Source organism: Hyperolius riggenbachi, chromosome 4 (genome assembly GCF_040937935.1).
Source record: "Hyperolius riggenbachi isolate aHypRig1 chromosome 4, aHypRig1.pri, whole genome shotgun sequence".
Lineage (NCBI taxonomy): Eukaryota > Metazoa > Chordata > Amphibia > Anura > Hyperoliidae > Hyperolius > Hyperolius riggenbachi.
In genome coordinates, this window is record NC_090649.1 from 143,207,631 (window position 1) to 143,259,130 (window position 51,500).

The 51,500-nt window shown below is 43.0% G+C and overlaps 1 protein-coding gene and 1 long non-coding RNA gene across 2 annotated transcripts; both read right to left on the bottom strand.

Annotated features, from left to right (window-relative positions):
* Positions 1-1,235: 1,235 nt before the first annotated feature.
* LOC137570541 (carboxypeptidase B-like) lies at positions 1,236-49,459 on the bottom strand. Its single transcript, XM_068279234.1, has 11 exons — positions 49,370-49,459; positions 49,202-49,277; positions 33,591-33,715; positions 22,809-22,905; positions 22,618-22,719; positions 21,514-21,615; positions 13,934-14,044; positions 13,748-13,838; positions 9,568-9,770; positions 4,686-4,770; positions 1,236-1,421 (listed from the first exon to the last, which is right to left on the bottom strand). The coding sequence occupies exons 1-11, from the start codon at positions 49,450-49,452 to the stop codon at positions 1,237-1,239; spliced, it is 1,260 nt and encodes a 419-aa protein (XP_068135335.1). The 5' UTR covers positions 49,453-49,459; the 3' UTR covers position 1,236.
* Positions 25,640-27,246, bottom strand: LOC137570540 (uncharacterized). Its single transcript, XR_011031078.1, has 2 exons — positions 27,183-27,246; positions 25,640-25,734 (listed from the first exon to the last, which is right to left on the bottom strand). It is a non-coding gene; the product is annotated as an uncharacterized lncRNA (long non-coding RNA).
* Positions 49,460-51,500: the final 2,041 nt, after the last annotated feature.

Here is a 51,500-nt window from a genome sequence, read left to right on the forward strand (position 1 = left end):
CATGTGAAATCGCGGGGAAAAACGCATGCCAAAACCGCATGTGATTTCCCTATTAGATACATTGTATGCGATTCGCTTAGCGGTGTGCGGGGAGCGAATTCTGACGGCTCTGCCGTGCAGATTTTCCCCGCACACAAAAACGCTCTGCACAACGCACAAGTGGAAACAGGCCCATCCACTTGTATTGGCTGTGTGAATCCGCATGCGGACAACACATGCGGATTCGCTATAGTGGAAATGAGCCCTCACTGACAGATTTACTGTCAGAACGATTATTTCCAACATGTCCGATCTGATTTCCGATCATTTTCTGATCAATTTCTATTCAATAGGAAATCGATCGGAAATCAGACGTTGGAAATAATCGATCTGACAGTAAATCTGACAGTAAATCTGCCAGAAAATCTCATAGTGTGTACCTAGCATTACCAACGTGCTTGTGCCTCACTAGAAAATGATTGTCAATAAAAAAAAATGCATGTAGTGCGCAAACTTACATATACTGCAAGATGTACGTTTATTTCACGCAGATCAAAATACGATCGCATATTCCCTAACTTTCAACCAGGAATGCGATTCTCCATCGAATTGCATTCTATGTATGGCGATCGCGTTTTTAGATAAAATGTATATTTGTTTTGCAAATAGCTCCTATATTATTTTTGGTGTGATTCTACCGTTTCTTGTATAGATCTTCCCCCTTCTTTGATCATTGGATTTTGCACTATCCAGGTCACATATTTATACACCCCACTATATTCAGGATAAATGGAAAGCTATTTCTTGTGTGCTCACATTTTTGGAAAATTGCTTATCAGATGGGATTTTTGCTAATTGTGAACCCTGTTTTAATCATAACAGTTATTCAAGGGTTTCTTATTTCAACCTTCCATAGGAAAGTACTAGATTGCAGGACCTCAATGTATCTCTAAAGACAGGATTCTCACCAAGTCACACCTTACATGGTGTCCCAATCTCTGCACAAACCTTTCCAGCACTAACAGTACTGCTGCAACTGCTGAGTACAGTACAGGACTTCCCACTGCTGTATACTTGTTAAATGAACGCTACATTCTGCTAACCATTCTCATACTATCATGCTAGTTCTTCTGTAATCGACTTTTTGAATTATTTATAGACAGTTATCAAAATCCTATACATGTTTCCATATACTGTAAATAATACAAATACACAAGTGACCCAGAATGGTGTGTATGGAAAATATATCTCTTTTATTTATGCATTGTTCAGGACATAACTGGCAATGTATTTGACAGCCAGCATTGTTTCTTCACAGGTCTCTTTAATCTCAGATTCGGGCAGTATAAAGCCATATCTGCCAGTGTCCCGCAGCTCAAATGTGAAGGAATACTTAATGCCGGTATCATACGCCCAATCATCTGATCCTCCAGAGGACAGGTCTGAAAAGAAAAAAACAATCAATAGATATGTTGTAAAGTTGTTGTATTAGAGAAGATCCTATAATATAAAGAACAACATGTTAATTGTAAAGTGGACCTCTGCAGAGTGAATGTCGCAGTAAGGACTGGTTCGTCCTTGCAATTGCAAGACACAATCACAATCGCCTAGGGTTTGGCCTTGGGATTTTGCAATGTGCAATTGCACTTTTGGCTTTTTTTCCGAGAACGAGAATCACATTGTGATCGCTCCAAAAGTACGGCATGCAGCACATTTGTGATTTTATACAAATCATAATGCTGTAGAGAGAATTATTGGATATTTTGAAAAAATAAGATAGAAATAAAGTATTTCCTGCCACCACAATGATGGAGGAGAGGATCCCATCTATGATTGGGGGGCCCTAAGCATTGGAGGATGGCTGTGCTGGGCACTATGGGAATCCTGGGATTTTCAGGTAGGCATGGCACAAATACAAATAGCCATATTTGGGTCAAATATAAGGACGACCTGAATTTGAACGCCAAAACTATCAATTACACACATCAATTCCACTAGCTTAGTCACCTCCTCTCACTCCCAGGACTTCTCACAAGCATCACCTCTCCTTTAGAACGCTCTCCCACAGTCAATCCGCCATGCTCCAAGTCTGGACATTCTCAAATGTTCTCTCAAAACACACCTGTTCAGGCAAGACTATAATTTGCTATAGGTAGCATTGGAGATTTACTGCCTCATCCACTAACCCCTGTGTCACTTACCTAATGTCTCCTCCAACCCACTACCCTGTAGATTGTAAGCTGGCAAGGGCAGGGACTTCCTTCTAGTGTTTCTGATTCTGGTATAATTTATCATATGAACATGCACCGGTATTGGTGATGTCTCAAACCACACAAGAACAATGCATGTGTTTGTATTTTTATTGCTGGATGTCCTGATTGTAGAGCTTTTTGAACCTCTCATGTATCTATGTTCCCCACTATTTGTACTGTGTACAGCGCTATGGAAAATGTTAGTGCTATAATATTATTAATTCCCTTCTAATCTTTTTATTACTGAATCCTGATATTTATATAGTCAAATTATCAGTGACTGAAGCTGTTGGTTCTGTATAAATAATAATAATCCCCTGTACCATCTGTAATGTAGTATGAGCAAAAAGGAGGGGTTCCGCACAATAGCCGTTGCAAAAAGTATCAGATCTTTATTGAAACAGGTTAAAAAGTTGTGTAGCTAACATGTTTCAGACCCACACTGGTCCTTAGTCATAGCACATAATGTAACCTGTAATGTAGCACACACAGAGAAATCAGTCAATAAACACATTTTACTTTGTATTTATTATTTGAAACCATTGTCAGGCAGAAAGTATCAAAGATGTAGATTTTAATAAAATTTGGTGATTAAGCTGGAACCCGTTTTAGTAAATGCCCACTTCTAAAATCAGCATGCAGTTTTCTGCATAGGATATTTTTCTAAGGACTGGTGCACACCAGAGTGGTTCATGAACATTTTTTAAAAATGCTAGCGGTTTGAAAACCGCTTGGGTAATGTATTTCAATGGGCTGGTGCACACCAGAGCAGTTCGTTTTTTCCACAAACGCAAACTTCGGGGCTGCAGCATTTTTTAGATATCTGAGGCGTTTCTGCCTCAATGTTAAAGTATAGGAAAGTGGAAAATCGCTCTGAAAAAATGCTAGATCAGAGTGGTTTTCCAAACGTTTTTGTCAAAGAAGCTGTTCAGTAACAGCTTTACTGTAACAATATATGAAATCTGCTACACAAAAATGCTCCAAAAAATGCCAGGCATGTTTAGAAAATCTCTCTAAACATGCCTAGAATCGCTCTGAAAATCTGCTTCAAGAACTTTGAGCCTCAAGCGTTTTGCAGATCTGCTAGAGGTTTTTGGTGTGCATTGGCCCTAACTCCGGTAGCAATGTTCATTGCTGATCGGTGCTGTGAGCGAAAACTTCCCCTTCCAGTGACTTGCCTGGGAATAGTTTGTTTTGGCCAGTGGTCTCTGTTAGCTTTGTGAAGTATTCAGTAACACATTCCTATTTTTGATGGCAATAACTCTTTATGAAGTCAGCTGTAATTACAACGTAATTTGGGATCAGACGTTGAGCATTTTTTATTTCCTGCTGGCAAAGCGTGGCTGGTAAAAAGATAACTGAAGCAAATACGTAATATTATTTTGCTATTTTTATACTAGGCGGTACTTTGGTCTTGCTGAGAAGGGATAAGAAGCCATATTGGAAAAATCCAAGAACCATCTAATCTCTTTTTTTCCTACCAAGTACCATTACATCTGTGATACAAACATTGGCTCTCTGCTAAATATTTTTTGTTAATGCATTTGGGTGTACCGTCATGCCTTGTTGTGTTGGAGTTGCGGAGTGTTACATCATTGCTACTGTCCTTAACTGATTCAGGACCTCTGGGCTTTGGCCCCTTGAGCCTCGTTCACATTTCACGCTTTGTCATCCATATTTTGGCAACACGTGCAGGAGGCAGACACACATGAACATAAGACGTGCATAGACTGCACTATCTGATGTTCACACTGCATGTGTTCCGTACCAGTGCGGTGTGCGAACGTTGCTGCAGGCATTTTTCAGCAAAACTACAAAAGTGAATGGGATCAGCCATGCAACGCATGCAAACGAGGATGGCGTGCGATTGCACGCGTTGCGTTCCGATCGCACAGCCATCTGCATTTGATAATGTGAACGAGGCCTTAATGATCAGATCCTTTTTTTGATTCAATAATTTTTATTAAGGTAACATTTAAAGAGAAAAAGTAACATTGTCACCCAGTATCCCCACGCAGGGGGCCATAGAATTGCAACAACTGTAAAATTCAAAGACTAATAACAATAATAGTAGCAGAGTCTACCTGTCCATCAAATAATATACTTCAAATAGACAATGCGTACAATTAGCTAAGTGCTATCGCCGCCATGATAACGCAGCAAGCCGTGCCTCCGGACCCTAATAAAGTCTGGGGTAGCATTACAGGTCATATTAAATCATATTTAGTAAGTGATCACTGTGGCTGTTTGGCTCATAGTGATCTTGCTTCACCTACATCTGGAAAAGGTTAAACAAAACTAATACAGCAAGCAGTGAACGGCCAGCAACACAACACTTTCATAAGTGAAATGTAGAAGTGTAAATGTGATTAACAGTATCACAGTACAGTTATTGTTATGTTTCATATATTACTCCTCATACTGTAAAGATATTAAACATGACAGCAAACTTACAGATGGTTTTCCCTCCAGGTCCATAAGTGTACACAGTTCCATATAAAGATGACAGCGCATTAACTGCACCCTCAGAAAGTGCAAGCTGAAACAGAAAAGAAATATTGCTCAATCACAGTCAATTTAAAGCACCCCTCAACCAGGGAAAAACACAACTGAATTTAACTAATGAAGGGCTAGATTACCTCATCCTGAGAAGCCTGATGCTTCTCATTGCCTATGGGGTCCCTTCCTTTCCCCTTAATCTTCTTATGTCCCCAGCCCCCCAGAAGTCCCCCCAAGCGATTCTGAACTCTGCATGTGCAAGTTCTGAACTGCACATGTGCAGTAAAAGACAGCGCTAGTGGACGAGCACTTCCTTTTGCTTTGCACACCAGGTTTGGAACTCCCGCATGCGTAGTTCTGAATTACCGCTGGGCAGGGGCGGACCTACCATGAAGCCGTCTGAATCATGTGATGCCTAAAATCTAGGGGCCAGTGTTTGGTCAAACAGTTCAACCACATTCGAACAGTGTCACTACCCGCCCTCCCCTATGACATAAGCAGGTAAGGTGTCGATATTTGCCTCTTATCGAGTGCCATTGCAGGTAAGATCGTCTAGAGAGTCTAAACAGCTGCTGAACTCCTGGCTGCTGTATTGTGAGGCCTACAATGATGTCCCCAGGACATCAGTATTAGACCAAGGTGAAAATATATACAGTAACATTGTTTAATAAACAATATCAATACAAAATTTCAGTTTGCCAGATTGTAACTAGCAAAGAGGTTTAACGTGTACTTTTACAAAGAGGCACTTCAAAATCATGAAATGTTTTGGGGATATTTGCAATTTAAATTCTTAATAAATATAACCTTCGTGTTGTTGAAATTGGATGAGAAGGAAAAACAGACAGTAAAGGGAGATAAGCTTCACAACGCTTGTTTTGAGAAGTGGCCCACTACACAAAGGACCAATGTCCAGGCTTGGGAGGGAGAACGTGTGGCATCAAGGACGTTGCTTGTTACAGTAAGTACACTCACATAAGAAGGATTAGGATTAGCTCTGGTTTTCTAAAGCTGATCTATGTTGGAATGATGCACATTGCAATTTGCAGTTTGAGCACAAGATGTCACTGTCGTGCTCCACCATTGCCCTTTTAGAGAATGTTGTATGGGAAGTTGTTGCAAGGTAGAGGTTTTCCATTCCTACTCCCCTTTCAGTTAATTTAGCCAATCCTTGGAGCCTTGGCAGTACAAGAAGTTATTTAACAGGGATATAATTACATGAGACATTACCATGGAGGAGATCAGTGAGTAGGGGGTAATCCAACCTGGTGTCTAGCCTGTCCAGGGGGTCAGACTTTTGAAATGGGTTATTAAGACCTTATGAAAGACTGTCCAGGCAGGCAAGCAATGTCCCATTGATACTGTAAGATTTCTTTGTATTCTAGAGCAATCTATGTGGTTTCTGCCCGCCTCTGGGATCAATATGGTATATATGTTGGGGAGTCCTATCCGGGTTAGAGGTTGCTGTCTTTCCCCTAGTTAGGGATATGTAACTTTAAGGATAGTGCCCACCCCCTAATAGGGCGTGTGTTGTTTGAAATCTTATATATGTCTTGAAAGAGTATGTGAACTTCAGCATTTGATAAAGGGCCTTTGCCCGAAACGTCATGCTGTTGTAATGCTTATGTACAGCTACCATTGAGATGCAATAAAAGCACTTGTATGCACTTTAGAGGGTTGAGTTCTGCCGGGATTGATTCTTTATTTGTATTCTAGAGACCAGAACACAACGCAAATATTTCTTGACCATTGATTTAAAATTGATTTAAAGTTTGATTTTGGACTACCTGAGCCTGGAACTTTGGGATACATTTTAGGTCAAAGTTTATAAGAATGTTGCTGTATTAAAGAAAGAGTAGCTCAAGACCTCTTCTATACCATGCTATTTTATGTACATACTGTATGTGGCTGAGTATTAGAAATCATCACAGTATCTAGGTGGCTCTTGGTGGAGATGGCCTCAAACTCAATAGCGGCCATGCCTCCTCCACTACTGGGAAGTAGTATAAGCAATAAGGCACCCACTTTTCTCTGTAAAATTAAAAGACTGACTCTTTTCTATTCCCCCTATGGAAATCCTGCATTTTCTTCACTTTCTACATTACATTAAATCTGTGGATTTTATATGTAGCATATTTTTTGGAGGGAGCTTTCCTTCAGCATTTCTGCCTCTTTGTTTCTGACTTTGGCCAGGAGATGTAGGTGTTATTGCAAGGTTCACAGTAGGTTTGATCTGGCTGTTGTCAATAACTTGTGGAAGAGCCAAATGTAAGTAGGTTGTCTTTTCAGGCTCAGTCAGCACACAGGATGGGAGTGTGAGTAATGTCTTAAAAAAATAATTTTACTGAATATAACTTAATGAAAAAAATGGTTGTTGTTGTCTAGATTCTCAGATTAGATCTTGCAGAGTGATCGAATCGGCCTACTCCATGAATCATTTATGTTAGACCTAAGGTGCCCACTAACGATACAATCTTGATTGTATAATCTTATCAGATCTATGTAGTGGAGGGTAAACTGAGTGAATATACTTTGGATGGATTCTTTGGGTCGAAACGGGAAATGTGGGTGTCGGAGGTGCTGCAGAAGTTTGGGCATCCCATAGATGCCATGTTCATTGCAGCTATAAAGGGTAATTTGGGCACCGCTGCTGTTTGTAGCTGCAGTTTGTATAGCGGGCAGCCCCACTTTGGCACCCAAATTTCCCTTTATGGATGTTGCCTATGGGGTGCCCAACCTTCCGGGGTGCACAATATTGTATAGTGGTGTAGGCGGTGTAGATATTGGCGGGTTTGCGGCAGGGGGGACAGTTATGGTTAGGCATTGTGAAGGTGGGGAGTCGGTGAAGGGCTAGGCATGGGTGCAGGGCTGGTTAGGGCTAGGCATTATGAGAGGGTTGGTTAGGGTTAGGCATTGTGAAGGTGGGGAGTCAGTTAGGGCTAGGCATGGGTGCAGGGCTGGTTAGGGCTAGGCATCATGAGAGGGTTGGTTAGGGTTAGGAAATAGAGGTTCGGTCTGGGTCAGGCATTGGTGGGAGTCAGGTAGGATTAGGCATTGGTGGGGGGTCAGTTAGAGTTTGGCATCAGTATAGGGAGGGCTTGTGTGAGAATAGGGATAGGGGCTCGTGTGATTTAAAATATCAGTAAAATTTACAGGTATTTTACAATGGGAATTACCACTGCACACTAGCAGAATATTGGTAATTTTACCTATATTCTATTAGCAGCTATTCCAGTGCCAAAATTTCTATGGTGCCCTTTTTTACATGTACACACTTTAGGAAGTCCCTCATATTATATAGAAATGGTAAGATTTTATTATTGTATCCTGGAAAGGTGTCTATCAATGATACAATTGATTGTTCTGTCTTACCTGATCTATGTAGTAAAAGGGTAAACTGAGTGAATACACTTTAAATGCATACTTTAGGTAATCCCTCATATTAAAAGAAACCTGAGACAACCTGCAATAAAAGATTCATACATACAAGAGTTTTCATCAAGGTCATACTATTTATTGTCTAGATGCTCATTAAAGTGAATGGGAACCGCATTTAAAAAAATGAGACAGATATTTACCCAAGGAGAGGGAAGGCTCTGGGTCCTATAGAGCCTTCCGGCTCCTCTCCTGGTCCCCTCTTTCCAGTGCTGGCTCGCCTGGTAGCAGCATTTCACTAAATTAGTCAAATACTGCTTTACCCGGCTGAAGGAGGCTTCAGAAGTCTTCAGGGAGCCCGAGTGCTCCTGAAGAAGGGCGGCCCTGTACTGCGCCTGCGCAAGCACGCTCTCTTGGACGCTCACGTGTGTGCAGTATGGAGCCGCACGTCTTTGGGAGGACACGGCTTCCGAAGACTTCCAAATACCCTTTCGGCGGGGGATTGAAACTGGGGGGGGGGGGCAGCACAGGATAGAGGGCACCGAGAGAGGAGTCGGAAGGCTCTATATGACCCAGAGCCTTCCCTCTCCCTAGGTAAGTATTTGCTTCATTTTTTTTAAAATGCGGTTCCCATTCACTTTAAGAATACAGTACAATCTTGATTGTACTATCTTACTACTTCTATTTAAAGTGTACCTGAGATGAACTGCAATAAAAAATACATAAGTTTGGCCAGTCAGGGCTTACTACGCACCGCACATGCGTTGACTGGCCCCCACTGGCTGAACTTAGGGGAGCCCTTAAAGAGGATCCAGAAGTCGGAGGAGGGCGGCGAGGGATGTATCAGGCTGAACTACTGCGCCTGCGCGGTCCGCTCCGGCCCACGTGGTGGTGATTGACAGCGCCGCTCGCAGAGGCGCAGTACAGGCCGCCCTGGAGGTCGCCCTGACGTCATTGCCGGGGACTGGGACGGAGTTGTGGCGAACGGCTGCGGGGAGAGCTGCGGCGAGGGACGTGCTGGAAGCTTGGGGCTGGAGGAAGCCCCCGGTAAGTAGCACTTATTTTTTTTAATACTGCCTGATGACTCCTTTAAGATGAACGTTTCATATTTGATTCGTTGTCTTTATTGCTTTGTTAGCATAATTGGTAAAGGGAGGCTGCCGCACACACACTCACCCAACAAAGGGAGCAGGAAATCTTGACCAGCATCAATGACAAACAAAAAAGGAAAATCCCGATACTTGCTCCGATACGCGTGAGCTTTTATCTGAATGCTGAGATGCTGGATTATGGAATAAAGATTTTTCTATTTTCACCATAAACACTGGTGCAGCGGGAGTTTCCTTTTTTGTTTGGCTTTGTTAGCATGTTCTTTAAAATGGTTGTAAGTTTAATGAGGCCCAAATAAAGTATACGACCCTATGGCAAAATAATTTTCTTCATATTTATAATGGATACTCACCAGTTCGTCGTGGTCCTTTGCTTTGCTGTTAGTGTAGGAGTAAGGAAATAGAAGCATCTGAGAATACGAGTGAATGGTCAGGTAAGCCTTGATAGAAGGAAGGTTAGACCGGATGAAGTCTCCCAGGGCTTTGGTCTCGCTCTCGGATTCAGGAGTGTCGCCATAGTAAACCTCACTACAAGGACTTCCCGTGGCTCCAGCAGCTTAAAAGTTCAGAACATGAATATAATGATAGGTGTTGTAACACAAGCTATATTAATCTGTCACAACAAAATGATGCACTAAAAATGTACATTGAAGTGTTTATTACAAATAACATAAAAATGTAAGTTCCATGGTTAAATATTTTAAAGGTCCTGACTTGGTATTTTAACAATATATATATTGGATGCAGTGTTTCTGTGATCACCTAAAGTTAGTATACTCATACCGATATATACTGATGGTTACGCTAGGTACACATGCTAGTGTGCACACCCTGACAAAAGGCCTTTTTTATAGGGTAAATGTGTAGGTGGACAGAGCCCAAGCAGTCTGGCAGTATGTTATCTCCCTCAGCTTACGCTGATCCCCGCTAGGTGTATTGGATGTGGTGCGGGTGGATACAGGGGTAGGGGAATTTGGGCTCTCTAGGGAAGGGTTAACTCACCTTGGGTGCCACCTCCATTTCGATGTGTTCTACGCTGCTCTACAGCTTCTTACACTTCTGCCCTCACACTGGAAGTTTAGCTTAAGAAGGAGAAAGTGTAAGAAGCTGGAGAGCAGCGTGGAACGCATTGGAAGGGAGGCGGCAGCGAAGTTGAGTTAACCCTTGCATACACATCCCCCCCCACACACACACACATAAACACACAGCTTTAGCTTTTTGCAAAATTGTTCTCACTCATCCCTACGCGCTAGATGGCACTTGACTCAAGAAGCCATTCAACACCATCTCTGGCTCTTTAAACAAGCTCAGGGGACACCTGTACTGTACTTATGCTAAATTCTCAGCTGAGTCTGTCCCAGATGAGCAAGGAGGAAAAAAAATAAAAATCAATTGTAATAACATTCATCATTCAGGCTAGGTTCAGAGTAATCAGTTGCATAGCACATTGCATAGCCTAATTATTGTGAATTGGGGACTTAGATCAATGAATGGGAACTGTGTTCCCATTCATTGATCTCTGGGCTAAGGGGCGGGGGTGAGAATGCGGCAGTAGGAGCAGCAGGAGCAGAATTTTGGACATAGCAACTACGTCCAAAATGCTTAAGAGGTTAAAGAAAAACATTTTTTGTTACAGCTGATACAAATCGTAAAATTAATCTGCACTGTTTCTACTTCCTGATTCATGGAAGCAGACATAGGGCTTGATTCACAAAGCGGTGCTAACTGTTAGCACGCCTGTGAAAACCCCTTTAGCACGTCTAAACAAGCTTTTCGCGCATAAAACTTTACGCGCGCAAAACTTTATGCGCGTACAACTTTACGCGCGTACTGCACAGAGCGCAGGGCGCTCCGCGCGAAGTGCCCATTAAAGCCTATGGGACCTAGCGCGCGTAAAACTTAGCGCGCGCAAAGTTAGCGAGTGATCTAATTGAGAAATCCGGTGCTAACCTACTTAGCACCCTGGTTAGCGTGTCTAAAGACTTTAGACGTGCTAAGTAGGTTAGCACCGCTTTGTGAATCAAGCCCATATTGTTAACAGCCTGTGCTTTCAAATGAGCTTATCTGCCATCTCTGCCTTGGCAGTCATGTGACACAGGGGAGAGATCAAATTACAACTTTTAATTAGACACAAATGAGGGGGAATTAAACAGGCTAAACATTGCATTAGAGTTTTACGGTCACATTTTAGTATCCACACTGTGAGGATCTGCTTGGCTGCCTGCGCAGGCAGGCAGCCTTTTGACACTGTTCAGGTCTGCATTCAGCAGGTCTCTGGAAGAGAGACTTTTTGTCAGTATTGCAGCTTGCTGCTGAGGAGTTTGCAAACACTAATTATGCAAATCTCCTACCTGCCTCCTTTGATGACTGGCAGTATAAAGAGCTATGTTTCCCAGAGTCCTTTGCTGGTCATAAGGATTTAGTCCTGTGTAACACTCCTGGAGTATCAGCCTTGCTCATTGTTTGAAGATTAGCTTAGAGTAATTCCTGGGACTGCACTAGGCAGGTTTCCCTAGTGCAGTTAGGATTGCTTATCTGTTTTGTTTGTCTGTTGCGATTGTCCTGTCCCAGCGGTGGTCGACAGGAAATCGTTCTGTGTGTCTGGGTGCTAACCTGAACAGTGGTTGTTACTGGTAGCCCCTTCTGATCTGTCTTGCCTGGATCGCACTCGCCTAGTGCTAGTGCTGTGGATCCTTCTGTCCTGTCTTCCTGGATCGCACTAGCCTCTTGCGCTAGTGCTGTGGATCCTATCTCTCGCTTGTTCCTGTTTTTGTGTGTCTGTCTTGTCTGCTACAATCGCTTGCTGGAGGCTCGGTGAGGTAACCGTTAAGCAAGCGCTCGCGTCCTCTGTTTCATGTTTGTCTGTCGGTGGTTAGTTAGGCGTGCTTGTCTCTGTTGTGCTTAACACGCGGAGACCGCGCATAAACACGTGCACTGTTGCGAATGAGTGCGGTGTTCGCGTTTAGCTAGCGTTTGTTATTTTCCTTATCTTTTCATTGTATGATTTGCTGTGCCTTTGCTACTCTCGTGCTCTGCCTTGCTGTAGCCTTGTGTCACCTCTGGCAATTGCCTCTCTTGCGATTGCGTTCCTACTTCATATCTGCTGTTGTGTATGCACCGTCGTGGGTTGGCGACTAGTTTGGTGCACACACATACAATCTGTCCCTGTGCTCATTCTCTTTCGCAATCGCTTCGCTTGCGTTCTCACTTGGTTTTCTTTGTTGTATGTCCGCCGTCGCAGGGTGGCGGCTAGATTGGTGGACATACATACATTCCTTATCTGTGCTTATTCAGTCTTGTGTCGCTGTTAGCAATCGCCATCTCTGGCGATTGCCTTCTCTCCTGTTCTTCATGGTTGTGTATGCACTGTCGCGGGTTGGCGACACATACCCTCTGTCTCTTTGCTCTCTCTCCTTCAGGGCTATCTTGCCCTGCGTTTCTTCCCTTCGTGCAATTCCTGTCTTGCGTCTGTGGCAGAGCAGAGGAGCTGTTCCTCTGCACTCCACAGCTCCACCTGCCGACAGGAATTTCCCTCTACAGGTGCATTGCACCTTTTGCTGAGTTCCCTCAAATTAAACGCTTGTGGAGGATTTCCGCAGTATCAGCGCATGTCTTGTGCGCTGATCACGGAGGGAATTCCACAATCGTTACACACACTCTGTATTTAAAGCTGTAAAACAAAAAAAAACATAATGATCCTTTGAACTTTCCTTCCGTAAAACCTTATCTCAAGCTGTCTCTCACTGTTTCTTGACTATTTAAAGAGACACTGAAGCGAAAAAAAAAATATGATATTATGATTTGTATGTGTAGTACAGCGAAGAAATAAAACCTTAAGATCAGATACATCAGTCTAATTGTTTCCAGTACAGGAAGAGTTAAGCAACTCTAGTTGTTATCTCTATACAAAAAAGCCATTAAGCTCTACGACTTTCAAAGTCGTGGAGAGGGCTGTTTTCTGACTTTTATTATCTCAACTGTTAGTTAATTTTTTACTTTTCCTCTGCCAGAGGAGAGGTCATTAGTTCACAGACTGCTCTGAAAGAATCATTTTGAATGCTGAGTGTTGTGTAATCTGCACATATTATAGAATGATGCAATGTTAGAAAAAACACTATATACCTGAAAATAAAAATATGAGAATATTTTCTTTGCTGCTAATCTTCTAGTAATTATTCATAGTACACAACCAATTCATTATATCATATATTTTTTTTCGCTTCAGTGTCTCTTTAAGCTCTTCAGAAAACAGGACTGAGTTCGACCAAGTTGGTTAAATAGCTCAGAGAAGCTCTTTTTCAACTCAAGTTTTTTAAATCATCTTGTACAGGAAAACAGCATGGGACTCCTTTCTTTGCTACTAATATTCTATTGATTATCCATACTACACATACACTTCAATATCTCATAAGTATTTGCTTTAAAGTTATGTGAATGTCTTTTTGAAGAAGACATTCATTGCAAACGATGGGATTCTTGAACTGGCGTTCATTTCTTGAAGAGTAAAAACGAATGAATACTTTCAAAACTTACTGCCCCACCGAGCGTCAAAATTTCTGTTTGGATCAGTGCCGACACACTTTGTGTTCTTGTTGGGTTTGCGAGTTTTCCTCCACATGCGATCCTGCAGCAAGTTGGACATTGTATAGATTACATAAAACATTTTGTTCTTTTAAAATATTATTATTTTTTTATAGTGAAAGGAATAGAACAGCTTACATCCGTCCAGGTATACGCGTAGCCATCAACATTCAACACAGGTAGAACATAGAAATCCAGGTTGTCAAGGAGGCTGGTAAATTGCGCATCAGTACCATAAGAATCCACAGCCTTTTAGGTAGAAGAATAAATACACCAAATTAGATTAGGGCTAAGAATATACGGACCATGAGTAATCTGAACTAAATATATCTAGTTTAAAAAAGATGCTAGCATTCCAGTACCTGCATACTGTAAGACATAACTGACTTTTTTGTACCTCCTGGTGAAGCTACCTGAACTCAAAGTAGGAAGTATTCACAAGATAGGAAGTCTGTCACACTGCATGGCTCAGGAAAATCTTAAAGCATAACCAAAGTGTTCAAAAACTTTAAAATAAAAACTTTGGGGAGTCAGAGTACTTAGCAAGGGCCGGTTTACATGCATGTCTGCTGGACAGGCTTGCGGCCAGATGCTTCACTGGGCAGAGATGCTTCACTGGGCAGTGAACAAGCTATTCTAAACCGGGCATGCGTGATTTCTGAACTATGCATGTCCGGTGAAAGAAAGCTCTTGTGCACATCTTCTTTCTCTCGCGCACAAGCACTTCCCTTTACTGGGCATGTGTGGTTTGTAACTCACGCATACCCAGCTCATAATTGCTCAGGCATGGCCACGGGCACTTCCTGAAGAGAAAATGGCCTCAATTCACTAAGATCATGCTGGAGATAATAAGGCAAGCGAAAACTTACCTCCACACAGTGAGAGAGTTATCCTATCTCTTCATTCCTTACGTTACCTCCTCTGTAGTTAATTTACCTCCTCTGTAGTTAATTTACCTCCTCTGTAGTTATTTTCACACGCAATTAATTAACAGCCTGTCTTTAATTCTGGAATTATTTTAAAGATTGGAGAGTTAACTTAAAGACAGAAGAGTTAACTTTAGGTTTGCCTGAGGTAAAATGTTTCCTGAATACTACATGCCTTATCACCATGGTAACAACTCTAGAAACGTTATTAAGGTCAGGAGATAAGCATAGTGAATTGAGGCCTTTGTCTGAAAACAGGGAATGGAAGGGACAATGAGCAGCATGAAGCGACTCATAGCTACTGGTTAATGTGTATCAAGAATTAAAAGGTTATGCTCCCAGTGAATCACTGGTTAAAGTGGACCTGAACTCTTGCACATGACAGAAGGAAAACAGAAAAACATGCACCCTGTATATATTTAGAGAGTTCAGCCTGTTTAGTTCCCACTCATTTGTGTCTAATCACAAGTTGTGATTTGATCTCTCCCCTGTGTCACGGCAGATAAGGCAGATAAGCTAATTTGAAAGCAAAGGCATGTTAACAATATATCTGCTTCCAGAAAAGCAGCAAGTAGACACACTGCAGATTTATTGCAGGATTTGTATCAGCTGTAACAAAGAAATGTTTTTGTTTAAAGGTTATTAGGTTGTTGCTGTTGTTGTTGTTTTAGAGCAGAGAGGACGTTCTGAGGTCAGGTCCGCTTTAATCAATACTATATTATAGCTGGAGCACGGTCCAATTGTTTGATAAATTGCCGTCGTAGTACTTTAACCACTTCCCGACCGCCGTATATACAATTGGCGGGCGGGAAGTGGACCCCGCAAGGACCACCGTATTGACAAATGGCGGCGGTCCTTTTACGGGCATGGGTGGCGCGATCGCGTCATTCGTGACGCGATCGGCCGCCGGGGACTGGCTCTGCCCACCTCGCGCTGTAACCCGCCGGCCGTTCGGAAGCGCCGGCGGGTTACTAGCACCCGGATCACCGCATACAAAGTATATAATACACTTTGTAATGTATACAAAGTGTATTATACAGGCTGCCTCCTGCCCTGGTGGTCCCAGTGTCCGAGGGACCACCAGGGCAGGCTGAAGCCACCCTAGTCTGCACCCAAGCACACTGATTTCCTCCCCTCTGCCCCCTGATCGCCCACAGGACCCCTCAGACCCCCCCACTCTGCCCACCCCCCAGACCCCTGTTTGCACCCAATCACCCCCCTAATCACCCATCAATCACTCCCTGTCACTATCTGTCAACGCTATTTTTTTTTATGCTCTAAACTGCCCCCTGCTCCCTCCTGATCACCCCCCCCCACCCCTCAGTTTCTCCCCAGACCCCCCCCCAGACCCTCCCCCCCTGAGTACTGTATGCATCTGTCCCCCTGATCACCTGTCAATCACCTGTCAATCACCCATCAATCACCCATCAATCACCCCCTGTCACTGCCACCCATCAATCAGCCCCTAACCTGCCCCTTGCGGGCAATCTGATCACCCACCCACACCAATAGATCGCCCGCAGATCCGACGTCAGATCACCTCCCAAGTGCAGTGTTTACATCTGTTCTCTACCCTAAACACCCACTAATTACCCATCAATCACCCCCTGCCCCTATCACCACCTGTCACTGTTACTCATCAGATCAGACCCTAATCTGCCCCTTGCGGGCACCCAATCACCCGCCTACATGCTCAGATTGCCCTCAGACCCCCCCCTTATCAATTCGCCAGCGCAATATTTACATCTGTTCTTCCCTGTAATAACCCACTGATCACCTGTCAATCACCCATCAATCACTGCCTGTCACTGCCACCCATCAATCACTCCCTGTCACTGCCACCCATCAATCAGCCCCTAACCTGCCCCTTGCGGGCAATCTGATCACCCACCCACACCAATAGATCGCCCGCAGATCCGATGTCCGATCACCTCCCAAGTGCAGTGTTTACATCTGTTCTCTACCCTAAACACCCACTAATTACCCATCAATCACCCATCAATCACCCCCTATCACCACCTGTCACTGTCACCCATCAGATCAGACTCTAATCTGCCCCTTGCGGGCACCCAATCGCCCGCCTACACGCTCAGATTGCCCTCAGACCCCCCTTATCAATTCACCAGTGCAATATTTACATCTGTTCTTCCCTGTAATAACCCACTGATCACCTGTCAATCATCTGTCAATCGACCATCAATCACCCCCTGTCACTGCCACCCATCAATCACCCCCTGTCACTGCCACCCATCAATCCGCCCCTAACCTGCCCCTTGCGGGCAATCTGATCACCCACCCACACCAATAGATCGCCCACAGATCCGACGTCAGATTACCTCCCAAGTGCATTATTTACATCTGTTCTCTACCCTAAACACCCACTAATTACCCATCAATCACCCCCTGTCACTGCTACCTATCAGATTAGACCCCTATCTGCCCCTAGGGCACTCAATCACCCGCCCACACCCTCAGAACGCCCTCAGACCCCAGCCCTGATCACCTCGCCAGTGCATTGCTTGCATCTATTCCCCCCTCTAATCACACCTTGAGACACCCATCAATCACCTCCTGTCACCCCCTAGCACACCTACCCATCAGATCAGGCCCAATACAACCTGTCATCTAAAAGGCCACCCTGCTTATGACCGGTTCCACAAAATTCACCCCCTCATAGACCACCTGTCATCAAAATTTGCAGATGGTTATACCCCTGAACAGTCATTTTGAGACATTTGGTTTCCAGACTACTTACGGTTTTGGGCCTGTAAAAATGCCAGGCCAGTATAGGAACCCCACAAGTGACCCCATTTTAGAAAAAAGACACCCCAAGGTATTCTATTAGGTGTATAACGAGTTCATAGAAGATTTTATTTTTTGTCAAAAGTTAGCGGAAATTGATTTTTATTGTTTTTTTTTCACAAAGTGTCATTTTTCACTAACATGTGACAAAAAATAAAATCTTCTATGAACTCGTCATACACCTAACGGAATACCTTGGGGTGTCTTCTTTCTAAAATGGGGTCACTTGTGGGGTTCCTATACTGCCCTGGCATTTTAGGGGCCCTAAACCGTGAGGAGTAGTCTAGAAAAGAAATGCCTCAAAATGACCTGTGAATAGGACGTTGGGCTCCTTAGCGCACCTAGGCTGCAAAAAAGTGTCACACATGTGGTACCGCCGTACTCAGGAAAAGTAGTATAATGTGTTTTGGGGTGTATTTTTACACATACCCATGCTGGGTGGGAGAAATCTCTCTGTAAATGGACAATTGTGTGTAAAAAAAAAATCAAACAATTGTCATTTACAGAGATATTTCTCCCACCCAGCATGGGTATGTGTAAAAATACACCCCAAAACACATTATACTACTTCTCCTGAGTACGGCGGTACCACATGTGTGGCACTTTTTTACACCCTAAGTACGCTAAGGCGCCCAAAGTCCAATGAGTACCTTTAGGATTTCACAGGTCATTTTGCGATATTTGGTTTCAAGACTACTCCTCACGGTTTAGGGCCCCTAAAATGCCAGGGCAGTATAGGAACCCCACAAATGACCCCATTCTAGAAAGAAGATACCCAAAGGTATTCCGTTAGGAGTATGGTGAGTTCATAGAAGATTTAATTTTTTGTCACAAATTAGCGGAAAATGACACTTTGTGGAAAAAAAACAATTAAAATCAATTTCCGCTAACTTGCGACAAAAAATAAAATCTTCTATGAACTCGCCATACTCCTAACGGAATACCTTGGGGTGTCTTCTTTCTAAAATGGGGTCATTAGTGGGGTTCCTATACTGCCCTGGCATTTTAGGGGCCCTAAACCGTGAGGAGTAGTCTTGAAACAAAAATGACCTGTGAAATCCTAAAGGTACTCATTGGACTTTGGGCCCCTTAGCGCAGTTAGGGTGCAAAAAAGTGCCACACATGTGGTATCGTCGTACTCAGGAGAAGTAGTATAATGTGTTTTGGGGTGTATTTTTACACATACCCATGCTGAGTGGGAGAAATATCTCTGTAAATGGACAATTGTGTGTAAAAAAAAAATCAAACAATTGTCATTTACTGAGATATTTCTCCCACCCAGCATGTGTATGTGTAAAAATACACCCCAAAACATACCACTATATACTACTTCTCCTGAGTATGGCAATACCACATGTGTGGCACTTTTTTGCAGCCTAACTGCGCTAAGGGGCCCAAAGTCCAATGAGCACCTTTAGGCTTTACAGGGGTGCTTACAATTTAGCACCCCCCAAAATGTCAGAACAGTAAACACACCCCACAAATGACCCCATTTTGGAAAGTAGACACTTCAAGGTATTCAGAGAGGGGCATGGTGAGTCCGTGGCAGATTTCATTTTTTTTTTTGTCGCAAGTTAGAAGAAATGGAAACTCACAAAGTGTCATTTTCCGCTTACTTGTGACAAAAAATAATATCTTCTATGAACTCACTATGCCTTTCAGTGAATAATTTGGGATGTCTTCTTTCCAAAATGGGGTCATTTGGGGGGGTATTTACACTATCCTGGAATTCTAGCCCCTCATGAAACATGTCAGGTGCTCAGAAAAGTCAGAGATGCTGGAAAATGGGAAAATTCACTTTTTGCACCATAGTTTGTAAACGCTATAACTTTTACCCAAACCAATAAATATAGGCTGAATGGGTTTTTTTTTAATCAAAAACATGTTTGTCCACTTTTTTCGCGCTGCATGTATACAGAAATTTTACTTTATTTGAAAAATGTCAGCACAGAAAGTTAAAAAAATCATTTTTTTGCCAAAATTCATGTCTTTTTTGATGAATATAATAAAAAGTAAAAATCGCAGCAGCAATCAAATAGCACCAAAATAAAGCTTTATTAGTGACAAGAAAAGGAGCCAAAATTCATTTAGGTGGTAGGTTGTATGAGCGAGCAATAAACCGTGAAAGCTGCAGTGGTCTGAATGGAAAAAAAGTGCCTGGTCCTTAAGGGGGGTAAAGCCCACGGTCCTCAAGTGGTTAACCACCACCACTCTCCACTTCCCTCTTTATTACATCCAGTTGTGAATTCCAGAGCACTTCCAATAAAACTTAAGTAAATAGTTTAAATATTAAGTAATACTTTTTTTTCAATGTTTGTTTATTTTCCTGTGCCTTCTAAATGTTATTCTAAAAGCTATATATTTGTATTATTCTGTCTGCCATTATTATCATCCCTTCTAAAATGTTTAACATGAGTCCAGATTTATGAAGGACACACAAATCTGTTCTAGCTGAAAAACAATTATGGATTTACTAAACAAGAAATCTCCACATTTATGATTCAAATGAGTCAGGCAGATCAGGAATTCACAAAGTGATTCCTGGGCATAACAACACATGCTGCCGAACAACACATGCTGCAGCTAAATACTTTTTTTCACACTGTATTTTTTTTACAGCCATCTGTGTTTATTAAATAGTCTACATCATGACCATGCATTGCAAGCATTGCAATATAATCATAAATGTGTCTGCTGAATGAATCTTATCTCAGTACCCCCCTGACTCTTTTCTCGTACATTGCCAATGAGAGGGAAGCTAAGGAACACCTTGTCTCCCCTTCTTCCCCTCCCACATTCCTGCTCCTTGTTGATTGGCTGAGGGCAGTTCAGGGAGATAGTGGGACATGAGGCTAAGAAGGGATATGGAAAAACTGAGGAAATCCACCTGCTGGCCAAGCAGCAGAAACCCTGTGTTATCACTTCCAATATAAACCTGCAGCAAGTCTTCACTGTGAGCAGCAACACCTGATTACTGCTGCTTGACCAGCAAATGGATTTCCTCAGCTTCTCTAACTCCCAGTCCGACAATGTTCAGGGGCATAACTAGAAATCACTGGGCCCCCCTGGCCCCTGCAAAACTTTGGATGGGGCACCCTCCCCCCTCAATTGGCTAGTGCACACCTGAAGGTGTTTTCCCTATGCAGACAACAGACAGCAGTGAAGCACTGCACGCATTTTCTCTATCAATTACATTGGCTTCTGTGATAAAACATGCATGTTTTCACACATACAGACACACATGAGGCTTGATTCACAAAAGCGTGACAATTCTTATCACGCCCGTGCGAAAAGGTTTACGCGCGCTATGACAAAGGTTCTTGCGCATTAACGTTCACGTGTGCGAGCAAACCCGCACTTTAGCGCATGCACATGAACGTTAATGCGCGACAACCTTTGTCATAGCGCACGTAAACCTTTGCGGGCGGTAAACTGCGCGCAGCGCATAGCGCGGGCTTGATAAGGATTATCACTCTTTTGTGAATCCAGCCCCTGTTGTGCTTAAAACGCATACAGAAAACTGACAGACGAGTGAGCTCCCAGCCTCAGCTTATTACATTTACTCTGTCCATCTCTAATGGAGCAAAACTGGCTCTGCAGACTACATTAGACCAGCATTAGTACAGTACAGAGAACTTGGGGAGGGGTGGAGAGGTTGGAGGCTAGGTGCTGTACAAAAGAGCATACTGCACACTGCATAGGGACTGCCTACAAATCTTTGTCTACAAAACTTTGTATGATTCCTTATCAGTGGCTGAGCAGATGCAGTCATTAGAACCACTGTGCAGAGGGCAGAAAAGTTTTTCTCTCCGTGTCCTTAGTTGTCAGGTCAGGGAAAATAAACTTCTCCTCCCACAGGACCCCTGCAGCTTTTGGGTCCCCCTGTTGCTGCATCCCTTGCAGGGTCTATTGTTATGCCCCTGCTCAGATTATATAAAATATTCATGCAAAGTAATACAATACTCAATATAGATACATAAATATACTAACCTCTTTCACAAACCACTGACAGAATGCTGGAGTGATCCATTCCCTCGCATGGAATCCACAATCTATGAAAACAGCATTTTTATTGGCACCAGCTTTGCCAACCTTTTTTAAAAAAAAATACATATACACAAACTTTAATGAAAATACATACAGTATATACAGAGATGAATACATAATAATAATAATATAATAACAATTAGCGATTTTCATTAACTTATTTTTTAGAGATTCTGGAATATATTGATTTTCTTCAGAAATGTATTTACCTGATAGAGGAAATTGTAAAGAAAAAAGAAAAAAAAAATCTGAAATGATTATTTGTGATTGCCTTAACTGACCAGGAAATTTGGGTGCAGGGTGAAGCCAAAAAACACCTCACCCTGCTCCTGTAAAAGTCCTGGCGGTGTTAAAGGGAACCATAGCTGAAAAAAATAAAGATTTTATACATACTTGGGGCTTCCTCCAGCCCCATACGCGCTGATCGATCCCACGCCGCCATCCTCCTCTTCCCGCAGCTACGAGAACTGGCTCCCCGCTCCGCCGTCAGTTGGAGCCAGTCTAAGCGTAGCAGAGGTGTGCTCTTTGCGCATCTCTGCAGCAGTGTATGGAGAGATACGTAGAGGGGGCGCACTTCTCCTGCGTAGCCCGGCTCCGATGACGTCAGTGACGGGAGCCCGTTCTCCTAGATGCGGGCAGCGGTGGATGGCGGCGTGGGAGCGATCCGGGCGTATGGGGCTGGAGCAAGCCCCAGGTATGTATAGAATCTTTTTTTTTGGGTTCCTCTCTGGTTCCCTTTAATTACTATACCCCCTCCAGCCTGCCGTGGACTGTGGGGAAAGACGTAATTCGGCTGCCGGCTATTGCTCCTGGCTGAATAACGCTGATTTTAAAGTAATCTGGATACCGTCTTTGACTGCGTCCACATTTCTTTATGAGCGCCGCTATAGCCGTAATTAACATTATGGCCTATTGTGGCGCATAGTGCACCCAAATTTCCCTGCACCGTTTTGCGCTGTTTCATGCTTCCCTCTGATGGTATTCCTGGGTTTTGGCATTTGCTAAATTTTAGCTTTATTTGTACATACTGTATCTGGATGTAATTACCTTCAGTAAATAAAGAGGTCTGCCCTCATATGAAGTTCCGATTTGTGAGCGAGAGACAAGGTCTGGATTCTGTGCTGCGATATTGGCAGTCCACGCGTAAATCTACATAAAAATAGAGGTCAGTAATAAAATATTCTTTATAATGCTGTTTCATAAACCATGTTTTTTTTTATACTAAATTACAGTTTTACCGTATCAAGTTCGTTGTACTTCAGATAGCTGTGAGCGGAGCGGATGTTGCTGTTTAGCTGTTTCTGGATGGCTACCTGCACATCATCAATCATAACTCTGCAGAGAAGCAGAACAGATTATTCTATGACTATCAATATTATACCTTAAATGCAATGATATTTATACTGGGACACTTTTCACTAAGAGAATGAGTAGAAGATTGAATGCTTTAAAGCTAAACTAAAGTCACAGAATAAAAAAAAAAACAAAAACAAAAAAAACAACTAAAGCTATAAGACATCTATAGAAGGTAACAGGTTTGCATGCGTTTCCTCAATTATATGTTATCAATAACAATATCCTACATGTCCCATATATATGGCCATTTAGTACTATGAGCACTGATGAATGACATTAATGATTAATTCAGACATTGCTCCTCCTTAATGTCCCTTTTTACTTCAGTAAATTATTGATTCTCTGATAGCACCTTATTCAATTCACTTTCTTCTAAGTTTTCTCTTAAACAGACTCTGTAACAACATTTTGAGCCTTATTTCTTCTATCCTATAAGTTTCTTTACCTGTTCTAATCTGCTCTGGCATACTGCAGCCTTTTCTAGTTACACTGTCTCTGTAATAAATCTTATCTTCTTTCCTCTGTCGGCTCTGTCAGGCTCAGGCTGGAATGTGTGGAATGTGCAGCACTGCTTGTGATAGGCAGAAGCTCTTCAAGCTCTCCTCTCAGCCTATCACACTCTGGTTAGCAGCCATGTCTTTTGTTTGTAAACACTGCCTAAAACTGGCAATTACAAGCCAGGATTGCAGCAGGGAGTGGCAGAAACAGCACAGAGGGGCCCAGGAGAATATAATGAATAGAATGGTATGCTTTTTGCTGTAAGAATTTTAGAGTACAGATTCTCTTTAATAGATACTTTTCCATCTTCTGTTTAAAATACCAGCCCTTTTTCAAGTCATGCAACAAACATCACCCGAAAAGGGCTGTTTACCTGAAACATCGTATCTTTTAAAGGGACCCTGAGCAGTGGCCTAAAATGAAAATGGGGACTTCCCTGGGGCCTCCTCCAGCCCGCTGCATCCTGCAAGGTCCTCAGGAATCCTCTTCCTCCCTTCCATGGTCCCGCTGGCAGCTTCAGTAATCCAGCAACTTCAGCTGATGTTTGGCATGTGCACCCCCGGTGCTCACCATGTGCGTCATCACAACGGGTGCTGTAAGAGTCCGAAGCTGCCAGCGGGACCAATGAAGGAAGGAAGAGGATGCCAGCGGACCTCACAGGCGAAGGGAGGCTGGAGCAAGTCCCAGGTAAGTCCCAATTTTCATTTTAGGCCACTGCTCAGGGTCCCTTTCATTGGATACAATAAAGAGCTGATTTTATTACATGGGTGGTGCTGACTCCATCACAAAGACAATAACAATAGCTTCTGTAGCTACAATAGCTATGAATAGTAGGCACTTGTGGCGGCATTGTGTGGGGGGTGGCATTTAGGCTTAGGTATGCAGGGGGTGTGGTTAAGGTTAGGCATTTGAGGGCGGGTGGTTAAGGTTAGGCATGGGGGGTAGTTAAGGTTAGGCTTTGGGGGGGGGGGGAGTTAAGGTTAGGCATGCAGGTGGGCGGGTTAAAGTGTACCTGAAGCAGCATGTGACATGACCGGATAAACATGTGAATGTACAGTGCAAAGCATATTTAAAACCAGGCTGTGTTACTTGTTTTATTTTGCTGCCTGAAAGAGTTCATTTTTAGGCATGGAAGTGACAGCTTCTGTCAGGAATATAGTAAACATCACTGATAAGCAAATTACAGCCATAAAAGTTTTCCTGATTTTCCTGATAGTCGGGCAGACTATCAGACAATATTTCTTCAGCAATAAACTTTATATATAACGCAAAAATTCGTAATGAAGATGCCATCTTAGCGGCCATTGACGCTGAAAAGGCGTTTGACCGTATTTCAAGACCATTTATCTACACAACTTTAGAACACTATGGTATCGGTCCCATCTTTATCAAACGAATCAAAAATCTATATTTAAACCAAACAGCCAGAGTAAAAATCAACGGTACCTTGACACACTCCTTCCCTTTGGGGAACGGCGTGAGGCAGGGATGTCCAATCTCCCCGCTAATATTCAATTTAGGCATAGAAGTGTTAATACGCATGATCCATTCTGACAGGGAGATATCTGGGTGGCATATAGGTAACTATGAAAGTAAACTACTAGCATACGCGGACGACCTTCTTTTGACATTAACCAATCCCCTGACCTCTTTCGAAGCAGCAAATAAAATAATAACTGAATTTTCCAAATACTCGAACTATAAAGTAAACAATTCTGAAACTACAGTATTAAACATAAAAAGTCCCGCCGAAATATTGAGTACCCTACAACTAAGGTATGGCATTCATTATACCAATTCTCATATTAAATATCTCGGTATCAACTTATGTAGTGATTTCAATGATCTATTCAAACATAATTATACACCAGTGCAAAAAGATTGTGAGAAGATACTGAGTAAAATGAAAAATGCCCAATTTAATACAATTGGGAAAATCAACTTTATAAAAATGAAAATTCTTCCTAAAATAATATTTACAGTACAAAATTTGCCAATAAACATCCAGAGGAATTGGTATAATGTCTGGAACAATATACTTCAAAATTTCATATGGAGAACACCAAACCGCAGAATTTCATATAAGATAATAAGCAGGCATAAGAAATTGGGAGGAATACGGGGCACCGAATATTAAACGATATGCCCAATGTTTCCAATTGCAAAGAATCTTAGATCTCAGGATATGCGACCCGAAGAGATTCTGGACAACATATGAAAGAAGTCTGTTTAATTACGATATGTTGGATTCATGGCACCCCCACACGGTAGCAAAACTCCTCCCTTCTATCAGCCATCCATTATTAGCACCTGCAATTAAAACCCACATGGAAGTTATAAGATCTATGTCAAAGAGCAATAAAATATCATTACTAACCACTCTACGCAATAACCCAGATTTTCAACCTGGCTTAACTTCAGGGTGGTTCAAGGAATGTGGGCTCCCTCGAGATGTTAGAATCCTAGACTTGGTTGGCCACAGAGATTCCACATTGAGGGAGATCTATAACATGGTCAGAATGGATAATGGGCTGTGGAGCTTCCAGGTCAGGAGCTACCTTTCCAAACATAAGGATAATATAAGTAAAACCATAAATATTTATGAAAAGTGTTTTCTTCATTCGAGGGTGGGGAAGGGAATGACAGCAAATTTATATTTTTTTCTTGACAGTTGTCAAACTGATCCTCTACCTAAGTTCTGTAGAAGCTGGGAACAAGACCTAAATCATATCCAAAACTTGGATTGGGGAGCAGTATTCCAGGAAATTTGGACCCCCAGCTATACCTCATTTCAACTTGTTAATTATAAACTCATGACGAGATGGTACTTCACACCCTCTAAGATGGCTAAATTTAAAGGCGGAAATGGGAACTGTTGGAGATGTCTTACCGCGTTTGGTTCATATATGCATATGTGGTGGTCGTGCCCGGTTATACAGAACTTTTGGAGAGAGATAGGAGATTTCATTAAACTTCCTTCCCCTTTTCATCCCAGTACCGCTCTGTTGAGTTGCATGGAACCTGACAGCTTTAGACATGCAAATAAACTAGTAATCCCTGCAGCAATTGTGACCAGGAAACTTATAGCAAAATCCTGGAAGAACCCCGAAGCTCCCAGTATGGAAGAGTGGATATGGATGATGTCAGATTTTTTGCAAGGTGGCGAGGGCAGTGTAGAAGATGCTGGCACCAACAAACAAATGGAGGAATGGAAAATTGCATGGGAAAAAATAAGTAACATATAATATGTAGTTAAGTATTTGAAGTGGAGGGGATGAGGAGAAAAGAACCAAATAACCACTATATTACCAACTGAAATTGTAAGGATAAATGGATGGATGAATGTGCAGATGCATGGATATATGTTGAAGTATAGAAGGCACTTATATGAATGTGTATGAAAGGTGAAATAAGAGTAATTGCTTTGCTTCTCAGCTTAGATATGTGACCTGTTTGTGCATGAGGCCTGTCCCCTCCATTGGCTCGGTCCGGCCCTGATGGCTCATGCATGGAGGGCATGCCCATAAAATAAGTGGGTGGTCGGAAAGGGATATTAACCACTTAATGTTAAGATGGGTAGGTGGAGTTTTTTTTTTGCTGGTGTTTGTGTTTTTTTTGTTTTTTCTTACTTTCTTTTTTCTCTTTCTTACTATAATTAGTTTGACCTGAGCCACTGGTGGAATATTTGATATATTGTAGTGATGATGGAGTGAGGGAGGGGGGGAGGAGAGGAAAGAAAATCAAACTATGATGCAGACCTGAGACCCACGTATGATGGCTTCACAGCTGTCACATGGTCATATCTGGGTCACATACCGGCTGAGTTTGAAAAAAAAAAGAAAAAAATAAAAATAAAAAAAAAAATAAAAAGTTTTCCTGGCAGAATACAACTGCAAAATAGTAGAATATTGATACATTTACCAAAATTCTACTAGCAGATAATCTGGTGTCCTTTTTGCATTTATGTAGGTCTTATTTTCAGGGAAACACAGTAGTGGTACTGTAATAATAATAATGATTAATAACTACAAAGTCTATTTGCCTATTATAGGGTGTTGTTTTAACATGACAATAGCTGCTTATGTCCAAAACTATATTTGTAAAGTTAATTAAAAAAAAGAAATATATTGCTAACAAGGATGATTAATCTATCTGTAATATGTAGCAAATTGATTCAATACTTTATGTACAAAATAACAAGGCCAACAGCTGGACCTATAGAACAACAAAAAAAGCATAACATGCTCTATTTCCTCATACAGGAAAATATGATGTTAAACACATAAAAAATGTATATGGAGTAATGTTGGTTTCTGCTTTACATTTACCATGGCCAGCCAGTAATTTCTGGTTTTACAATCGTCCTTAGGTGTACACAAAAGAAATGCTGTTTGCTTTACTGTTACTTAAATGTGTGTATTTAAGACATATTTTTGTCTGAACAAATAAACCTAATGTGACTATAAATAGATGAAAGCAGCATCATAAATATAATGTATGTCTAATGATCTTTTAGCAGAGTTAGCAAAAAAAAAAATCATTAGGTATAAGTTGACTTTTAGAGATAGCTGACAAAGGTATGTATTGGAGAATTTTTTTACATAATATTTTATAAATCACATTGTGAAACATTATTATTATTATTTATATAGCACCAACATCTTTCGCATCACTGTACAGAGTATATTGTCTTGTCGCTTACCTGTCCGTCGGGGGGCTCACAATGTGGTCCCTACCATAGTCATATGTCTACATCATGAAGTGTACGCATCTTAGTCTGGGGCCAATTTTTTAGGGGGAAGCCAATTAATGTATTTGTTTATTTTTGGGATGTGGGAGGAAAGCGGAGTGCCTGGCGTAAACCAATGCAGACATGGGAAGAACATACAAACTCCGTGCATATAGTGCCCTGGCTGAGATTCGATCCTGAGACCCATCACTGCAAGGCAAGAGTGCTAACCACTACCCTAACGTGCTGCCCAGTTTTACACAGCAAATATCTACACCATAAAACGTATTTGTTTCTTATTACAAAGTAGAAATTAATTTACATCTTTGCTATGCTGCTATAAAAACCCCGAAACCAAAAATGACTCAGTAGTGTGGAGCAGGTATCAGCAAATGCTGCAAGTCACCCAACTTGTTGATGTTTGCAAAGACTTTTTATTGTCTCATTTTTTGAGTGAAAACTGGCAAAAATGTCCTTCCGATCACTTATCAGTTCACAAACTTGTCTGCTCTAGCCTGGATAGCCTCCGATCGGTCACCAATACACTTTCACAATCAAATAGGATTTTTCTTAACGACAAGGTGGGGATACCTTCCCTTTCTTACTCAATAGAGATGTTGTTTAAATTTAAAGTCCTACTGTCACACAAAATAGCAAAATTTAAAATAAACACATACTGTATATAAAAGACATTTCTCCCAGAGTAAAGTGCACTATAAATGACTTCGTATGTTGCTGTCACTTACAGTAGGTAGTAAAAATCTTCCGATTCATGTCCTCATGAAGGAGTCTGAGGCAGGGTACACACTTGACTTTCAGTTTTCCGCGCGCGTTTTCCTGCATACTTTTTCTGCACACCAAGTGTGTTTCCATGCAGGAAAACGTGCGCGTTCTTTCACAGCAGCTGATGTAAATAATAGAGGAAACTGCCAAAATGTGCAGAGTCATCATGCAGAATGTCAGTTTTTTTTTCTGCATGCGAACAACACAGTAAGTGTGCACTAGCACATTGATTAACATGAGTTCTCAGTTTTTCTGTGCAGAAAACGTGCACGAAAACAGTCAAGTGTGTCCCCTGCCTTAGTATTTCCTTTATACAGCAATATGTGGATGTAGGAAGTGTTTCTGATGCTGAAACCAGGATCATTAACATAAAAATGTGTATTCTGAACAATGTATTACATTCTAGTGTTGATGTTCCAGTTTGGAACATTGTTCTGAATTCAACTGAGCACCACACTTAAGAACCATTCAGCACTGAACCTGCAGACAGGGTCAGAGGGGGTTCACTCACTTGCGATGATCTTCTTCTTTTTAATGCCTTGTGAATGGGAGGATCGGGCTTGTTACATTGGGCTCAATCCAAATCACTTTTTCTATTAGGTGAAATTTTCAGATTATAAGCAACTTATGTGTAACAGTGTAACTGTCACAGGGAAGTTTCTAGGCAAAATTGCACCCAGGGCGAGGGTGTAAAAATTGCGCCCCCATGAATCCCCCCCACCCTGTGGACTCACGAACCCTTACTCTTTAGGGACAGTCACACAGCCACAGGTCACAAGTAGATCTGCCTACTTACTAGTGACCATCTAGGAGGAAGCAGGGACCAGAAAAACACACAGTCGAAGAGAGCCCAGAAAGCTGACTCGTCCATGGGCACTGCGCACTGACAGCCTGCAGTACCGCTACAGGACATCAGGTGTCATCATGCGGGGGTGACGGACGCAGGCAGCCCAGGAGGAGTCAAGGAAGTTAATTGCGCTGGTAATCTTTTTTCTTCTTCTATTTGGCTGCACCGCGCATCACCAGCTCCCTAGCGGTTATGTCCTTCTGCCTGCGCCCCCTTTTTACACTTGCCAGTCTGCGCCCAGGGCGGTCGCCCTGGCCGCACTGCCCAAGAAACGGCCCTGAACTGTCAGACATAAAATCAAAAATTAATTCTTTATTTTTATCTGGTAAACAAGTAATAAGGATGCTAATCAGGCAATCCATAAGTTAAAGAAATTACTCTCACTTTTCTTCTCCATAAAACATAATTCCCCAGTTTCCCTGGCTCTTATTTGCTACATTGCCGCACAAATTAAGTTGCAGGGCATGCTGGGTTTTCTTTTTTTCTTCTTTACTTTCCCTTCAGACATAGCTAATGCAGGCGGATTGGCTGAAGCCTCCTTCCCTCCCGTTTTCCCCTCCCACACCTCTGTTCCTCTCTGATTGGCCAATATTTCTCATGCTGAGACAATGCACTTTCTATTGCAGAGCTGGCCGGGAGTGTCTGAAGACTGGGTGGAGGGCGGGCAATGATACACAGACAGAGTAAGGGAGGAAATTATGTCAGGATTGGTTTCAAGATAGACAGTGTCAAAATGGAAAATCCTAAGAAGTATTTTCTCTTTTTTTTACTATAGAAAAATCACTAAAATCAAAATGTGGACAGTGCAATACATATGTTATTTAAGTAGAGCAAGTATTGATGTACTTATATATGTGTTTTTTTCCCCCTGAGATAGTATGGCTGACAGCTGCTCTTTAAAGGGACTCAGAACTGAAAAAATAAAAAAGATTCTTTACATACCTGGGGCTTCCTCCAGCCCCATCCGCCTGGATTGCTTCTACGCCGCCGTCCTCCGCTGCCCGCAGCTTCAGGAACCGGGTCCCCGCACTTCGTCATCGCGGCCAGTCTACGCAGGAGAAGTGCGCCCTCTACGTATCTCTCCAGTGGCTGCTGAGGAGATATGCAAACAGCGCACTTCTCTTATGCTAGACTGGCTCTGACTGACGGAAATGCGGGGACCCGGTACCGGCGGATACAGGAAGCTGAGGACAGTGGCGTGGGAGCATTCCAGGTGGATGGGGCTGAAGGAAGTCCAAGGTATGTATAAAATCTTTTTATTTTTGAGCTCTGGTACACTTTAAAGGGACACTTAAGTCATCTCAAAAACATTAGTTTTACTCACCTGGGGCTTCCAATAGCCCCCTGCAGCTGTCCGGTGCCCACGCCGTCTCCCTCCGATCCTCCTGTCCCGCCGGCAGCCACTTCCGGTTTCGGCGACAGGAGCCGACAGGCTGGGAACGCGAGTGATTCTTCGCATTACCGAACACAATAGCGCCCTGTATGCTGCTATAGCATATATCATATACCATATAGCAGCATACAGGGCGTTATTGCGGCCGGGAACGCGAAGAATCACTCGCGTTCCCAGCCTGTTGGCTCCTATCGCCGAAACCAGAAGGGGCTGCCGGTGGGGACAGGAGGATCGGAGGGAGACGGAAGATTGGAAGCCCCAGGTGAGTAAAGCTCATTTTTTGGGTTGACTTAAAGGGAAGGTCCAAGCAAAAAAAAAAAAATGAGTTTCACTTACCTGGGGCTTCTACCAGCCCCATGCAGCCATCCTGTGCCCTCGTAGTCACTCACTGCTGCTCCAGTCCCCCGCTGGGAGCTTTCTGACCTCGGAGGTCAGGGCCGAATTGCATACATTTTTACACATTCCCGCTAGTGCAGGAACATTAACGCATACATTTTTACGTGTTAGTGGTGCAACACGTAAATTTTTGTTCCTGCACTAGCTGGAATGCGTAAAAATGTATGCAATGTGGCCCTGACCTCCGAGGTCAGAAAGCTGCCAGCGGGGGACTGGAGCAGCAGTGAGTGACTACAAGGGCACAGGATGGCTACATGAGGCTGGTAGAAGCCCCAGGTAAGTAAAACTCACTTTTTTTTTTTTGCTTGAACCTTCCCTTTAAGTGACCCTTTAAGCAACCAGCAAGCAAGAAAATACTCATCTGTACTTTCTCACCTACTTTTTGGTACCTTTTCAATAAATTGCAGAATGCAAAAGTTATTTTAAACAGAAGTTGAAAAAATATCTCCTAGGAGAAAACTGAAAAAAGTGAATTGAATCGGGCCCATTATGAGGCTGTGTATGTTTTGGCAATGGCTTCAATATACTGTGTACGTTTATAAGTCTGTGTTTTTAACTTTTCCAGGTTTTATACCTAATAAAAAAATGGGATCTTTAGGTATAGTGGTGTTAAGTATCACTGAAACAAGGAGAGAGATCCGCACCTGCTCAAACCATGAGGACCTGAGTGTGCTGAGACAATGTTACAGAGAAAAAGCTTGCCCCATAGGAAATAGCGCCATCTATTGGTATGGACAAATATATAACAATACTTTAATACAAAATTGAAGGCATAATATACCTGCAGGTATAATATTAATATCTATGGGCCAAGATTGTTCTCTTTTTCTGCATTAAAGTAGGATAAAACACTCACTCGACCATGGCTATGCCAGCAGAGCTTTGTGAGACGGACAGGAGTCGATTTCATTGGCTCCTGACCCTGTGATCACTGTGAGCCAGTCAGCGATGGGAGAGGCACGAATGGCGAGAGCGACGGATCTTTGCGATGTGACATCGGTGAGCCCTGTTTTTTGTACCAGCAGTCTCTAGTCCTTAAAGGGACACTTAAGGGTAGAAAAAAAATGAGTTTTACTCACCTGGGGATTCCTGCAGCTGTCCGGTGCCCACGCAGTCTCACTCGGATCCTCCTGGCCCCGTCGGCAGCTACTTTCGATTTCGGTGACAGGCGCCGGCAGACCTGGGAACGCGAGTGATTCTTCGCATTCCTAGCCGCAATAGCGCCCTCTATACTGCTATTGCGAGCAGGGACGCGAAGAATCACTCCCGTTCCCAGACCTGTCGGTGCCTGTCACCGAAAAGAGAAGTAGATGCCGGCGGGGCCAGGAGGATCCGAGTGAGACTGCGTGGGCACCAGAGAGCTGGTGGAAGCCCCAGGTGAGTAAAACTCATTTTTTCTCAAGCCAAATACTTTTTTGTTTTTGTTTTAATACTCTAATTCCCTATAAACTAAATAAGCCCCACCCTTAGTTTTCAGAGAGCCTAGGCAGTAGCAAGGGCTCATGGGAGCTCAGTCTGGGCAGGAGTAGGGGGAGGTATTACTAGCCAGAGATTTCAGAGGCAGAGGGGAGGAGGGGGGATTAGTTTTTTTTCAGTCTGAGTGCTGTTGGTGCAGATAAGCCTGCCTTTGTGTAATGTTTACAAACAACATGGCTGCTGTCATTGTATCACAGGAAGAAATAATCATATTCTATTAAAGCAGTATGCAGTCAGATTTGCTGTTTAAACCATCTAAACTGTACATAAGATATATAGACAAGTTACTTGTTATAGTTAGTTTTTCATCTCGGATCCGCTTTAAGCGTCCCTTTAAGGGGCCAGAGACGGCTGGTACTCAAGTGGTTAAGGATCACTGAGACTAAAGTTGTCATTTAGGTCCATATTTTGCCACTACTGGGCACGGTAAAACTGATTTTTTTAAACGTACATTAATTTCGTCTTTATTCTGTTTTATTTGCACATGATTTTGCAGTAAAATAGATTTCACAGTGTTTTTAATCGTTTTGTATTGCACTTACTCAAATGGCATCCCGCTTTGAGCAATAAGAGCTTGAACGTCATAGGCTACGTCATATTCAGCACGAAAATCTGCAGTTTTTCCTACTTCGAGAAGCAAAGCTGAATCAGGAACCCAGAAGTCCAGCTACAAGAGAAGGCAGACAATAATGAACAGCCCCAGCAGAAGGAAAGGATTCTCATTACAAATGCGAGCAATATTATGCAACAATATGCATGCAGGAAAATCAATTATGAGTGTAAGTTACATTAAATAGGACTGGCCACCTTATATATAAGACACTCATACTCCCGTGTCCTAATCCAGTATTTAAACATGTATATAACACATAGTCCTCCCTTCAAGCACCTCTGCACTGCCTTCTGCATACACTACCCTCAGGGCCTGTTCTAGACTTTTTGCTGCCTGAGGCAAACTTGAAAGGGTGTGGCCCCTTCCCCCCGAATTGGAATGATCGCACAGCACCCAACAATTTGCACCACACGTTATAGCTACGGTGAGCCCCCCCCCCCCCCCCCAAAAAAAAACACCCTCAATATAGGTAAGTAGCCAGGTATAGGTGCCCCTAGTATTGGTAGCTAGGTACAGTTACCCCCCAGTATAGGTTAGCCAGGTACAGTTGCCCCCAGTATAGGTTGGCCAGGCACTCTCTTAACTTCCTGTTTCTGCCTGGTGCTGCCTCCAGACTTCTGTTGCCTGAGGAAGGCGTCTCACTTGGCATCACAGGCGGACCAGGCCTGACTACCCTTCAGCAAGGGTCCGAGCTCTGTAGATCATCTGATTGTTCCACCCATGTCCGGCATTACAGTACTGAAGCTGCCTCTGTGTCTTCACAGTCGGTAACAAAGCATTTTATTCTTACAGGGTACCCAGTTAGTTTATGTTGAGCCAGAATCACTGATATTTGGGGACTTAAAAGGAACCTAACCAATTCCCCCACCACTTATATGACCTAGCTTTTTGTAAGGGGGCTTTGTGGTTCCTTTTACTTTCTTACAAATCCTAATGGTTCTTGCGCAACATAAACTTGGAGCCATAAAGGCCAATCAGACTTAAACAGGAGTATGCAAGTTGGTTTAGTATGGCTTTGTACAAGGCTATAGGCAAACTGTGCACTAGTGGCTCTGGATATGTGTTTGGCTTTCATAGATATAAAGGCATGATTTGCATACTTAACAGTGATGGGCCACATAAAGCTGAAAAAGTGTAAATACCTACTGTTTTAAGATGGCAAATTTATATTTAGCAAAGACATTTTAAGTGGCTCATATTTCTGTTTTGTTTTTGTTTTTTTTGACATTCTCTATTTATCAGTTTCTACAAAATTATTTTAATGCATCCCAATGAAGAACAAAACTGAAAAAAAATATATGGTACATCCATATTGTGTCAAAGTTTTCCAATCTTCACCAATCTTCACAATCTGTGCTTACAAGCAGGGCAGTAGCAGCGGAGCATGATTCTTTACCAGCTTCCGGAGGCGGGACAGGTCATCCTCAACCCTTTCTTCAGTGTAGTTGCGTTCTCCCATTGGTACATGACTTGCAGAGATGGGAGCTGCACCGTGATAGGCTGCAGGGCGCGGAGCTGCACCCAGGAGAGGAGTGAGAAGAATCTTTTGTAAAAGGTAAAGTATCACACACCGCTGCTGCTGCTGCTCTGCTATACGTGAGGGGGAAACCTAATACAGAGATGTGGCTGGTGGGGAGTGGTGTCAGGGTTTTGCTGGGGTGCCTGGCAAATCTTAGTTACGCCCCTGAAATGATGTGTATGTTATAATGTGTGCTGTGTGAATTGCAGTACACACATATTATGCGTATGTTATGTAACATACAGGCTGTGAACCCAGCTTTAAAAGGAAACTGAAGTGACAGGGATATGGAGGTTACCATATTTATTTCTTTTTAAACAATACCAGTTGCCAGGCTGTCCTGCTGTCAGGATCCATTCTGTAGCCTGTCCTGTTAGTTGCAGTGGAACTGCAACCAGACAGTTCTGAATTTCCTGCATGCATATTGTTGCAAAATATTGCTTGCATTTGTAATGAGCATCCTTTCCTTCTGCTGTCAGCTTGCAGCTTTCAATCAGACTAACACAGGATTGAGTGATTACCATTCAGCTGTGTGGGAATTTGCATGTCTGCTCTCATTGGCTGATGTCCATAGAAAAGTCTGCTCCTCCTCTCACACCTTGCCCGTCATAGTGTTCAGCTCTGCCAAAGCTGCCTTCTGGGGTCCATGTATGAATTGTGAATTACTTTGCCTTGCCTTGTATTTCCTTGTTGATGTTTGCTGTACCTGCGGAGGTACAGCGAAGTCCTTCCAGCTCTGCTAGCCTGGACGCAGCCTCACTACAGTGGTGATTGGCTAGCGTTCCAGCTAGTTCTGATCCTGTGGATGTAACTATAGCTGCTGTTGCTATTAGTTACGCTCCTTCTTGTTTATCTAGTCTGTGCCTGTGTGGATGCTTGCTATCACTGGGGCAGCGATTAGATTGGCAAGCGTTCTTTCAGTCTGTTCCTGTGGTCGTAACTATAGCTGCGGTTGCTATTAGTTATGCTCCTTCCTGTTTGTCTTGTCCGTGCTTGTGTGGATGCTTGCTATCGCTGGGGTAGCGATTAGATTGGCTAGCATTCCTTCTGTCTGTCTGATGTTTGTCCTTGTTTACTCAGTGTGGTGGACATCTGATGCTCAGTACTGCGGTCGCTCTGAGCAGCCATTGTGTCTTGTTTATTGTGGCAGTTATTGGAAGCTCAGAGCTGCGGTCGCTCTGAGCTAGCTTGCTTCCTTGTTTATAGCTTCTGGTGTGATTTGTGTTATTGCCTCCACAAGTGCATTCCGTACTATCACCTTATATTACCCAGCTGCATAGTCTTGCTTTGTGGGCTCTGGTGGTACTCTTGTCTTCTCAGCCTCAGTCTCTATACCTTGCATGCTGAAGTCCTGCAGGGTAACGGTAGTCGGGTAGGCGCACTGGCCTCCTGTTCACGCGGGGGCTTGGCGTATAGGTGAAGAGTGTGGTATTAGATTGGGGTATAGAGACTGAAGCAAAACAAGAGATCCGCCAGGCCTTACACCTGCTGATCTCCTTGGCTGTCTAAATCACATGCCTGAAACAAGCATGCAGCTTGTCAGATTTTTATCAGTAACTTTTGATCTGCATGATTGTTCTGGGTCTATGGCTAAATTAATTAGAGGCAGAGGATTAGCAACGCTTCCAGGCAACTGGTTTTGTTTAAAATAAATAAATCAATATGGCAGCCTCCATATACCTCTGGCTTCTGGTTCCTTTTAATTGTGAATCAACTCTCACTTCATTTCAGACTATAATATGAGAAAACAATAGACACGTGCAGTATGTAACCTGTCTGGTCTTTATGATAGTTGTTTTGTTTCTATTATTAATAGTTCCTTGACAATTCTAATGCAATTGGTTATTATTATTTAGTATTTACCGTATATAGTGCTGACATCTTTTACAGAGTACATAGTCATGTCACTAACTATCCTCAGAGGGGCTCACAGTCTAATCCTTCCCATAGCCATAGTCTACTGTCTTTACCACAGTTATACATCTATCTTGGTAGTCTAGGGTCAATATGGGGGAAGCCATTTAACGTATTTGTATGTTTTTGGGATAAATGTATGCAGTGGCGTTCCTACCTAAGGGCGCAGGGGGGCGGGGCGCACCGGGTACCAGTCAGCCAGGGGGGTGTCGCCACGACCCCCCTACACCTGACTAAGGAGGGGAAGAGCAGCGCTAGGAGGAGGGGTGACAGCAGGGATAGCGGCGGGGAGGGGGAAATATCCCCCCCTCCCTCACCTGGGTCCCCTCCTTCTGCCTCTCTTCTCCCCCCAAAAATGCGGGCAGCGGGCCGGTGGCAGTGGGCAGCGAGCAGGCGAGCGCGGAGTATACTCACGTTACTTCCGCGTATCAGCCTGGAACGCTGCGTCACCGTCACGTGCCTCTTCTGCGCCTCCAATCATTGGAGGCGCAGTAGAGGCACGTGACGGCGACGCAGCGTTCCAGGCTGATACGCGGAAGTAACGTGAGTATACTCCGCGCTCGCCTGCTCGCTGCCCACTGCCACCGGCCCGCTGCCCGCATTTTTGGGGGAGAAGAGAGGCAGAAGGAGGGGACCCAGGTGAGGGAGGGGGGGATATTTCCCCCTCCCCGCCGCTATTCCTGCTGTCACCCCTCCTTCTAGCTACACGGGGGGGGGGGGGGAGGGGGGGAACTATACTACCTAAACTAGGGGCCACTATACTAGCTGGCAGCTGGGGGCCACTATACTGGAGGCAGCTAAACGGGGGGGGGGGGGGGGCACAGGGCACTATACTAGCTACACTGGGGGCATCTATGGGGGCCACTATATTACCTATACTGGGGGGGGGGGGGCACCATACCAGCTACAATGGAGGCAACTATACTATCTAAACTGTGGGCCACTATACTAGCTATACTGGGGCAACTATGGGGGCCACTATACTAGCTATACTGGAGGGAAGCTCTACGGGGGCCACTATACAAACTACACTGGGGGCAGCAACACTACCTACATTGGGGGCAGCAGCTATGCTGCCTATCCTGGGGGCAACTATACTAGCTATATTGGGGCAACTATACTACCTTCACTGGGGGCAACTAGCTACCTATACTGGGGGCAACTGCTAGCTACCTATACTGGGGGCAGTGGCGGGGGGGGGGGGGGGTGCTTAGGGTGCTGAAGCACCCCTTAAAATTCTCCAAGCACCCCCCAGCGTGAACTGACTTTCGGCATCTAATAGACGCCGTATCAGTTCACCGCAGCGGCAGAGCAGGGCTATAGTAAAATGTCCGAAGCCCTGCTCTGGAGACTTTGGGAGTTGCTGGCTGCAGAGGATCGTGGGAGCTGCGCACTGGACGGAGGCCGGAACAGGAGCTCTGCTGCAGGTGAGTAAATGGTTTTTTTTTTCTTTTTAATTTATATTAGCAGCCAGGGGTAGCATTTATGTTCTGGCCAGGTCTGCTACACGATTGAAGTGTTTTCTGGACAGGTCTGCCACACGATTGCATGTATTTTCTGGGCAAATCTGCCGACATGATTGAACGTATTCTCTGGGCAAATCTGCCGACATGATTGCATGTATTTTCTGGGCAAATCTGCCGACATGATTGCATGTATTTTCTGGGCAAATCTGCAGACATGATTGCATGTATTTTCTGGGCAAATCTGCAGACATGATTGAACGTATTCTCTGGGAAAATCTGCCGACATGATTGAACGTATTCTCTGGGAAAATCTGCCGACATGATTGAACGTATTCTCTGGGCAAATCTGCCGACATGATTGAACGTATTCTCTGGGCAAATCTGCCGACATGATTGAACGTATTCTCTGGGCAAATCTGCCGACATGATTGAACGTATTCTCTGGGCAAATCTGCCGACATGATTGCATGTATTTTCTGGGCAAATCTGCCGACATGATTGCATGTATTCTCTGGGCAAATCTGCCGACATGATTGAACGTATTCTCTGGGCAAATCTGCCGACATGATTGAACGTATTCTCTGGGCAAATCTGCCGACATGATTGAACGTATTCTCTGGGCAAATCTGCCGACATGATTGAACGTATTCTCTGGGCAAATCTGCCGACATGATTGAACGTATTCTCTGGGCAAATCTGCCGACATGATTGAACGTATTCTCTGGGCAAATCTGCCGACATGATTGAACGTATTCTCTGGGCAAATCTGCCGACATGATTGAACGTATTCTCTGGGCAAATCTGCCGACATGATTGAACGTATTCTCTGGGCAAATCTGCCGACATGATTGAACGTATTCTCTGGGCAAATCTGCCGACATGATTGAACGTATTCTCTGGGCAAATCTGCCGACATGATTGAACGTATTCTCTGGGCAAATCTGCCGACATGATTGAACGTATTCTCTGGGCAAATCTGCAGACATGATTGAATGTATTCTCTGGGCAAATCTGCCGACATGATTGAACGTATTCTCTGGGCAAATCTGCCGACATGATTGAACGTATTCTCTGGGCAAATCTGCAGACATGATTGAATGTATTCTCTGGGCAAATCTGCAGACATGATTGAACGTATTCTCTGGGCAAATCTGCACACATTACGTGTATTTTCACCCGGGTTCACGTCAAATTACAGTTAGCTCCGCCCTCATCCGATCATGGCCACGCCCATTTTTTTTGCCGCGCCGCGCTTTGCGCGCCGCATGTTATAGCGCCTCCCATTTTTTGCCCCTTCACCTTTTTTTTTTTTGGGGGGGGGGGGGGGGGTGTCTTATAATACCCAGCACCGGGTGTCAAATGCCCTAGGTACGCCACTGAATGTATGCCTTAGGGCTAGTGCACACCAAAAAGCGCTAGTGTAATCGCAAACGCTCAGCAGTTTTTGAAGTGATTTTTCAAAGCGATTCTAGCCATGTGCCTAGCGATTTTCTAATCATGCCTTGCGATTTTTGGGGCGTTTTGGTGTAGCGTATTTAATTTTTTGTTACAGTAGAGCTGGAACTGAACAGCTTCTGTAACAAAAACGCTTGGTAAAGTGCTCTGTTCTTGCCCATTTCAGAGCGATTTTCCACTTTCATATGCTTAACATTGAGGCTGAATCGCCTTAGAAAAGTGCAAAAATGCTGCAGGACCCACATTTGTGTTCGCTCTGGTGTGATCCATCCAGAGCCGGGACAAGGTCCTCCAGCACCCAAGGCTGAGACACCAAAGTGCGCCCCTCCATCCCTCCCACCCCAGCTGTCACTCACTGATTGCTATTAGACTAAGAGGCGCCACAGGGCCCACAACCTCCCCAACACCTTAATATCTAGTTATCTAGCATGCAGTCACTGCCATGTATCCCCTTTTCTTATTTCTTTCTGCTTCAAACACAATTAGGAATGACAGCTGAATAAATTATGCGCCCCCTCCTACCCTGCGCCCTGAGGCTGGAGCCTCTCCAGCCTATGCCTCGGCCCGGCCCTGGATCCATCCCATTCAAATACATTAGCCAAGCACTTTTCAAAGCACTAGCATTTTTAAAGCATTCAGAAGCGCTCCTGGAGTGCACCAGCCCTTACTCACACTACTACTATTTCTGCATAAAAACTTCCTGTCCTTATGTATGCTATATAGATTATCATTTTTAAAAGCCAACTGAAGGTTCTCTGTGAACTGTATATATAATGTTAGGAATTAAGCATGGAGGAGTCAGTGTTTCCCAGTGACCACCCTGCAGTTTCTCTATAACTCCTACATGTTGAGAGATAATTAAAATGTCATTGTGCCATATCACATTTCCTGTAGTGGAGGTTTTATACAGCTCAGCAGTTTTATAGCATTAACCATTTCGGCATGTGTCACAATACAGCTGGGAGTGAAATTACACAATGACATGGTCTAGACTTCTGGATGCTAATTATTATAAGCTTCTTATCAGTTTGGTTTTTCATCATTGTTCTTGCATGATTTATCTCTCTGGTTCTCTATGGCTGACTCTGATGTGCTGCAACCAGCTGTTTGCGGACACCAGCTGAGTCCAGAGCAGATGTATTCATGTATACAGTATACATGGCCAATTTATAAAGCAGTGATAAGACCTTTAGTTTTTAAATTGCCCCTGCTCCCTTGACATTGCAGTAGAAAGTAAATTAATTCGGTACATTACTACAATATACAGTTGTAAAGCACCTTTCTCCCATAGGACTCAAAGTTCATAGATATGTCTTAGATCAATACAGGGTTGCAGGCTGAACTGTGTTACAGAGGAAATAGGTGGTCGTAAATGCCAGACTAAAGAGGTAGCTTTTCAGTTTGGACCTACTGGAAGGAGATGTCCTGATTGGGTGTGGTAGGGAGTTCCAAAGTGTAGGGGCAGCATGGCAGAAGGCTCTGTCGTCAAAGTTTTTAAGATGGACTCTGGGTGTGACCAAATTATTAGATCCTTTTAATCTAAGATTATGAGAGGTGTGATGCTGTTGCAACAAATAATTCTGGTATCTAGGGCCCAGATTGTGCAAGAATTTTAATGTCAATAGGCCAATCTTAAATAGAATTCTCCATTTTATCAGCAGCCAGTGGAGTGAGCGAAGGATCATTGTTAAGTGGCAAAGGTGGGGTTGGCTTATTAACAGCCTTGCAGTGGCATTCTGTACTAATTGCAGGTGGTGCAGGTCTTTGCTTGGAAGACCTGTATAGAGAACATTGCTGTAGTCTTGCTGTGATGTGATGAAAGCATGAACTAGTATTGGAAGATCTGCTGGAGGTATGAGGTGCTTAATATTTGCAAAGTTTCTTAGGTTAATTAAGCAATGTTTCAGTTTAAATCCCCATCAATCAGTACACTGCACACAGAGTCTAAGTTCAGGTCTGAGCTCCCTATCCTTAGTGGTGCTGGCTTAGACTGGAGCTGCTTTGGTGTCGAGCGCTGACCTCCGATAAAGAGAACCTCAGTTTTGTCAGCATTTAGTTTTAGCCAGTTATCAATTATCCACTCCTGATGCTCAGCTAAGCACTCATATTTGTGGAGTATGGTCTGTCATGCTTGGTTTGAATGCTAAATATTGCTGGGTGTCATCAGCATAGCAGTGATATATCAGGCCATGCTTTTGGATGATTTTTCAAAGTGGTAGCATGTATATGGTGAACAGAAAAGGTGATAGTATTGCGCCCTGGGGTACACCATATTTTAGTGGTATAGGGTTGGAGGGGAAGGTCCCAAAAGCTACCCTTTGTGTTCTGTCAGCCAGGAAGGAGTCGAACCACTGGAGAACTAAGCCATCTATGCCACAGTACTCTTGTAGCCTGTTAAGCAATCAATAACATCAGCAAGCCATTAAACTTGTCTGCCAATTATCTGAGAACTTCTAGATGTTAAAACGCTCAAACGAAAGGCTTGCCAAACTGTTTTCATGATGGCTGCCTAAACTTCTCTGAAGATCAATGACCTTTGTGGCTGTGAGTTTTAATAATAGAAACTGAGTATAATGGATTGCAATAGGCTCTAGTGAGGTTACAATACAATAACTATTGTTCTCTGTTTACATGTCTCTAGCTGATGGCTATGAAATGTATATTTAATTAGATAACAGTGTAATTGTGATGACATTCTTTTCTCATGAGATTTATTGATTCGCATTTAATAATGTTATGTTTCATCCTATCACATCCCTCTCTAATAACAAATATAACTGAAACATACAGATGCGCGCTAATAGAGACTTTAATTAATTTATATTGTGTTATTCGCCTAAGACTCACATTTTATTGAAGCATTGTGACAATAGTGGCATGCCGGACACAGAGATTAGATAGTGATAGAAGCACAATATAGCTGTTTCACTGGTGTGCCAGAATCCTGGAATATTTTGGTCCATCACTAACATGGAGTCTCTAAATATTAGTATTGTTAGGGCAGCAGTGTCAGCGGGCTATGCAAGCCTTACACTGTGTTACCACAGCGATTCTCATAACAATTCTTAAACAACATTAACAGTTCAGATGCACAAAATACGTTTATCACACATGCCACTTTTATTTATTACACTAAGCTGTTAAAAGCAGGCTTAAGAAGTCTTATATTTTAAGAAACATTACAGTATAGCCTGATGGTAGATTCTCAAAAACAGGAGTACACAGTAATATCTCTATAGTTACTCATGCTCTGTGTGTGTGTGTGTGTGTGTGTGTGTGTGTGTGTGTGTGTGTGTGTGTGTGTGTGTGTGTGTGTGTGTGTGTGTGTGTGTGTGTGTGTGTGTGTGTGTGTGTGTGTGTGTGTGTGTGTGTGTGTGTGTGTGTGTGTGTGTGTGTGTGTGTGTGTGTGTGTGTGTGTGTGTGTGTGCATATATATATATATATATATTTTTTTTTTGGGTTGCTTTCCATGTGCTTTTAACTACTTTAGGACCACAGTGCTAAACCCACCTAAAGACCAGGCTATTTCTTTCTAAATAGGCCACTGCAGCTTTAAGGCCAAGCTGCAGGGCCGCACAACACAGGACACTAGTGATTCCCCCCCCCTTTTCTCCCCACCAACAGAGCTCTTTGTTGGTGGGGTCTGATCGCTCCCCTCCCCGTGTTTATTTTATTTTTTTATACATATTTATGTTATTTATTTATTTTTATCAAATGTGCAATATTTTTTTCTATTTCCCTGCCCCCTCCCCCCGCCAGCCAATTAGCGTGATCAGCTGTCAGAGGCTGATGCAGTACAGCGCTGCTGCAGATCACAACGCTGTACATAGTAAATAGACATCGAAACTGCCGTCTAACAGTCTCCCGAGTGGCGATCGCCGCTTGGAGACCGAAGGCGGGGGAGCGCTCTGCCCCTCAAGCAGGAGATGCGCGCGCAGCCTGTGCGCGATCTCCTGCAGTAGCCGGCCCCAGGACCTGACGCCAATTGGCGTTAGGCGGTCCTGTGGCTGCCGCCGCGGCCACGCCCATTGGCGTAGAGAGGTTGTCAGGTAGTGAAAGTGTTTTAAACTACTTATAACAGTTTATACTGTAACGTTTAACAACAGAAACTTGTAATATAAAAATAGTATTGTGTATTTTGTACATGTAGACAACTTTGTTTGTACCTCTGAAACATTGTACTTCTGTAATGATTGTGGAATAATTTCCGTGGTCAGCGCACAAGATGTGCGCTGACACTGCGGAAATCCTCCACAAGCGTATGAAACAACAGAACCCAGCTTTGGTGTAATGCACTTGTAGAGGGAAATTCCCACCGGCAGATGGAGCTGTGGAGTGCAGGGGATCCAAACTCACTTGCTTTACCCCAGAAAGACAGTAACAATCATCTGATAACTCTGTCTCTTTATTGGAGTCAATTGGTTGATGTGTGTGCAATTCATCCAAAATTGTCTGCCACACACAAATCACCAGATCCACAAAACATTCATCAGATTCAATCAAAGTGTACACATTAAGAATCTCTTCGCTTTCTGCAATGTAAAAATTGCAAAACGCCCTTTAATCAAACTCGAACTCCTCAATCAAAGCCCCAATCTCCCATGGAGCAAATGGAGGTTCAAACAACCCTATATCAAAGAAACACGCATACGGGTTAGGATCAGGAACATGCATAGATTTACTTACTGCCTTAATATAATGTATAATTCTCCCTATAATAGGATCTACATATGCTTTTGCTTTGGGTAATGTTTCGTACTTCTTGGACAGCACACCTATCTTGCTTCAACGGCTGTGCCAGGTCTAGCCTGTGTGGCTAATACAGACTTGATGCAAGCAAAAAAGTAAAGATGACCAGCACTTGCCAATTCTTAAAAAGCAGAATATTTATTCACAAAAAAGAGTAAATGAAAATAGCCATGACATCCGGACTCCCAGAATGTAACTATAGCTCTTGGTAGTAAGTATAGCTCTTAGCTGCATACAATGGCATGAGGACTTCCTCCAGAATTGCAGCCCAATTCTAGTCACTCTTTGCTTTGGGTAATGAAACCTGAGAAAAATCGTACAAATCGGAAATTCCCTCTACACTGGGAATTTCGGTTTGGCTGGTCATACTGTAACGATTGCGGAATTATTTCCGTGGTCAGCGCACAAGATGTGCGGAAATCCTCCACAAGCGTATGAAACAACATAACCCAGTTTTGGTGTAATGCACTTGTAGAGGGAAATTCCCACCGGCAGATGGAGCTGTGGAGTGCAGAGGAACAACCCCTCTGCACTGCCACAGATGCCAGATGGGAATTATGCCCTCAGAGAGAGAGAGTGAGCACAGAGACAGAATGTATGTGTGCCCACCAATCTAGTCGCTACCCGGCGACGGTGAACACACAACAGTGGAAACCAAGTGGGAACGCAATCGCAAAAGTGCCAACAGTGACACAAGATCGAGTAAGACAGAGCACAAGTGTAGCAAGAAAGACACAGCAAATAACAATGATCAGAACGCCAAGGAAAATAACAAACGCACTCGCTAAGCGTGGTCGCCACTCGAAAAGCGCAACAGCGACAAAACACGCTAATGGCGCGGTCTCCACATGAAAAGCGCAACAGAGACAAAACACGCCAACCCTAACTAACCAATGTAATACGAAAATGAATAGAAAACGCGAAACACTTGCTAAACGGTTACCTCACCGAGCCTACAGCAAGTGTTCGTTCCAGACAAGACAGACAGAAGGAGTAACCAGTACCAACCGCAGCTCTGGCCTACACTCCCAGACAGAGTACAGAAGGAACCACCGCCACTACCGCTAGGACGGATGCGATCCAGACAGACAGACAGATGGGGCTACCAGTAGCAACCGCTGCTCTGGCTTGCACCCCTAAGGCAGAATACAGAAGGAACCACCGCCTCTACCGCTAGGGTGAATGCGATCCCAACAGACAGAACGATTTCCTGTTGACCGCCGCTGGCGACAAGACAATCGCAACAGATAGACAGTACAAGGCAATACAGATAATACAACCTGACTACGCTAGAAAGAATGCTAGTGCAGTCCCAAGGAATTACTCTAAGATAATCTTAGCAAACAATTAGCAAAGGCTGAGACTCCAGGTAAGTTAGCAGGAACAAACCATCATGACCAGCAAGGAATTCTGGGAAGAAATGGTTTTTATACTGCAAGCCATCAGAGGAAGCAGCTAAGCAATTTGCATGACACGTGGATGCAAATTCCTCCCCAGAACAGCAACTCTGCAACTTGCAGAGTAGAGACAGGTCTCTTTTCCAGGGACCTGCAGCACTCAGACCTAACAAATGGTCAAACAGCTGTCTGCCTGTGCAGACAGCAGTGCAGATCATTACAACTTCTAGTTGTTTGTAAGTAGGAGACTATCTGTATATACATGTGCAGGTGTGGGGGTGGTCTGTCAACCACCCAGAGGAAAAACAAACACAGAGACAACAGGAGCACTGATAGTGCAGTAAGTCACAATGGGAATAGCAAAGCAAAATAACAAAATGTGTTCTCACAAAGGAAGGTTGCAAAAGGGCAACTAACTGCTGTAGGCAGGTGGAGGTATATAACCTGACTCCACTCGGTTGTCCAGGCAAGCTGGGTGTGTTCGCATTCTTAGTAGCAAAAACAACTGGATGGGCTTAGAGGTGGCTGAGCCACATAAGCTTATTGCCAGTGAAACGCATTGCCAGTGCATATTAACCTCTTGAGGACCGCAGTGTTAAACTCCCCTAAAGACCAGGCCATTTATCTCTAACTGGGCCACTGCAGCTTTAAGGGCTTGCTGCAGGGCCCCACAACTCAACACACAAGTGATTCCAAACACACAAACAACAACAAACAAACACAGAACATTTATATCACACTTTTCTCCTGGCAGACTCAAAGCGCCAGAGCTGCAGCCACTAGGACGCGCTCTACAGGCAATAGCAGTGTTAGGGAGACTCGCCTGAGGTCTCCTACTGAATAGGTGCTGGCTTACTGAACAGGCAGAGCCGAGATTCGAACCCTTGTCTCCTGTGTCAGAGGCAGGGCCCTTAACCATTACACCATTCAGCCACTACCCCCTCCTTTTCTCTCCACCAACAGAGCTCTATGTTGCTGGGGTCTGATCGCTCCCCCAATGTATTTTTTTTTTATTGTAAATATTTGTTTGGTTATTTTATTAATACATTTCTCTCTATTTTTTTTTTTTTTACAATTTTTTTCCCCCAGCCCTCCCTCCCCCCGCCAGCCAATCAGCGTGATCGACTGTCATAGGCTTTAGCCTATGACAGCCGATCACTTCCCTGCCTCTGGAGGGGACAGCCGTGAATGTTGAGATGTTATATTGGTTTCACTGGTAACAATAAATAATTGAAATGGGTATATATTTGTTTTTTGTTAAGTTGCCTAATGCACAGTAATAGTCACCTGCACACACAGATATCCCCCTAAAATAGCTAAAACTAAAAACAAACTAAAAACTACTTTCAAAAATATTCAGCTTTGATACTAATCGTTTTTTTGGGTTCATTGAGAACATGGTTGTTGTTCAATAATAAAATTATTCCTCAAAAATACAACTTGCCTAATAATTCTGCACTCCCTGTATATATATATATATATATATATATATGTGTGTGTGTGTAAAATTATTACCGGTAATTGTCTGCTGGTAGCTGCAGACCCCTCAGTTTCTGCACTGATGAAATCTTATCAGGAGTAAAAAACCCAGCAAAGACGGGGGTCATTGCCTCTTTCAGCTGCCCTCCTTATAGGTTATGAGCAGTGTGTGAACTGGGACACTCCTGAGCATTTTTTAAAAACCATTATTATACTACAATTTTTTCATAAATAAATCAATGAAGAGTGGGGAATATTTCGAAAAAAAATGTTTCAGAAAATGGAATGGTGTAGGATAGATTGTGAAGAAATGTAGGGTAGATTGTCAGTTTCTTGATTTAAAGGCCCAACCAATTTTTCTTAATACATTTTTAATAATTCTTTTTGATAATTGGAAAAAAAAAGTTAAACATGGGTGCAGTGGCATAACTACAATTCATAGGGCCCCCATGCAAAACTTTGATGTGCCCCTTCAATGTTCACACCCCTTCCCTTGCCTTCCCGTGGTGCCCGTCACAGCCTGGAGGTCCATCTCACAAGGGACATAAAACAAGCGTGGCCATCACGATCTTCACACCCATAACATGTAGCCACAAAAACACATCAGAAGTATGGTCCACATATCGGAGGAAGAGAAGGTTAGCAGTTGGGGCCCCCACAGCTCTGGGCTGCTCCCCCAGTTACTCCACTACATATGTGTATGATACATTGGTCAGATTTTTTAAATGATACATTCAATCTAAAAAATTGACTGTAACTCTCAAATAAAAAAAAATATATACAAAAAATTATATGTTGCGGCCTTGAGGTCAATTTTGGGTAAGTCACTGTATGTTTAATGTGGGAGGAAACCAGAGTGCAGAGAGTAAACTCATGCCGTCGCCAACATAGGAAGGACATAGAAACAACATGCAGGCAGTGCCCTGGCCCAGATTGAAACCAGCATTGCAAGGCAAGAGTGCCAACGTGCTGCTCAATTTCAAGTTCATGTGTTAGCAGACGTTTAGTAAGCATGTCTAGGTGTAAATGCTGGTATAGGTTTATTATATGTTTAAAGCAAACCTGACGTGAAAATAAACTTATGAGATAATAAATTGTATGTGTAGTACAGCTAAGAAATAGAACATTAGTACCAAAGAAAAAAGTCTCATGTTGTTTTCCAGTACAGGAAGAGCTAAAAAAAAAACTTCATTTGTTATCTATGCAAAAGAGCTTCTCTGAGCTATTCTACAGTCTTGTTTTCTGCAGCACTTAAACTGCCAAGAAACATATAGAGACAGCTTGAGATAAGGTTTTACTGCAGGAAAGTTCAAAGGGTCATTATTTCTGCTTTGTTTTATAAATTAGCTTAAAAGACAGCGTGTAGTTTTAAAACTGCAAATTTGAAAGAATGATGCAATGTTATAAAAAAAAAAGCTATATAACTGAAAATAAAAAATATCAGACTCCTTACTTTGCTGCTAATGTTCTATTCATTATCCGTATGACACATACAATTCATTATATCATACGTTTTTTTTCGTCAGCTTTGCTTGAAGGCGCATTGATATCCATAACTTACCTTTGTGAAGCTGGCTATGGACTGGAGAAGTTGCACATGCTCAGGCTTTTGTGGCACTACACGAAACACTTTATCCCTTAAAACAAATAGAAATAAGTGAACCGTTTCACACCTAAGTTCAGCACAAACAGGTGATTTGTTTGAGGTAGGATAGGAAAGTAGTCTTACCCATAAAAGGTTATGGGTTCAGCAGACGCTGCAGCAATGCTCGCAATAATTAGTATGGTCCACATGTTGGTGAAGCAAGACATACACCTGTTAGCTATACCTTTTATACCCTCTGGTTAGTAAACATGCCTCATGCTTCTTACAATACGTGACTATGTTTCAGCGTGCTTTATCTATACTCCTGTTTATTTATAGCATTGGCCCTGAACTGTTCTGCTGGACAGCTGTGGAAAGTTTCATGGCAAGAATGATATTTGGGATAAAGCACAGACAGTTTTATCTTATGAGGGATAAAGTGGACCTGTTGCAATACAGACCACCTCATTGGTATTTTCAACACAGTGAGAGAAATATGGGTGGCGCCATTATAGATTTCCTTCTTTCTGGCAGTAATACTGATCATCTGTCTGTAACTCTTTCTAAATCACTCTCCTAGTACAAGTAGGCAGATCACGCCTTCTGACATTTATATGACACCCATTATATGCATGCTTGTTTCACGTGAGAGACTGAGGAAATATACTGTATATCTAGAGGATAAACATTAGAGGCAGGTCAGAGGGGCCACCATGGTTGGTGACACCTGATGCAGTAACTGGTGTCACCCCTCTCTTCCCCATGGACCTCCTCCCATACTAGACCTACAAAATCAATAATGTATTTTTTTATGTAGCAATGCTATTCATTATTTAACCACTTCACCACTAAGGGGTTTTCCCCTTATTGACCAGAGCAATTTTCCCATTTCAGTGCTCATTTCATTCATTTACCAATAGCTTTATCACTACTTATCACACCAGATAATCAATATCTTGTTTTGTTCGCCACCAAATCGGATTTTTTTGGGTGGTGCTTTTTTTTGGCTAACAATTATTTTATTTTATATGCATTTTAAAGGGAAGAAGAACTTTTCAGGCAATATAGTTTTAAAATAATACTTGCTACTGTAATTAAAACCCACACATTTTATTTGTCCATTATTATTACGCAGTTATTACGGCAATTAAATGATGTCCCTAGTACAACGTATGGTGACAATATTTTATTTCCAAATAAAGGTGTGTTTTTCCATTTTGTATTTTTTTATTGCAATCCCTTATTTGCAAAAAAACTCCCCAAAACCAATAATATACCCTCATAGCATACATATTTAAAAAGTCCCTAACGTAACAATTTATGTACAGTATTCTGTCACTTCTGTCTCTTTTTTTTTTTTTTTTTTTTTTTACAAGATTTTTATAGTTACTGTGATGACAGAAAGGGGTTAGTAGGGTTTTTATGCATGTGTTGGCTTTTTTTGTGGACAAAAATTATAGTGAAATGCACTATTATATTTCAGTTGAATCACAGCTTTCCATACTATAACGAAAGCGAAAGTAGTGCTTTTTTTACACATTCCAATGAATAATCTCTGCTGTTGGTTACAGCAGAGATTATTAATAAATCCGGCACTTAAATTAGGGAATGGGAGCATGTTCCCATTCACCAATCTGTCCTTTATCTGCTTGTTACATGGGTGAGCACAGGTGCGCGTGCACGCCGCCCATTCAAATGCGAAGACGAGTATCTAAGCCCCTGGGAAGGGAACAGTCATCCCGCTGGGCATAGCTATGTTGCTGCAATCGCGGCTAGTGGTTAAAGTAACTCGGTTGTGAGAGGGATATGAAAGCTGCCATATTTATCTTCATATTGATTATGCCAGTTGCCAGGCTGATGTTCTGATCCCGTGTCTCTAATACTTTCAGCCAATAACCCAGGACAGGTATATATTATATTCATGCTTGTTTCAGGTGTGTGATTCAGATACTACTCCAGCCAAAAGGATCAGCACAGCTGGCAGGCAATTGGCATTCTTTAAAAGGAAATAAATTAGCAGCCTCCATATCCCTCTTACTACAGGGTCGCTTCACCAAATGTAATTGTAGTAGTGAAAAAAGAAATAGCAACATATCAAGTACAATATCATACACACAAGATCTTTATTAAGAATAATTGGGCAGTTGCCCTTCCCAGATAACACTATTGAGGTGCCCATCAACAGTGCAATTTTCAGCAAAGCATCGTCCAAGTGATCAGATAAATATCGCAATACATCAATTATTTCACTACCAACGAGCCAATCGGTCCTTCC

What these genes read in the sequence shown, in the direction of transcription:
- LOC137570541 (XM_068279234.1), bottom strand. Translation starts at nt 49,452, where the DNA reads ATGTCTTGCTTCACCAACATGTGGACCATACTAATTATTGCGAGCATT. An exon ending in AGTACAACGAACTTGATACG is followed by an intron (nt 22,720 to 22,808) that starts GTAAAACTGTAA and finishes ATTTTTATGTAG; the next exon opens with ATTTACGCGTGGACTGCCAA. An exon ending in TTTTGACGCTCGGTGGGGCA is followed by an intron (nt 9,771 to 13,747) that starts GTAAGTTTTGAA and finishes TGAACTTTTAAG; the next exon opens with CTGCTGGAGCCACGGGAAGT.